This window comes from Cupressus sempervirens, chromosome 2, assembly GCF_028749045.1.
Source record: "Cupressus sempervirens isolate cs-2001-9-10 chromosome 2, ASM2874904v1, whole genome shotgun sequence".
In the NCBI taxonomy this organism is placed as follows: domain Eukaryota; kingdom Viridiplantae; phylum Streptophyta; class Pinopsida; order Cupressales; family Cupressaceae; genus Cupressus; species Cupressus sempervirens.
The window spans coordinates 717,101,662-717,173,750 of record NC_143119.1 but is presented as its reverse complement, the minus strand read 5'-3'; the positions used below and the strand labels follow the sequence as shown (position 1 = coordinate 717,173,750).

Here is a 72,089-nt window from a genome sequence, read left to right as displayed (position 1 = left end):
CTTGTAGACGCTAATTTACGCAGATGCCAAACTTCACAGACGACAGTTCAAGTTTCAGCGCAGACTACCAGCAAACAGGCGGAGACGTTGAAACTCGCAGACGACAGTTTGAGTTGATAGAGATGACGGTTGAGCTTTCACAGATGATGTTCTGCAGAGACGACAAGCGGAGACGCCAATCTGCGGAGACGACACTGCACGAAGGGAACCGACGAGCGCGGGTTTTTTCTAAAAAATTTTGTTTTCTTGGTTATTTTTGGATTTTAAAGGGTATATCTTTCTCTCTAGTGCGTCTTTCAACCTGCAAAAACAAGCAAAAACACCTTGCACCCACTCAAACAACAAACCATTAGATTGTTAGTTTGTAAAAGAAAAATGTAGATTGAAATGGATGAAAAAAATGACCCATAGCGGGGTCCCACCGGGCGTGCCAAAATGTATACACTAATCTAATATGCTAGAAATACTAATTCAATAAAAGTATTTACACATTAAACTAACATAACATATAAAAGAGATAAAGAGAAAACAAACTCAAATGAGAATGTGAGCCATGGATAGGCTCTCTCAATGAGATTGTTCTCTTATTTTTGGGATGTGTCTATTTATGAATTGGGGATATATGCTCAAGTGCTCAAAATGGCTTCAATGGAGATGGGTAATGGCAAATTGGTAGCTTTGTGAGCTCTCAATTTGGCATTATAAGGGTATGGGTGTGGATTTTGACTCTCAAAAGAGCATGATAACTTTACTCAAATGGTTGTGATTGAAATGGCTTGGGAGGGGATTCAATTTATAGGCTAAGGGCTTGAGGGATGGAGGGCTAAGATGCAAGGAGAGATAAAGGTTTAAGGAGGGCTAGGATGCACTCAAAGGAGAGCGCATGGATTGTGCTTGTTTAGCACCAATGGGAAGGTGACACTTGTCACAAGAAGGATGAGTGTGAGAGGGTAGGGTAAAGGGTTGGTTAAAGGCATGATGAGTGGGGTTGAGTATGGAAGAGGGATGTAAGAAGAATGAGTGTGGAAGAGGGAAGAGTGTGGAAGATGGATGTAAGAGTCATGAGTGGGCTTGTAAGAGTCTTTTATGATTTGTAAGAGCACTCATGACTTGGTGGTTGGGATTTTTGAGGGGAGACTTTGGTTTGGTTTAGGAAAGTCTTAAACTTGCTTAGGAAATGTGACAACATTAGGGGGTGGATTAGGCTTGGGTTTAGGATTAGATTAGGGATGTTAGAGATGTGCAAGTGGATGGCATTAATGAGGGTGGGTGAGTTAGTGGCTAAGCTTGGTTAGTATGGGTGGATGGGGTGGATTAGGCTAAATGGAGGATTAGGGATAAGTTAGGGGCTTTTAGATTTGAGGATTTTATTTATCAAATAGATTTATTTAATAAATAGGGATTTTGGAATTAGATAGGAGAATAGGATTTAATTGATAAATAATAGGTTATTTGATTTATCAATTAGGACTATAGATGATTAATTAAATTAATCAGCTAGGGGATGGCAAAAGATTAATTAAATAAGAATTTAATTAATGATGCCTTTAGAGATAACTAAATAGGATTACTAAAGCAGTGTAATCAAATTTAGGTGTCTACAAAAAGAATCTCATTTAGCAAACCAAGTTGCAGATTAGAGATCATCTACTGTTTCATCCTAATAGGTGGATCAGTCAAATCCTTTCACAAGGTAGACCTAACAATCTTTTATAAATCTATTTACCGAGTACATACTTAATTGTATGTTTGTAAATCCTTTCACAAGGTGGACCTAGCAATCCTCATTGCTCCTAACAGGGTAGATCACCAGAAGTGATCAATGTAAGATTTAGCAGGTTAAGTTTATACTGCAATACTAAAGTTTGTGGGTATCATCCCCACCCAATTTTATGTTCTATTGGGAAGGTTTTTGGGTCACCAAATCTTTGTGTCACAATGTTATGAATGCTTTCATATTTTTCAGTTTCTTATGCATGCACTTAGATCAGATTATATGTGATGGATTAAATGATAATTGGATTGTTGGGTTAAGAGTTGAAATTATTGAAGTTTTAGAAGTTATTGATTCACCCCTCCCCTCTCAGTAACTTAATTTAGTCTTGAATATTTCCAACAGATATATCTAAAAGGAACATAAGACTATGGTCTATACTGCAAGAAAAATGAGAAATTTGAATTGAGAGCCTACATTGATGTTGATTGGGCTAGAAATATTGATAACAGAAAGAGCACTATTGGAGGAGCATTTTTATTATGAAAAAGGTTGGTTACATGGACTAGCAAGAAACAAAACAGCATCTCTCAATCTACTACTGAAGTTGAATATGTTGTTGCTATAGTAAATTGTACAAAAATTGTACGGATCAAACAGCTACTCAAAGGTATGAAGGAAGATATCAGTAAACCTATCATAGGTGCAATAATTATATCAAAGAATCATGTGACGCATCCAAAGACTAAGGACATTGAAATTAAGTATCATTACTTGAGAGAGTTAGTTCAAGATAAAGAGGTGAAGATGGAATATGTTAACACAAAAGAGAAAATAGTTGATATCTTCACAAAAGCATTACCTAAGGATGCTCATGAGTATCTAAGAGATGAACTAGGAGTAACACCCCTATCAAAAGTTATTTAAGAAGCATGAGAAGAGCCCTACATCAAACAAGCTAATTGAAATATGTTATATATTGATGCAATGGATCCTACTTTAGGAGCTGCCTAAAGTAATCAAAGAGCTGGAGTTATAAATTAGTCACAAGCTAGATGACTGAGGGAGAAACTATAAATTTTCATATTTTCATATTAAGATTACAAGTCTTTAGTATTGTTGTCAAAGAGGGATAAATTCTATTGAAGGGGAGAAATCTTGTTGAAGGGGGAAATCTTGACTACTAAGAGAGCTATGACATATTGTTTTCCAAAGGGGAGATGAAAGTAAACACATAAAAAGAAAGTAAACATAGAAGAAACATGAATACCTAGTAAGAGGGAGTTAATGTCAAAGGAGATATAAGAAGTGATCCAGAGGGAGTCATAAAGATGAGTTGATTGATTATCTGTTGATTAGAATAGAATTTTGTAACCTATTCAGAAGATGAAAAGTTACTGATAGAGGGAGAGCTTTTAATACAAGTAATTATTTTCTTTTTGGTATTTTGTTGGTTATACTGATTAACTTTGATTAGTTTGGTCTATCATCAATGCCAAAGAGGGAGATTGTTAAAAATACATTGATAGAAGTATGAATATATGTTTCAATCATTGTTTTGTCAGTGATGTCAAACCTACTACTTTTTGGTAAGACAATTCCTTAGATGATTTGAGTACTATTATTTGTTTGATTGATGAAGAGGATTTAATCAAATGAGATAACAATAGCACCTAGAGGAAAGGTTGAGTTATGATATGGAAAAGGAGTACAAGGATCAGTTAAGACAGTGATATTATAGTGCATTGATAATCTACTTAAGGTTGCAAAGGATGGATACATTGATTAAGTTCAGAAGAATAAGTTAAACAAAGTATGTCTATCAAACTTAACAATCTGCACAGTAGGTACTGAGTAAAGTTAGAGTAAGTCGAGCAAAAAATCAATTGGAGCTAAGAAAATTCAATTTTAGTGTAAGCCAAGTGATACAATGGAAGCCAAATAAAGTTTAGTTGACATTGAGCACTAGTAAATGTTAGTTAATGCTAAGTGTTTTGATAGTGGATGTCAAGCAATGCCATATGTGTTGATCATTAGAAACAAGTCAATGTCAAGTATCGATATTATGAGAAAGATCGTGAATTTGATGAATCTAAGCTGACAAGTTTGATTTCTTGGATTATGTGAACCGTTTGAAAGATAAGATTGATGAGTTCGTGGCATAGAATTCAAGATGAACTATTTTGAGGTAAATTTAAAGAGGATTGAAAGAGAAGTTTCTAGAAGGGAATGAAATGAAAATATGGGTAGGTTCATTGAATCCTACCTAATCCAACCTAACCCTAACATGGAAAAAGGAGGAAGAATGACAAAAGATCTTAATTTTCTATTCATAGAGATGGCTAGTCAAAAGCAAAGGTTTTCATGTGTGAGAACCTAAGGAAGACAAGGAGTCTATGATATTGCTTCATTAAATGACCTAAGAGAAGAGATTGCATTGGCAAGAAAACCAAAAAGGCTTAAGGGTATGGATGCTTGAAGGGTGAACAAGTTGTTAAAGCTGAAGTGTGTGAAAGCCAAGCAGAATGGAGGATTGAAACAAAGATCTGTAATTAGCAAAGTGTGTTGTGAGTTTTTATTAGATCAAGCCTTAATATTACTTTCTAATCATTGTACCAGTCTAGGGTAAATCCTTTGGATTAAGGTTGACCTAACAGTGATTTGTAAATCCTTTAACCATGTGACATTCTAAGTGAATGATCTAAAGTCCTCTAACAAGGATCACTCCTAATAGGGTGATTGAAATCCTTTAACCAGGTCACATTTAATAGTGTGCATTGTAACCTTTAACAGGGTTGGCCTTTCATAGGGCATCACTTCAAAAGAATGAGAATATTTAGCATGTTACTAGTGGTTTTTCCCAAATTGGGTTTCCATGTTAAATTGTTGTGTCAAATATGTTATTGGATCTGTTATGTTTCATGTTTACATTTCTACATAGTTGATTTGACAGTAACCTACAAGTTTAAGTTATTGTATGATGTAATGGATGCATACATGATAAAAATATTTTATGGATATGGGTCCGCTAAGTTGTGAAAAGTTTTAATTGTACATCTGGACCTTGGATAATCGATTCACCCTGCCCATCCCTCAATTATTCTAGAAAATTCCAATAGTATATTACCTTTCAATTCTACTAAACTCTTCTTGAAATTAAATAAATGATCTTTCAAGAATACCTTGTTGTCCTTCATTTTACCTCTAGTAGAACTTTTGAATTTGATCCAAGTTCACATCATGTTCAACTCTGGTAGTGACCTTCTTAATGTTTCGTTTCCACTTTCTTCACTCAACTTGCAAGTCTCTCTTAGGTTCCTTTGGGTCTTTAATGGTGTGCTCAATATTTGATTCTTGGTGATTCTTAGCTTCATTTCCCTTACCTGACTTATTTTTCTCTAAAAGATTTGATCTCTTGAAACACGGCTCATGTGCCTTTTCCTTTTACCTTGTTACTCTCTTTGGTTAAAAATTGTATGCTTCTTATATTTTCACTACAAGAGAAGATCTTGCAAATCTTCTTGGAGTGTTGCGAACTTTAGGAATAATATGAACTTTAGTAATCTCAATGTCATCTCCATCCTTTGGAGTTTCCTATGTAGTTTTAGCATCAATTCCCTCTATAATAATCTCCTTGGACTATTTACCACTTGTTTCCTCAAGCTTGTATTTTGAATGAATCCTGATTTCCACTTTCTTTATCTCTATCCCTTCATTTTTTCTTATTCCTCCTTCCATAAGTATTTTTTCTACCATCTTCTCTACTTTTCTTTTTCTATTTCTATTGTACAATTATTCTCTAACAACACTATACTTCTCTTGATAAGTGCCCCATCTCTCATAATTTGGATCTCTATCTAATTCTAACATTACCTTTGCATACCCTTCAAGCATCTCTTGTCACTTCATAACCCATTGGATGTATGAAGATCTTCCTAAACTCAACTACTTCCATACATGTATAAATAGTTTCCATCATAAAACAAATGGTCTCTTCATACTTTTATACCACTTCCCTTGGAATTCTATGCCTTTTCTTCATCTCAAGGTGAAAACATTTTACCATACCAATGATGTATGTTGTTTTCATTTCCTTGTTTTGAAAGTTGTAGTAATCAGTGATAAATTCCATGGTGCATTTATCAGTTACCCATGTTGAGTGTGGCATGTTAGGGAATTTATAAAAGATGTGGAAGAATATGTACATGATTAATGGCCCAAATATGAAAGGATAATATTTATCATGTATGGTTCTCCTTATCTTCTCAAGTAATTGTTGTCTTATGATCTTGCACACAACAAAATGCTCTCTATCAGCTACCATCTTATATGTTGTCTGAATGACTTATGTTGCAATAAATGTATGTATTGTATTGTAACAATTTTTATAACCAAGAATCATTGCAATCAATCTCACATCATTATGTAATCAAACTTGTAACCAAACTTGTAAACAAAGAAGTTGATGTTACCACTAGAATTGTTTTATCATTTTTAAGTCCAATTACTAAGTGTATTAACTATTTAGTGTCATATAGGGTTGGCCCCCTAGCCAAAATATATCATCATGAATTTGACACAACACAATTCTTATCTACTCTTTCTCATCAAGCTCTTTATAATCAACAAATTGTATAATTTTCATGTTTTCCATGCACTCAAACTCTAGCTTAAAAGAGTTGCATCTTAGTATACCTTATCTAGGCTTGAACATGTGTCTCCATCTCTAGTTGTTCTAACTTGCAATGTATATAATCTCTAATGTCTTCCACATGTAAAACACCTTCAAGGTTTTGAATCGGTAAGGCCATCTCCCATGGATATAAAGGGGTGTTATTTAAACTTATACCTAGGCCTCTCCTTAATATCACAAATATGTGGTTTTTCCATGACATGACTTTCACAAGTAACTACAATTCAAAGCTCTAATTCACTTCACAGTAAGTTAAATACCTTTTTGACAATCACGATAAGGCGTCCACAATATCCTTCCAAACTCTTTCAATTCACCTTACAATCTCTTCTTAGAATATTTTCTCATTCTCTTATCTTGAATGGTGAAGAACGAATCCAAAATTTCCCTTAAATTCTTTCAAAATCACTTCAACATTGATTGTATCCTATAAAAGTATATAAAGTTGATAACACTTACAAAATACATAAAAATATTTAGTGGTCTTCTGTATGTTCGAGTTAGCATTTGTAAACTAGTATTTAATGATCAATAATGTTTGACAAACCCATATCTAACTTCAAAAATCTTAAATCTTTCATTTAGGGGTCCAAAAATTTTACTGACAAAGATCTCCCATTTTTAATTATAATAGTTTACTTAATATGAAGTAGATGGTTTAGTGTTGGGAACTGCATTTACCTTTTTCTTTGTGCCATCATGTGTCTTTTCCTTCCATAATTTTGTGTTTTCCATAGATCCTTCTTTTACAAATGTCTTATCAATGTTGTCATATTAAGTTTTTTTCACATTATCATTCCTTCTTCCACCAAAATTATTTCTTCTTATATTAGGTGATCTCATGTTGTTCATTAATCCATTAAATCTACAAAATCTACTTGTATGCCCCAAGTTATTGCAAATATGACATGTAATAAATAAATTCCCATCTGTTGGTCTAAACTAGTTAACTTGCAATCTCAAATCTCTAAAAATATGTCCAAAGTTGTTGCATTTGTAGTACATAACTTCATTAGTGATAATATTATTCATTCTCAAAGTTTTTCTTGTTCTCATGTTAGTCCTGTGATTTTCCCTCATACTTGATCTCTGATTAGGCTTCTTGCATTCATAAGATTTGTGTCCATAAAGAAAGCAATCAAAATGTTATCTAGTAAATGTTTTTTATTCATGTTACCTCTACAATCCTTCTTCATGTGTGCATACTTGTTGCATGCATAACATCTTCCTTCAAATGGTATCATTTGATATATAGGTTGCTCAATCGAATCTTTAGTCTGGTTGGTATGTTTTAATTTCTAATTAAGTTCTTGTTCAACTTCATGCTCAACTATGATATGTGATCCCTTAGATATTGATTCTCCTACAGTGTAACTAGTAATTATCATATCTCCTTTAGATTTTTGTGACATTAGTTTCTCATAAAAAAATTTGTGCTTGAATATAACTTCTCAAGAAGTTGCTTGGTTTGAACAAGTTATCCCTTTACAATACTATTATACTTCTCAAGTTCTGTGAATTTCAACTTGGTATCTTCAAGTTCAGATATTACTATGGTAAATTTTGACTTTAGATTTGTGACCTTGATCTTTAGATTTTCTCTTTATTTTCACTCATTTGATATCATACTCATTATCAATGATGTGATCTCAAGTTTGTGCTTCAATAACTCATTCTCCTTTTTCAATTTGATAATTACATCTGAGTCTTTAACTTCTTCAATTAGTTCTTTCCTCTTGGATCTTGAATTGTCAATCTAATATGGAAACTTCTTGATGAAATCTTGTGCATCTCTAAGTTTTATTTTCAACCTTTCTCTTCCATCATTGCCATGATCTCTTCATCATTGGCTTGATCCTATCCCTCAAGAGTTTTGAGATTATGTGTGTTGCACACATTGCATAGTATTGTTATATTGTATTTATTAATTTTATCATGTAATGTTGCACCTAGGAGCCCCTATATGGATACGCAACATATAAATATTCACATGGGATATACTTGATGGTTTGTATTATAACATTGTGATAATATTTGACGTAGTTATTTAATATTAGGGACAAAATAAAATGTCCAATATTAAATGTGGTTCATTGGGGGGTTTGGTAGCACATGGTTTTAGAAAATGGTTTATGTAATACCACTTGGTACTTTTGTCAAAGCTTTCTACTATATAAGAAACCACAAGGGTAGTTGTTGTTGTAAGACAGAAGGCAAAAAGAAAAGTCAAGAAAGATAAGGATAGACAAGTTAGTCAAGGGAGCATTTGTGAAAGTTGGAAGCATAGCATGGGATGTATAGATTCATGCTTGTTCACATGGATTTCTTGGTTGTGGCTATGGATTTGAAGGATTCCATGATTGTATTGGAGTAGTGTTTTTTTTTTAATAATGCATAGTGATGGATTCTTTTGGAGGCTAGGTTTTTCCTCAATGAGGATTACCCAGGGTATATCTTGTGTCACATTTTGTGAATATGTGGTCTATTCTCTTGCATGTGGATTTAAATTACATATTTATTTATTATAGGTTATGTGGAAATGATAATATTTTCTTTCAAGTTTCCTTACAAAGATTTGCCTCAGATTTCCTTTGCAAATCATCTATATCCATAGTGATCTCCCTCAAGTTGTTAAACTTCTTCTAATACTAATTGTTATAAATTGGGGGGTGGGGAGGTGAATCAACATTCCAATACTTTTTTCCCAAATATGGATATTAGAAATTAACCATAAATAATTAAACTAAATAGTAACAATATGCATCCCACAAAGAAACTCATAACACATTATTTTGTTAACTAGGGAAACCTTGGCCAAGGGAAACCCCCAATAGGGATGGTACCTACAAAATGATCCATTAAGCAAAATTAACTTGTAAAAGGTGTTGATCCTATTATGATTTTTATTAACTAATGTTGAGTTCACTTCTCTACAAGAATATAGAAATTTACAAGTGGTATAAAGAAATACCAAAACTTGACTATGTTGATATTCAAATATCTAATTAGTCCTTTGTTATTCTCACATTTGGTCATGCTCATATACCTTTATTCTTCTCTAATCATAAAAATAACCTATCCAACATAAAAAAAAGTTAGCACATCACAATCATAAGATAGCATAAGCATTGGCAACTTCACTTGTCAAAACATTATAACTTTATGCACCCTTTTTCCTTTAACTCCTTGGTTCAGTTAGCCTCGTATATTATCAACATGTTAACAAAGCTTAATAGTAAGATAGATATTAAGTGACAGTTAACATCTAGGATGTCTTCCCTTTATTCCTAAGTCCTTGAATCAACAAGTCAATTCAATTCCTTAGCCAAAATACCAAAATAGCAAATACATTGCATCCTTATCCACATGTAGCATGTGCAGAAATATTGTTTGGAGGATAAAGGCCTAAGATCAAAAAACTCATACACCCTAACAAAATGAGCAAAGAAATTATTTTCTTGTACCAAATGCTTATAATTTTGCTTACATAACTAGGTTCCAATAAATGCATGCACTAAGTGAAAATACAACAAGTGTATTAATTTGGAGGCTATCAATGCCACATCTTTCTTAATTGGTTCTCTAGGAACACAAATTTTATTTTTATTTAAAATTCATGTATGTGTTCTTATTAGTTCTAGAGTAATGGTGAAGATTAAAAAGTTGGGGAGGATCTAACTACTATGACATCTTTTCAAGATCTCTATATATTCTAATCTATTTGGTAGTTTTAACATATTATTTCAAAAGGATTGCAATGTGCCTCCCAAAAATGTTATGATAGAGATTTAACCTATTAAAGAATGATTGCTTAGTGCATCCACATCTTAGACCTCCTTCCATTGCAATAAATTTGATTACCAAAAATCTTGAATTTGGTTTTTTTAAAATTATAAAAAAAGAGTTGGGTAGCTTGACTTAGAGTTGTCAAATCTATTTGAAGTTAGATTTAAAACAAGTTTTTTCTCATAATTATAAAAAATAATTTATATTTTTTTTTAAATTTGTAGTAGTCATTTTATTTTATGTTAAAGAATATTTAAAATCACCATCATACTTTTCTCATTAAACCAAGTATTCTTAAGCCCAACCATCAATTGTTAGTCACTTTATAACAGATCAAAGACTATTATGAGGCATTTTTTGTTTTGTTTTGTGAAACAAAAATTTGATAATAAACTCTCCTATTCACTCATCCTCCTTCTCATGTAATATATTTTAGAAACAAATTACATGTAATAATGTCTAATAATTATAAACTCTAATAACTAGTCGACATAGAATTATTTGAGAGTCTCTCATACATTGTGGTGCATTGGTTAACTAATTTCAAAGTTTGGTAATGATAATTGGCATTTATATTTTGTCATCAAATAGATTCTACAATTGTGCAACCACCTATATTCAATTACTTTTAGTCACATTCCTAGGGAGTAGAATGGCATTCCAGATTGCTTGGCCAAATGGGCTTTAGATCAAATTTACGGTTGGAATATAGAGGACAAGGAGCAATTTCCATTTGATATGGTTCATACATTGGAACAATTAGTGGATAGAGATAGGATTCTCTAGTGATCCCTTTGTTGAGAACTTTTTTTGTATCTCTTTTGTAATTGAATAATTTTTAACCCCTCTTTTAGTCAAAATTATTAACTCTTATGAGATTAAATCTACAAGAGTTTGTATGTACTACTAACTTACAATATTATAAAATGTTATGAAATAAAATATAGAAAATTTTGTAATTACTAATAGTGATATTATAAAAAATTAAATATGTATTTTAAGTCTTTTGAGTCAAGAACAAGGAGCATACTCAAGATTGGGGATAGGTTGGTGCTCTACAAGTGAGGCCTCTATACTTCAAGCTCGTACTTGCAAGGCACTCATGATAGTTGTGAGAAGGTTTTTGTGTTTTTTTTATAGCCTTTATTGATAATCCATTCTTCTTTTATTTGATTTTATGTGTGTTTCTCGTGTGTGCCTTGCTTGTCATGTCTAGGTATTGTCTAGGGTTTGATTGTCAAAGCATTTCTTTGTGGTTTTCTTCAATTTAGATTAAGTTTAGCCATCCTGAAAATGCATTGTAGAATAAGGAGATTTTCATCATGGCAGAAGGTGGGAAGTCGAGTGATAATCCCAAGCAAGGAAATGAAAATATTGAGAAACCATCATATAAATTTGTGCCAATAGATAATAATGATAATTCTTGTCATGCTACTACATGTTTTAATAGGTAATTCATCTAAACCCTCACCCGTGGTACCAATAGAGGAGGTAATACCAAATTTGGTGGAGATAGACTAGAAAGAAGACTCACCGCAAAGAGTATAGACCTCGAAGGAGGCAAAATGGGTAAGCCCCCTCTTTCTAGGTTGAAAACCCTTTCGTTATCCTTAAACGAAGACATGGTGAGAGCTGTCAAAATTGAAACATCTCATTTAATAAGTGTTGTAATATTTTTTGTTTGCATAGACAATAAGCTTGTACTTGCAAGGAAGTTCTTGGATGACTGGTTTAATAATATTTGGGGGAGGAAATTAGGCATACTTGTTAATTTCAGTCACATGATTCAAAAGGGGTTATTTTTGGTGTTTATAAAAAATCATGTAATGCAGGAATGGGTCCTCAAAAAAATTGTTTAGAATGTTGGTCAAGCTCTTTTTAGGGCTTTCCCTTGGTCTTTTAAAGGAAAATTTGAACAAGTCATAGCTCGTTATTCCCCTCATTGGGTTGAAGTTAATAACTTGCAACCTAAGTTTTGGTCATTTATCCCACAAATCCTCAAAGCCTTGGGTTCAATTTTACAATTCAAAGAGTCTAAAGTTACTCTTCCCTATCTTAGTGCCCGCATTCTTAGAGCATTAGACCTCATGTAGGAGCATCCTAAGATAGTTGGTTATCCTACATAGTGAGGTGGTTGGGCCTTAGAGTTGGAGAACTTGGTCATAGAAAAACTAGTGATCAGTCATTATTGGGTAGTTTTTGGGTGTAGTGTTGGTTGAGGAGCTCAAACATTGAAGGTTTGCTTGACATCTACACTATTTCTCATCTTATATTGTATTTCTCGACACTTGAAGGAGCTTGGTAGTGCTTTGCTAGTGGTTGTTGAAGTTCGACAGTTTGGGCTTGTCAAACAGAGTTCTTGCATATTCGATCAATTGACTTGGTGTATTTAATGTGTAAGGAGTGTAATCGTGGCATGGAGCGATTGTGGGAGTTTGAGTGGTCCTAGTTGGATCTTGTTTTTTTTTCATATGTATTTAATGGGTGTTGAAAGCCTTCTAAGGCATTTGGTATTTAATATTTGTTCTAGGCTGAATTGTGGCTTAATATGTATTTAGTACAAGGGTTTATTTAATTTGTAACTTGATAGGTCGGCTTGTGGCTTGGTTGGGTATAAATAGAGGATCTTATGAAGTATTGAGTCATAATCATCCAATATGGAGAAGATGTAATGGCCCGCTCAGGAACCCAAGAGAAATAACCTAACATGGTTCAATGATTACTGAATATTTTTTTTAAAGTTTAAACAACACAAGATAACAATGTGGAAGTAATATACACATACACATCAAGTACACATAAGCAATTACAAATATAGTTTCCATTCCTCAAGGGTTCCTTCACGTTGAGTCACGTTTAAAAAATTTATAATAATTAGTTTAAGTCTTTAATACATGTTCATGAATCATATGGTATAACATATACATCATCTCACAAAAAAAATCATAAATACATCTAATGAATAACATCCACTGCACATGTTACAGGGTATGCGAGAATAGATACAAGTACATCCAAATATAAGATACATATTAACATATAAACATTAACTAAATAGAAGTCTCCAAGATATGAATAAAAATCATAAAGGGTACAATTGCACCAATGAACATCCAACATCTGCAAATATGAGGGTGACCCAAATGGTAAGAAGTCACTACCTCGTGACCACATGGTCACCTAGTTAGGCTTTCACTCCCACTATGCAAGGAAGAGAATGAATGATCCACAAAAATTTAATCAATCATTAAAAATTCTTAGAAAAGGAATCCTAGTAGCCAAAACTACCTCAAGGGTAAAACAAACTACTCAAGAAGAAGGGATAATTAAAATTGAAAGGACAACCAATCCAATACCAACATCACACACCAAGTCAACATCTAGATACCAAATACAATATAGTATCAAATCAAGATAAATTCAATGAAAGGTATCCACCTTAAGTCAAAAGCCAATGTCCAAGGACAGTAATCAATAGATAACAATCGTCATCAATAAAAGTAGATCACCAACAAAAAGAACATCTGATAATAAGTACACCACCAATAAATAGTTGACACTCATCAATAAAAGTCATTTTTCAACATTAAATGACATCCAATCAATAAATAACAACTCACAATAAAAACACCATCAAAATTAATATCAAACAAATACACCACTAGAGGAAAATATTAAAAAACTATGAAGGAGACTCAGGCTACATACTAAGGAGTGTCATCACATTGTCAAACTACTTGAGTTACCCTGGACTAGTCACTCTGGACCTCGGACTCTCAACGTGGCACATGCGAAACTAAAATACCCTCTCATGAAGACAAAGCAAACTAGTCATACCTCTCATTAGGTATCATCCCATTTCCATCCTTAACCTATACAAGCACTCAAGGCATGGGTGAGGCAAAATCTCTAACTTATATTTTTAATGTGTGTCTAAATATTTTAAATTACTATGTTATCACTTGTTACACAACTTACAATGAGTTACCCTAGCAGCCTCCTTGGGCCTCGGCTCCTAGCCTCCATTGTAAGCCACTCCCATAGGCATGCACCTAGACTACCTTTCTAAAACTCACAAACCACAATTGTGTCTCATACCACAAAAGTAATACTGGTCAAATTTGGTTTCTTAACAGGCAACTCAAAAATACGATTGGTTCTCAAAACCCAAGTTCTTATAAATGCTCATCAAAAGATATCTCATAAATTAAATCTCAAATTGAATCATAAAATACATCATGACATTCGATCAAATAATTATGAAAGAAATCTTAGAAATGCCTCTAGTGTACATCCTAACTTGGCCAACTAAACAACCCACAAAGAAAAACTATCATGAAAATAAACATCACAAGACTATAAATAGAATATAAGAAAACACATAATTTTCAGCCATATGATTTAGTCCCATCATTTTCTCTTGTTTAATTTGGGTGGTCATAAGAATGTGTTTAAAAATAAAATAAGAATATACATGTTAACATAAATTGTTATGCTAATATATTTATTTAAATTAATAAGTATTTAAATGTCAAATCTCTGTGTATATAAAATATCATGCAATATTATCATATTATTAATTTTTAAATAATCTTAAATAATAAATGATTTAATTAATAACATAAAAGTATTTTATTTGATTAAATATTAATATCAATTTCATTTCTAAAATATTAATTTGACTTCTTTTTAAATCTAATATTAATATTTACTTTTCATTTAATTCATAATGCAATTAGAGATAACTCAAACTTGAAATTATAATTTTAATTAAGTTATTTTCAATTACTCTCATGATATTAAATATTCATAACTAGATGATTATGTAGCAAACTCCAATATAACTTCTCTTAAAATATAATTAAATCACAATTAGATATTTATTGATTTGTAACTCCACTTGCATTAATAAATATATAATTAAGAGTTTTAAAAGTAACTGATATTAAAAACCCACTTATAAGAAAATAAATAGTATTTACTTTTTTTTAAATTAAATAAATTATTCTTTTATTTTTTTTAATTATTTTTTAATTATTTATTTTTTAAATTTTCAGAATTAATAATTAATCATTAAAAAGGTTTTTTTTTTATAAATAAATAAATCTAAATATTATATTATATTTTTATAAAATAAAAATAAAGATATAATTAGTATTTTTGCATGTCTTTGATCCTCTCAAATCATGCACTCATAATATACTTAGTTTTTTATCTTTAATATATTTGTTTTCACGTGCATGTATAAGTTTAGTTACAACGTGTTTTCCTCTCAATTAATCTTTTACTTTCTCAATAAATTTTGCAATTAAATTATTTTAGATATAAGAAGAATATTTATCTTTATTTAGAAAATTCATGATAATCACATAGTTATAATGGAAAATTTACAGTTGAAACCCTACCTGTTCAATTTGTTGTTTTCTTCCAAATTTCTATAATTGAATTTTTCCTATATCAGAAAGGGTTTTAAAAGAATACAGCCATTATGATTTTCTAGATTTTTCTACAAGTTTTATTTATCAATAGTTTGTCCTTTTCAAAATCTACAACACAATTCTTTATCCAAAAATCAATACAATAAATTAATAAAAATTATGCAAGCACCTAAGAAGACACGAAGTAGGCAGAGCTTTCAGTAAAATTCTACAATGGGTTTTCAAACCCTACCTCAAAACAATAGCTAAAATCTTAGACAATTTGTGAACGCATGCAAATCCAAACCCTCTAAAACTTTCAACAATTCTTTTAATTCAATTCTGAATTTTGCTCCCCAAAACTTGTGTGTCCCTCGAATGAACTACCAACCCCCTAATAAAGAACCATAACCCTAACTAGGGTTTATGTTCTCCAATATTTCAAAAGCCACTAACTTTATCAAAAATATTAATATTTTAATTGTTTAATCCTTTCATGCACACTTAAAAGACTTTTTAATCAAAATATTATTTTATTTTATTTTCCTCCACTTTATTAATTAGTGCAAGCACTATTTTAACCATAGTTTATTATTTAAATTGATAATAATAATTACAGTTCATTATTTAAATGCAACTCTAATTTAATTATTATTAATTAAATAGTTATAATAAAATAATATTAAATTTTGAACCTTTTAATTATCTTTTTATTCAACTTCTCAAATTAGATTTATAATTTAAATCTTTTAAACTAAAGCGCATATTTAATTAATTTATAATCAGCATATTCTAGTTTCTCTTTAACCATTTTTCTAAATTAGACTTCTAAGTTAAGTATTTTAAATTGAAGCATATATTTAATTAGTTTCTAATTAATTAAATCTTCTCATATTTTACTATTTTTTTTAATCAAATAATATTTAATAATTCTCAATATTATATGATTAACCCAAATATTATAATTAAATCATTTATGAAATAAATCACATAGCCAAATTCACATAAAAACAACATTACCAAAACTCAAAATTAAACTACACAAGAAAAAATAAACTCATGGGTTTAAAAATGGTGGAAAGTCAAATACATGCCCTCCTTCTTAGGACAAGTAATTAGGCTATGTTTGGGATTGGACATGAACATTATTTCTTTGTTCTTACCATTATGATAGGGCACGCTCATCCTAGCAATTCAGGGAAGTCGATTCTCGGTAGTTGTAAATTTGTACAAAATACGAGCATGTACATGTGCATATATGTCTAAGCTAAACAGACAGTGGCGAGGAGTGGTACATCGTGTAGATCTCAACTAGTAGGTAACTACGACTCCCTCTCTCAACCATATCAAGTACATCAAACATAAATCTAAAACAAGCACACATACCATATACATGCAAGTATGGGGTAAGTATAATAGTAAATCCTAAATATAAACAACATCATATTCTAACATGAATATCTCATCATAGTGAGGACATAATAAACATTTTTCTAAGACACATCATATGGCACAGTCATAAAAGTAATTTCATTAACTAACTCAGAGCAATTAAAACATCATCACTACAAGTAGGAAATTGTTACAACTTGACAAAATCAATTACTCAACATATCAAAGTATTACATTTCAAATGTCAATTAAGCAATAACACATCTATAGGAGAGTCATATAGAAGTTTAACAACTAAGTATACAATGATAGCAAAGGAGGGATATTATAGAAGATGGATTAGATAAGAGGAGCAAAGTTGAGTAGGGCTAGTAGCTAAGCATGGCTTGGAGAGTAATAAGGTTGCTTGGTTAGCTTACAAGCACAAGCTTAGATTTTTCTTGGGTTTTTCAATCAGATTGTGGATCTAGACTAGCTAGGAGTTGGATCTTGCGTACAAAATTACTATTGTAATTGCTCTATATTTGGCCATAACCTGGAAGGCCTTACAGTCAGGCATGTTGCATGAAACTCTTATGATTCTATTATGAGAATTGGCATTGTTGTGGATCTTAATCTCTGTTTTATTGTTTATATTTTATTGTACGGTTGATTTCTAGGGGCTAGGAGACCTCATTTGGGGATTCTCTTGCCTTGTACTGCATCAAGTGGTATCAGAGCATAAGTTTTCCTAAGCATGTAGATAGATCACCGAAGCTAAGGCAATTTGCACCAAGACCTAGGTAGAGTTTATCATTGAGTTGAGTTGAGTTAAAGGATCCTGAGAAGGTTAGAGATCGGAGTGGGGGAAAATATGTGGAACACCAAAGAAAGATGTAATGAAGCAGAAATGGAACAAGGGAAAGAGTGTACAAGTTGAAGACTTGGAGGATATGTATGTGAAGTACCATTTTGGGATTAGAGTCCCAAAAGATGCTCATCTAGCTACTAGAACATCTTCTCACACCTAGGGTGTCTACTGCAGGAGCATCCTAGGGTAGTTAGCAATCTGGCATGGTGAAATAGTTGGACCTTAGAGTTGAAGAACTTGGTCATAGGAGGACTAGTGATTGGTTATTATTGGGTAGTTCTTGGATGCAGTGTTGGCCGAGGAGCTCAGTCACTGAACATTTTCTCAGCATCTACATTGTTTCTCAACTTATATTATTTTGCTCGGCATTTGAAGGAGCTCAGCAGTGCTTGGCTGGTGGTTGTTAACTCTCAACAATTTGGGCTTGCTGAACAGAGTTCTTGTGGATTTGATTAATCAACTTGGTGTGTTTGATGCATGAGGAGTGCAATCGTGACATGGAGCATAGTGGGAGTCTGTGTAGGCCTATTTGGATCTTGTTTATTTGTCCTATGTGTATTTAATGGGTGTTGTAAGCTTTCTAAGGAATATGGTATTTAATATTTGTTTTAGGTCGACTTGTGGCTTAATATGTATTTATTACAAAAGTTTATTTAATTTGTAACTTGCTAGGCTGACTTGTGGAATAGTTGGGTATAAGTAGAGGGTGTTGTGGAGTCTTCACTCATAATCATCTAGCATGGAGAAGATGGAGTAGATAAGAGGAGCAAAGTTGAGCAGAGTTAGGAGGTAAGCCTGGCTTGGAGAACAAAAAGGTTTTTTTTTGGGCTTATGAGAACAAGTTTAGATTCTTCTTGGGTTTTTCTATTAGATTGTGGATCTTGAATAGCTAGGAGTTGAATCTTGCGAGAGCTTGCAGAATTACTATTGTAATTGCTTTGTATTTGGTCGTAACCCAGAAGACCTTACAATTGGGCATGTTGGATGAAAATCTTATGATTCTAATATGAGAATTCGCATCTTTGTGGATCTTAATCTCTATGTTATTGTTTATATTCCATTGTGAGGTTAATCATTAAGGACTAGGACATTTCCTTTAGGGATTTTCCTACCTTGTACTGCATCAAGACCCAAATGTGGACTTCCCTAATATTATTTAAAGGATATTGAAGGAGAATTGTTCTCTTGGAATATTTCTCTTCTTGGAAATCTTGGAGCTTGTTTTCATTGTAAATTGAATGACCACACTCATACGGAGTGTTCGGCTCTCAAAAACATCCAAAAAACTTTTGATGTCCCAACCAAGAATGTTAGTTGTGATTTTCCTAAAACCCCTCCTATTGTTTTGGGTGGTATTTCTAACCCTCCCTGAGAAGATAATATAAAAATTATTGTAGAAATAAGTATGGGCGAAAATGTTGTTGATACTAATAGAAACATGGAATTTGATAATAGGAATAAGTTTATTTCTCTCTTGAATCCTCTATTTAATGAAGATTTTGAAGTGGTTCCTGTAGATTGTAAAAAAGTTGACAATAATTTGTCCTCTACTGGTTGTCAATTTATAGGGCCTAACATTAACTCTTCATCCATTGGGGTGCTACTTCTCTTCCCACAAAAAAAATGCCCAACAAAAATCACTCTTCAAAACCTTGAAGATAAAGCTAAAAAAATTAAGAAGTCTTCCATGGCATCCTTGGATCATAATAGTGTCCCATTTGAGCTCGTCTCCCACAAAGGAGATGGTAAAACAAATAGCCTCCACTAATAATTAGGATACTATGATTGTTGAGGTTGATGGTTAATTTACTGGGGACCTTAGTAAAAAAACCATTAAAAAAATATAGTTTATAGAAAGACTTTCTATTTCTAATTAGACGGACAATAGCAAGCATGCTCACTCTGAAATGCCAAAGTGCTTCAATGAGCTTTATTAGAATAAAGGATCCGCCAACTAAAATGGTTATGATGTTAAATGTCCATAGCTAGAATGTTTGAGGTCTTGAAATGCTGGATATAAAATACATTGTAAAAAAATGGTACAAGGATGTCAAACAAAAGGATGCTATTTGTCTACAAAACAATAAAGTATTGGGTTATCATGCATATAATCCACTTAAGTTCATTTGGGATAAAGTCACTTGTTTATATTCTAATCACAATAGAGGTATAGGAGGAATTGGTTTTTTAAATAGTTCTTTATGGACTTAAAGAATTATTAGTGAAGGAACCTCTCTTTGTAAAAGAGTGTAGTGGGTAATCTTCAAATATCTTGATGCGTATTGGTGTTTGAAATATATATGTTTCCAATGAATATAGGGATAGAGCCCTACTTTAGGATTGGTTCTCAACTAATTTTCTCAAAGCTAGTTGGTTTTTTGTGGGTGTCTTTAACATGATTGAGAAAAAAGAAGATAAATGAGGGGGATTATCCCACAGTTGAAAAGGAAGTATAAAAAAATATGGTCCAACTTCAAATGAAAATTTTATTTGAATAACCCATGGCTAAGAAAAAATGTGGTAAAGGGGGCATTTGGTATACTTGGTGTAACAATTAAATGGACCAACAAAGAGTTAACTCCAAGCTGGATTGGTGTTATTTTGATACCTTTGTTTTCATTGTCAAACATGCATCTAAATGCTATCCTATTGTAGTCACTCTTGGCAACATATCTGATCATTCTCCTATCTCCATTTATATTAGTATTGATGAATCTCAGGAGGAGGTCCTTAAATCTAGGGCCAAGAACTTTTTCAAGTTAAGTGTCTCTCTTCTTAAAGACAATGATGTTAATAATGTCATTCAAATGATCTCTTGCATCTCTGATTTCAAGGTTTGTCCCTTATGGATCTATGGAACCAGAAGATAAATAATTGGAAGGAATTATTTAAGGTTACTGGAAAGAAAAAGAACTATGGACAAAAAGACTCACTTCTCTAGAAGTCAAAGAACTCAAAATGAAGTAGAAGAGATGATTCAAAATAAAGGGTGTGATGATGAGCTGGAGTTAAGGATGTCTCTTGTAAAAAGGGAGTTAAGATAACATCAAAATTATGAGATTCGAGGTTAAAAGAATCGAGGCTAAAATGAACCAGATGAAGGAAGGGGATAGGGGAACAAAATATTTTTTCAATATCATTAGATCCAAGCATAAGAGGGAGTTGGTTAATGAAATCCAAATAGACAATGGGAGTTCAGCTAACAATATTGTTGTTTTGAACACTTTTTTGAGCTTTTACAAGGATTTATTCATGTAATAACCCCAGCTGGTTGATCACTTCAATAGGACCATTTTGTCCACTTTTCAATTGTTTGACATTCCGTTAAACACTTGGCACAGAATCTCGTTATTACTGTGTATGATGTTTTTGGAATGTATATGCCTTTTTGTTTGGAATTAATAATTTTGTGAATTAAATACATTCAAATGTAAATGCTAAACACTAAAAATAAATAATTGAGAAAAAAAGTCAACTGTACAATTAATTTTATTAAATAAGGACTAGGAATTGTTTTCATTAAATAGTGTACCTGTGATTGCAGTATGTTGAAATAGACTTAACTTGCATGTTGGTCAACAATTTGTAGTCTTGAGAAACACTTCACAAGTTGCTTGGGAATCAAATGCCAATGTCCAAAACTCTACAACAAAACCCTCAGCTTGGACATAGACTCAAGAAAATTGTCTTAGACCTCTTTATGAGATTGCACGTATGAAACAAGACCCAAACGTTGCTACAAGTTATGTCTGCAACCCCTCCAAAATGCACAACAATTTCCCCAATCCAAATCACAAGCCTATAGGTTATGATCGAAGCACCAAAATGTTGTATATTTATGCTAATTTACAGATTAGAACCCTCATCTTGGACATAGACTCAAGAAAATTGTCTTAGACCTCTTTATAAGATTGCACGTATGAAGCAAGACCCAAACATTGCTACAGGTTATGTCTGCAACCCCTCCAAAATGCACAAAAATTTCCCCAATCCAAAGCACAGGCCTATAGGTTATGATCGAAGCTACCAAAATGTTGTATATTTCTGCTAATTTGCAGATTTTGAACCTCCTTGTGACCAATAAATTTACCATAAATCCTTAGAACAACTTCTCAATTAATTAATGTAGAATTTGAAACACTTCAACAACTAGTAGTTTTCCCAGCTATAGAAGAAACAGTAATGAAAGGCACAATAAATTTTAGAATACAATCCACAATATGTCAATTGTGGACTCAATACACTTCTCAATAATAGTAAACATAGTAGAGAAGCAATCTCAATTCGCTTTACCTTAGCAACAAATTGCAAGACAAATCCAATATCAAACCCTTATATTTCAGCGAGGTCATAAAACTCAACCTCAGACAATGTCACAAAGACAACAAAAGAAAATTAGATAATCCAATGTTTCTCCCATCAAATGGGCTCATATTTATAATCTCCAAATGGCACAAAGTTTCCCAAATACAACTTCACTTAAGAAGCTTCATCAACACAACATTAAAATATAAGTTTCATATAATATAATTTATCAATTGCTTTTGGCTCCAAAAATGACCTTTTCCACCATAACATAATATTTTGACACACAAGGCCATTGCTCCTTGTGCCTACAATTTAAAACTTTTCATCTTAGTTACAACGAGCTATGATACTAAGGTGACCAACATACAACACCAACAAAAATAGCAACCTTGCCATTTTTAGATGAATAATAAAAATAATTCACCTGTGTTGAAAAAATAGTTGAAGAAGCATCAAAATCAAAATTTGACAAAACCAAAGTGATCGTGATTAAAAAGATGATGAATGAACTTGAAGGGATTACTTACTATAAATAGACACTCCCTCCAACATTATTGGAGCCAAAACCAAAAGCCTGAAATAAAAACTAAGAGCATCACTCAACTCGTCTAACTCAATTGAGCTCATCGGAACCAACAGTTTAGCTTACTATAAATAGTAAGTCCCTCAAACAGACCCAAAACACACCATGGGCTACTAGAAAACCTATAACCCCCCAACTAAGACCCTCAAACACCGTTATCAACTCACGAGGGTTGTGATGGTGAACTGACCAAGCCAACTGCAAGAACTTGCTAAAAATGGGGACATTACAATTCACTTCAAAACATCAGGATAAAAAGTAGAAATCTCTTGCTAGTTGTCTTAATCTAATCCCTAAGAAGATTTCTATTGAAGAGGCTAAGATGCTTAATGACAATATTGAGATTGGTGAAATTGAGGATGCTATCAATAGTATGGAGAATCATAAGTCTCTTGGACCTGATGGAATCCCTATTGAATTCTACAAACAAAACATCCATTGGATCTGTGAGGAGTTAAGTTATTTATATGAGTATGCATTTCATAGTGGTTCTTTGCGGGAAAAGATTAATAGAGGCTTGATAAAGCTCCTTCCAAAAAGTGGAGATAAGATCCTTGTTAAGAATTGGAGTTCAATTACTCTTTGAATCTTTTCTTAAAAAATCATTGCCAAGATCCTTGGTAGAAGAATTGCCAACATTCTCAATAGAATTATCTATGTCACTCAAATTAGTTTGATCAAAGGTAGATACATTTTAGAAAATTTGATCACTACCTGGGAGGCTTTGAATTACGCCAAATTCTCTCGACAAAATGTACAAATGATTCTTCTGGATTTTGAGAAGGCTTATGAAAAATTGAATGGTCTTTTGTTATTAGTATGTTAAAAACTTTTGGATTCCATCCTTTCTTTTGCAAGTGGATTTCCATTTTGTTTAAGGACTCCTCTATTGTGATTGGTGTCAATGGAGATACTTTAGACTCTATCCCCCTTCTGAGGTCCATCAAACAAGGTTGCCCTATTGCTCCTTTATTTGCAATTGCAATTGATGCCATGTTTTACAATTTGAGAGCCACTCAATTGGGGCTTCCTGTCAAAGCTATCACCCTCCCCGACAATGATGAATTGATTAATGCCCAATTTGTTGATGATGCCTCCTTGTTTTTGGAATTAAATAGCATGAATTTTGAAAAATGTGATGCATAGACTTTGGCTCTTTTGTCTTGCTTCAAGATCTAAAATTGCCCCTCACAAGTCAGTTGGCTGGTCAAAAATTCCTCTAGATTAGATTTCTCAAAAAGGTTGGATTTGGAATGGACCAAACTATGTTGTTTATCTTGGTATCCATTTTGCTAATGATCCTTCCGACAAAGATATGTTGCAATGGATATACTCTACAATTGAGAAGAAACACCTCAAGTGGCAAACATATAAGCTACCTCTAGCTGGTAAGGTGCAAGTTGTGCAAAAAGTTCTTGGTTCTCATGCCATTTATTTTGCCTTATCTTGGTTATTTGCAAACTATCAATTTAGTAAGCTTGAAAAGATTTTGAGGGACTTCTCGTGGTCTAATGGCTTGGGTAATAACAAAAGACATTGTGGAAGCTTCGAGTGGTGTTGTACCACGAGAAGCATGGGGGCTTTGGGCATTAGAGACCTAAAGACTCGGGGGTGGCACTTGCATCTAAATGGATACTTAATTGCCTTAATGGTAATGAGCCATGGAAAGTTCTTATAAAAAATAACATCCTCGAATTCAAATTTAAAAAAGCATAGTATTGGAAAGACCGATCTATGATATGATGTTTGGGCAGTTTGATTTGAAAGTTTTTAGGTCTAATATCTTTGCTTCTCTATTGAAGGCATGGACTTGGGCGCAACCTCTTTATATGTTCCAAGGATGTTGTTGGAGGTCCCTCACTCTTTCTATATTTTTGATAGGTACATTTGGTGGACATTTACCTCGAAGATAAACCTCTAGCCTTAGCTCAATGTTGTTCTACTAAATCATGGAATGAAAAGGGCATTAAATATATTAGAGATATATTAGTTGATAACCAGTTAGGGAAATGGGAGAGCTTAAAAGACAAATATGATCTTCCACCCACTCAAAAGAAAACTCATACTCTGATTGCTAAAGCTATTGGTTATTTATTCCCAAGCAGAATTCTTAATTCAAAACAATTTATGCAGCAACTAAAATGGAAAGATGGCAATCTATTGTTTCCTGGTTCTACTAAAAGAATTTATAATATGTTGAAAGATAATGACTATGTTCTTAATTGGATTAATCACAGTTGGAACTTTGGCTGGTCTAACTCTAGATGACACTTAGTTCTTGATTTGTTTTGGCATTACCCCTGGTGAACCTAAGAAAGTCTATTTTAGATGGATTTTGTTGCTTGAAAAACTTCTTGTTGGTTCAAGATTGTCTTCTATTGGTTTGGCACCTGCTCATTGTTCTCTTTGTGGTTGTCTTGAAAATTTTGAACATCTTTTTTTCTTATTGCAAGTTTGCTTATGAAACCTGGCAAAATTGGAATATCCTAGCATGAAATTCTAACAAGCCTTGCAAAACCCTTTGCTATTAATATGAATACGTTTGTGTTGGTGCCTTTGCTATTAATATGAATAGGTTTGTGTTGGTGTAAATAAGTATTTACTTATTACACTTACTTAAGTTTACTTAGGTTAATGCATTATTTAATTATTTTGCATTATTTTTTTATTATTTTAGGTGAGACACTTAGGAGTTTGTGTACTCTCATTGAGTTATGCAACTCTAATTATGCACATGGTGTCTACAACACAGGAGTATGCATCATTCACTGAGTTGTCATGTTGAAAACACAGTTATCCGCACTCCTCATTTAGCACATGTTGTCTACACCACAAATTTGTGTACTACACCATTGTAGACTTATCCTCACATCAATGTACTTAATTCTGTGTTTAATAGAGGATAACCCATATCTAGTGGACATGTGCCTGGTTGTATGACATATCATGATGCTAACTTCTATGCATTCTAGAAGCTCTCCTGAGGCCTTTATATATAGGCACTCTTGGTGTACTCTTAAGTTGGCTAAGTTGTCATATTGAATGAATATTGTCATTATAATCATACTTTGTCTATTTTGGTCTATTATGTGCTTGTGTTGAGTTCTTTAGTTCTTAGGTGAATTCTGGCCTAAGTCAAATTCTTACATAGTATCAGAGCTGAGAGAGATTCTCTACACATAGCCATTCGAGACTATTTATACTTTAGCACCTCGACACAAATCCGAAGGATCCGCAAAAATTGGAAGCGTCTAGAGCCAAATCTGACCTCACTGTTGTGTCCAGAGCATCGATTCGGTGAAGATCGACTATAAATTTTCCTATATTGGATGAAAGTTGATCGTGAGGCAAAAAAAATTTGCAAATTAGAACCTAGAGGCCCCGATTTGCAGTTTGGGTATGATCTAATTCGATCTAATTATTTATATTTTCGAATCAGCATTTCATTTAATTCTCTGTATTTTTTCGAATTCGAAATTTTTCCAATCACTCAGGCAAAGAAAATTTTTTGCCAAACCGAGCAATGACACCCCAGCTCAGCTCTATTATTTGGTGGAATTATTTCTACAGGCAATTATTTCATTTTAAAATCGGCCTTCTTAAGTTTGGCCTCTGCAAATTTTCGTTGTACCCTGCAAATTAATCAGACCAGTGCATAATCTGCAGCAGAAGATTCAACCCAGCCTACAAGTTCCGGCGAGTTCTCTTTGTTTGTGTTATTTGGGCAGCCAAAGTCTTTTAAAAGACCATTGGCAACTTTATCATAGTGAATGTGGGACTAATATCAGTCCCATCACCGGATCCTAAACTCCAGAGCCCGCATTTCAAACTCTAGCTACCACGTGGACAGTCCGACTCTACCCAATCAGAACACGTGGCTCCCACAGTCATTAGACATGTAGGCGAATCCAATCTTGCCACATCGACAGCAAACACGTCAACGCCTAATTAACGTACCTTGTCACTGAATCCGTGCGCCACGCAGGCTAACGCATTGTCACTTTTTGTACGATCCGTACAATACCACATTACCACATCATCTGCTGACATCATCTGTTGGCCTCGTTTTCGCTGACATCATCAATTTTGTGAGTTTAAATTTGACGCCCGTCTAGATTTCATTTCAAGGCAAATTGCAACTACTACGACGGTCGTATAACCGTCAAATTTAACCCCTGACATTCGCTAATGCAACCCCTCTCCAAATTGATTTTGGTTTTTGCAGTCTGACTTCGAGAAGCCATAACTCGAACATCCAGACTCCAAATCAAGTGCAATTTTTTTTGAAATTGGGTAGAATTTTCTAAATTTTGTAGTGGTGCAGCTATTTTCTACTTTTGGTGCAACGATTGTTCAAAAATTGCATTTTTTTGCGACTGTACCTGCATAATCCTGCATTTTGCAACTTCAAACACTCCATACGGGCACATCTGGAGTCAAAAACAAGTTCTTTTTTTTTTTAAGTGCATATTTTTTCGTCTACTTTCCATATCTGGATGAGATTGTAGGGTTGTGTGGACAAAATTGTCACTTTCAGCAATAGGGCCTTTCTTTGCTTTATAATGCTTCAGAATTGTAGCATATTGTAAAGTTTCAGATTTGTACTCCATTAAGAGGTTGTAACAAGCAAAATCAGAAGTCCATGAAGGCCAAAATTGGTTAGTGGCCCATTGTAATCGCACTACTAATAAAGTGCCCAAAGCATCTATTTTGGAGGGGTTTCTTGATTTAGTGAAAAGAGGGGGTGTTCTTGGTGTTGTGTTCTCTCTTTTCTGCACTTTTTTTTCATTTTCTACATTATGGGCAACTTTAAGTTTCTTAAATGAACTCCTCATAACTATGCTTCGTGGTCAATCAAAATGTGGTATCACTTAATGCATAATGGAGTTTCACAATATGTAGATGGTACTTTTCCTAAACCAGCAAGTGATAATGTATCAGCGAGTGAAATTTCTGATTGGGTAGCAATGGATAGGAAAGCCCTAGGTGATATATGTTTGGGGTTAGATGATAAGATCATGTATCAAATCAAGAAATGTACTACATCCAAGGAAGCTTGGGATACCCTTGTAAGCCTATATGGTAAAGTGTCTGAAAAGGATGTGTTCAAAATTGAAGATGAGTTTGTATCCTTAGATCCTAGGTCATATGACTCAATACAGATTTCATCATCAAGGTTAATGAATTAAGGACAAAGCTTACTGATTGTGGGAGTTCTATCAAAGATGGCAAACTGATCTATCTCATACATAACAAACTGCCATCGGAGTATTCCACATTTGTATCTTCTTTTAACACCTCTAAAACTACCTTAGGGTCTACCTACAAGAAAGTCACTTTTGATGAATATGCTAAACTATTGGATGATGAAGAAAAGAAGTTGAAATCAATGGGGATTTTCAAAACACCTCAGTCTAAAGCATTGATGGCCAACAATGAGGGTTCTCAAAATTCAACTGCACAATCTTCAAATAAAGGAAAGGGTAAGAAGAAATGGAAGAAGGACAAATCTAAGGGTGCAGAAAAGACAACACTTCAATCCAATCAACAAGGCAAGTTCTTGAATTCCAACAAGAAAGGGGACAACAATAAGGAGAAGAAGAAGTGTGCTTATTGCAAGAAATCGGGTCATGAAGAGCATGAGTGTTATCTCAAGAAGATTGATGAATTGACCAACATCATGAAGAAACATAATGTTCCATTACCTAATGGTTATAAGGAGAAAGGGTCTTCTTCAGATTCCAAGGACAAAGTGCAAGCACTCATGGCTAATTTGAAATCTTCAAGGGAATGGATATTTGACTCAGGTGCCTCATATCACATGGTTTCTTCAAAGGAGGTTTTTTCTTCAATGAAGCAATCCAAGGTACCACACATCTTCATGGGGAATGATAGCAAAATGGCAGTTGAAGGGAAAGGAAACGTAGAGATGGAAAATGGAGAGTTTCAAGAGGTTCTCTATGTTCCAAATCTAAGTTCAAATCTCCTATCAATCTACCAAATCACTCACCTTGGAGATGGACATAGAGTTGAGTTCCTTCTAGACTCAGTAAAAGTGCACAGTCTTAAAGATGATTCCTTGGTTACAATAGGGAAAGTGAATGATAACAAGAGGTTGTACTATTTCTCTCATTTTGTACCCAAGTCTCCTTCAAAGGCCTTGTTATCTCAATCAAATTCAAACATGCAATTATGGCATGAGTGGTATGGTCATCTTGACTTCCGCTATCTTCAGCAACTTTGCACATACCGAATGGTGAAAGGTCTACTCAAATCAACTTTTCTAAGGGTGAATGTTCAACAGATTCAATGGATATGCATCCAAAGGGGAAGTTACAAAGAGGAAAGTCTTCTAGAGCAACAGGTGTTCTACAGATGGTTCACATGGTATTAGCAAGTCCTTTTGCAATCAGCCAGGGTCGCTACATACTTACCTTAGTTGATGACTTTTCAAGGTTCACTTGGGTCTACTTTCTTCATAACAAGAATGAAGTGTTGGACACATTTCTAGCCTTCAAGACTCATGTAGAATGGAAATCCGGGAAAGCCATCAAAGTACTCTGCATGGACAATGGAAACATGGATGTGAACAGAAGACTTAAGGACTTTTGCACACATGAGGGCATTAATCTTCAGACTCCACCAACATTCATTCCACATAAGACAAATGTTGCAGCTTTGAGGATCCGAACTCTTGAGTCTATGGCAAGTTGCATGATTCATGCCAAGTCTCTAGATCCATCATTAAAAGTCGAAGCAATATCTAGTGCCACTCACATTCTTAATCGTTCTCCTCATCCAGCCTTAGATGGCAAGACTCTTTTTGAGGCATGGTGCGGCAAAAAACCTATTGTGACACACTTCAAAGTCTTCTGTTGTCCTGCATGGGCAAAGATATCTTCTAGGGGATGCAAGGCACAGTCATCCCGGCCTTGTACTTTCATTGGTTATGAAGACAGTGTGAAGGCATATAGACTTCTAGATCCAGAGACATATCAAATATTTGAGGAGAAGGATGTATATTTTGAGGAAAGTTCATCGAGTTTTTCCTCTACTCTCCACACATCATACAGTGTGGATACTGATAGTGATTTCAGCGATAGTGCTTCAACAGAATTAGACATGTGGGGTTCTATCGACAGTTGCAGTGAGAGGTCACTTTATCAGTTCAATCTGCATGCATACATCGCCACAGTGATAGGTCTAGAACAGCAGGGTACATCCAGTCTTCTAGATATAGGTTCAGTGACAGATTTGGGGGACAGTATTGATGATCTACCTCTTCTTCTTGATGCCGAATTACGTTCTTCAGTTGTCACGAGGGTTCCAGACTCTCTTGTTCATTCTTTACATGATCAATCGTCACAGATTGAAGTGATTGTGGATAATTATGATCAGCAGTTGTAGCAGGGTTCTTCATCAATTGCAGAGACAGATAGTTCTTTGGGATAGGTTCTTCAGCTAGTTGAGCAGGTTTTAGAGACATCACTTATCCATGGGATTCTTTCCACGCACAACGGAAGCGTCTCATTTGTACCCTTGGCATTATTTATTCCTAAGGGGAGGAACATCATTCTACAGTCTTGGATCAGCTTCTTCATCGAAGCAGTCACTGACCTGCATTCTTCTTTTGGGGGGGGAGCCTATCCTGTCTCTCTTCCTCTTCTCATCATTCTCTTATGTATATACTGGATGTATGTCATAATTGGGGGGGTCTTGATTACTCCGTCCATCCATGCATCCCTATTTATCTCTCTTTTTAGAGGAAGGTTTTTCCTATGAGGTTTTCCCTCTTTCCCCGCTTTATGGGAGATTGCATTTGCATTATGTACATGGATACCTAACATGGCCTAGTAGCTGGGACCCATTCTGCATTGCATCTTAGATTTTGTATGCTTAAGGGCATTCCCCTAAGTTTCACTTAAGGGGGGGTGTTAGTGTAAATAAGTATTTACTTGTTACACTTACTTAAGTTTACTTAGGTTAATGCATTATTTAATTATTTTGCATTATTTTATTATTATTTTAGGTGAGACACTTAGTGTTTGTGTACTCTCATTGAGTTACGCAACTCTAATTATGCACATGGTGTCTACAACACAGGAGCATGCATCATTCACTGAGTTGTCATGTTGACAACACAGTTATCCGCACTCCTCATTTAGCACATGTTGTCTACACCACAGATTTGCATGTTACACCATTGTAGGCTTATCCTCACATCATCGTACTTAATTCCGTGCTCAATGGAAGATAACCCATATCTGGTGGACATGTGTCTAGTTGTATGACATATCATGATACTAACTTCTATGCATTCTAGAAGCTCTCCTGAGGCCTTTATATACAAGCACTCCTAATGTACTCTCAAGTTGGCTAAGTTGTCATATTGAATGAATATCGTCGTTCTGATCATACTCTGTCTATTTTGGTCTACTGTGTGCTTGTGTTGAATTCTTTAGTTCTTGGGTGAATTCTAGCCTAAGCCAAATTCTTACAATTTGGTTTGTTCTTACTATAGAAATTCTATGGTTTCTTTGTCGAAGGAGAAACAAAGATATTTTTCAAAACAAAAAGAGGGTGCTTAGTGAGTTTATTTATAAACTCGCCCATTTTCAAATCATGTCTGAGGTTTTTACAGTGCAGCAAGTACCAAAAGACTCATGACTTTGATCCAGGAGGGTGCTATGATTCTTTTCTGAAAGGATGTACAGTCTATCTAATACTTCTACACATGCTCTAATCTGTTGAATGAAAAGGAGCTCAAAAGGCTAAGAGAGTACAGAGGAAATCCAAATTGGCAGTGTGAATGAGACTCGGATTAATCAAGAGAATTGGGCTTACAGTGGACAAGTTTGCCATGAATCAGTTAACTCTGAAGTTGTTGCTGACAGTCAATCCAGAGTGCAACATTATCAGTATATATCAGTAGATATGTGAATAGTTTTCCTTGCATCTTTTCATTTGATATGCTTACTTTCAGAACATTGTATAGTCCAGCTGGGACTTAATATATTAATTCCCTCTTGATACTTTGATGGTATAGACTCATGCCAAAGCTTGTGATACTTTCACCCCAATAATTTTGTTTTGATGTACCTAGCTTCTTAAACTTAAAAAGGTCTTATGAGTCAATTGTCATATTAGGCTATTATTTGATTATATTTAAACTTGAAGGAGTGTAAGGTATTTTAAGCCCCAAGTCCCATGCTTGAGAGCAACTATACAACATGATGGATAAACATTGAAAAAATTTAGGAGGTTCTCCCAGCATTGCTATTGACCACCTCTAACTAATTTAATATTGGAGGATGCTTCCATGCACAAATGTGCCAGTTGGCATTATAATATGATGTTGGCCCATTAATCTCAGGACACAGAAATAATGAAGTAGCTGATACTGTGATAATATACTAGATACTCATAACATTTTCACCCATTACATATCTGGAAATGTATGATTTGTACCATATTAATTTCAACATTTTATTTATTCTTTTGCTTCGTTCAATTATGAAAAAATCAACATTCCAACCATAAGAGTCAACAAGGCCAATTTAAGAATTTCAGGTATACAATGAAGAGCAAAAAAACTATTTTAAACCCTAATGATAATAGGATTATTTATCAACTGCCACAGCAGGAACTAGCTGTAACAAAAGAAAGGCTGAAGAGTACTGATTTACATTTGTATGATTAGCATTCAACCTCTTTCAAATGTATTACAACTCACTATGGTCAGTAGTAAGTACCATTTACCAACCCTGTATTCCCACAGTTATCATCGGTTTTTACCAACTTCTGAGAATAAAAACGCCTGTACTTGTCATCCACTTCAGTCAAGTAAAAAGTTCCTGGCCTTAGCAAACTATGTTTAGCAGAAGAAACAAAGCCCTTCGCTCCATATAGACTCTCCATCAGCTTCAAGTTACTCACAAAATCTTCAGGAGAAAACTGAATACAAGAATAAGAGCAATCAATAAGAAATGTAGAATGGTCCAAATTCCATCCAAAGACATAATCACCAATGCATAGCTAATCCAATACATAATCAATTCACAAAAACTACTGGCAAAAGGAAAATGGGATTTTTCAAACAGAGTACATAATTCTCAGCGTTTTGAAGCATACAAAGATGTTTGATCTAATTGAAGTAAAACTGTTTTTTTAGGTTTTGGTTGACACAAATATTTGACAGCATTTGGAATGGATGGAATATGTTCAAGAAGATCCTGTAAATTCAACTCCTTGTTTACCAAAACGTCCATTAGACAGATCTATACATTCAAATGTTCTATTAATCATTCATCCTTTCAACATGTACATCACTTCAACTAAGCCAATTGTCTTATTATGTCATCAGGAGTGTTGTTTCCCTATAATTCTTGCATTCTCCAACATTGCCACCACTATGGTTCTTACAAAACTGCTTATATTCCAGTATTAGAAACCACATAGTGCATCCATCAGTATCATCAGTATTAGGCAAGGAATTATACTCCCATTTCCTTAGGAAGCAAGAACATCTCCAAGATGTCCCCTTCTACAAGGGACTGCAATGGGTGTAGTTCCTATTCCTGATTCACGTGTTGGCTATTTGAAAGGGCCCATTTATCCTTCTGACAAAACCCACGTGCAAATGGATAGTACAAATGGCATGGAAAATAAAAGCCTAGATATGTAAACAACTCATAGATACAAATACTATTATGTGAAATTCTTCTAAAAACAATTGTAATCAATTTTTGAATCACTTCACTATCCATCATCAGGATAAGGAAATTGGTTTTAAGGATTGCAAATTAGCAAAATAAGTAGTGTTTGTCAAGCTCGGTGACAGAAATAACGAAGGATGTCAAATAACAAATGGCATGGGGAGGTAGTATACATAAAAAAGTAGACATGTAAGAAAATGAAGGGGGGCTTAAAATATGGAGAGAAGGGTCTCAAACAAGGTTTTTTAAAAGGGAGTGAGAAACCACTTGATAAGTAGAAAATTAAATAAACTAAAATAAATAGAGGCAAGTTGTGAAATGCAATGAAAAAACATATCAACTAATATTATAATTATAATTATTGAAAGGCTGTGAAATATTGACAGGATTGGAAATGTAATGACTTCTAACATCTTACTATATTTCATTTTATCACTGCATTTTAGCCTCTATTTATTTATTCAGTTCCATACTCCTAGATCTCAAACAGTTTCCTTCCCCCTTCACAGTCTTGCTGGAGACCCTTTCAACTTTCGGTTTTGTATTCTACTTGTAATCATAATCATAATCATACTCATTATACCTTTCTACATATGTTACTTCACTGATTATATCTCATCTTATTTGCTAGTTATTTCACATCATTTGTTATCTCTTGATTTCTTTTACCTAGCTTGGCAAACACTACTTATTGGGCTAATGTGCAATTATTTTACCTCTTTGCAATAATGATAATGGATCATGAAGTGTGATCCAAAACATTGATGCAGAAACTACAATTATAGCTGTTCCCAGAAGATTTTTTCATGGTCTCATGGACTGAAAATGAATTTTACATGATTTCAAGGACTGATATTAAACTTATGTTCATAATAATAAAATTTTCAAATCAAACTCAGCGCAATCAACTTATGGTTTAAAATGGGGAACCACTCTTACAGTTGTTAGAACACATGGACTATCGATCTCTTGGAAGTGGACTCAAAACTGAACACTATATAAAGTAGTGTTGTTGATAAGAATATCTCTATGTGCACATTTTTCATCTTTCTTTAATTTTTCTAGCAATGGTGGCAGAACAGTTCGCAGGTAAGAATTTGCAGGTGTTTGAATTGTCATTTATGCTCTTATTCTACATTTATTCAGTGCCCTATTAAAGACATTTCAAAGATTGTAACTAAACACATACTAAGTTTTTCACTCTTTGTTTTTGTGCCTTCATTATAAATGTTTTGTGCCAAGTTACTAAGGTTTTTTACTTTTGTTTTTGTTTTATAATTTATTTCTTATTTAACATTCTTTTCAGTATGTTAATTGTAAACTAGGGCTCCATTCCTTGTATATAAACAATTAAACTAACAATATTCTGATGACTCTGACCATCAACACTTGAAATTACAACTGCAAATATGCTTTTACACAGCAATATTAAACCTTCTTACACAACAACTATAACCCTTCTCTGTCACTCTAGCATATATCCGGTTTCCTTTCTGTTTTGTTTTTGTGCTTCCATTTCTAAATGTTTTGTGTTAATGATGTGGAACTGTTGATAATTGAGGATAATGTGACTGATTTGGAGAGAGAGACAACAGAAACACCAACATAGGAGGGATATGGTGAGCCACCAGTGAGGAGTGCATCAAATTCAGAGCATGCTCCAATTGAGGATGATAATACTCCTCAACAAGAACTTGCAGCAGGACCATCCAATTCGAGGACACTGAACACAGTAGCAACCTTTATTGAAATTCAATCATAGAAACAGAATTATAGCTTATGAATATTGAAACATTGATGGTAATTTTTATTTTTATTTTTATTGAAACATTATATGTACGGAACACATTTTTTACTCTACAAGGTGTATCAACTTTAATTTTGAACTATATATGAAGGAAACCAGTAACATGCTCCCTAACACCAGTAACATGCATGTTTATGAAAAGAAATCACAATTAATGTGTTTTTTGTGTTAGGAAAGTTTGCTGATTTTGTAATGTTCCCAATTACACTACTGCCAACAATCTTCCCAATGCACTAGAATAGAAGTCTGATGTACGGCAAGACTGGACGTATGGAGGTCTGGTCCGTACAGATTGGAGTGAGCAGGCCGTACAGAAGGTAGTAATGGATGGAAGACATACGGTTTGGGAGGCCATACGGTTGAAGGGGAAATGCCTTATGGATGGAGAAGGATGTACAGTTGGAGGGAGTGTGGTGAGGGGTACAAAGAGAGTGTGCCGATGGAAGAGAGGATGGGGAATGTAATGGAAGGGGCGGACAGTGTTTGCAGAGTGTTATTTATTGCTTCACCAGCTCCGAACGCTTAGAATTTGTCTTAGGTGTGCAAGTGCATTGTTGATTAATTGATGACAAATCACAAACACTTCTAAGAGCACAACGATAGAACTCCCAATCGCATGAACACCAAATTGGTCGTCATCAAGAGTCAGCGACAAAAAAATACTTATTCCAGATCCAATAAGATCAGTCCTTCAATTTATTTATGCATCGGACAAGATCCGAGAAGATAAAGAAGTCGCCGAATAACGACGATTAGCAGATATGGTGCACACGGTGAAATATCCTCATGATATTTCCAACAGCAAAATAGGGTGGCATTGAACCATTGAAACTACAACGGGCAGAATGGGGAGGGTCTTCCACCTCTGAAAGTGCACACAACCTCCTCAACGTTCAGCCTCCGAGAATACAATGAGAAATGAAATCCAATCCATGATGAATTGTAATGCCCAGCCATCGCCTTATAAAAGCCTCCAAGAAGCATGTAGAGATTTACAAGTACAAGCCGACAATATTAATTATTTCATTACTTAATTAATTTGGGCCCCACATTTATTAATTAAAATAATTAATTAAAGGATTTTTTGTTATATTATTTAAATTCAAAGACAAATTTATTAATTAATTTAATTTAATTATTACATTAAAATTTGGGGACATGACAAATCCTCGCCACCCAAAGATTGCTTGCCTTCAAGCAATCCGTCATCAGTCAAAAGGCCATCAGCTCCAAGGTCCCAAATCAAATGCAAAGTCAAAATGAGTGAATTGCAATCAATACTTCGTTGTGTCACACTGTCGACAAACTTCTGTTGTGCCACTCTGATATAAACATTGTCATGTCTATAATCTTTAGGATCCGAGACAAGCTAACCTTGAAATCCATTGATGTAATCCTTCATAATCACTACATGACGCTAGACTTCATAATCAAATAATGGTAACAATAGTTCCTACAAATGATTGTCGACATTGCTTCCACCTCTAGGTTCATGATTCCATTTTTGTGACTCTAGATTGTTATCCACACTCTCCTGTAAATTCGAGACCATGCTCTGGTGTCACACGCTGATAACATTATGATGGTTATCTTCAACATTGGCTCAGTTGTCATCTTGTTTCAGATTTTCTATATTATCGTGCTCTTGTTTTCTCTTTTGTGAATCATCAACAATTTCTCCAGCTTCAACCTTCTCATTATCTTGTGGTGTTTTTGTTGTTCTTTGTCTGGAGGAGCCATTAAAGTCTTTTTCTTGTCCATATCCTCTTGTGCATGTAACCATTTATCAATCTCTCACTTCATGCCATTGCTAAAGAGTATATTGTGCTGAGATGACGGATGCTTCATTGGCAATTCTTTATAATCCTTCCAAAATATGTCCTCCCATTCACCCATCACCCAATCTTGCTTGATTTGTTTCAATGACTCGGTCCAAGTGGCTATTTGTGATTCATGATGCTTGTCCCTAGGGTGAAGATCTTCATCAACGGCCTTGTGCCCACCAAGCGATTGAATGTCTCCTTTGTTCGTTGGTGGAGCTTCTATTGACTTATTAACTCTCTCAACATTTCACTCAAGCCATCACTCGGCATCATTATTTGATCTCAATATCCGACAAGCTGGCAAGATCACCAACTTTGATACCACTGTAATGTCTCCAATTATGCTAGTGCCAACAATCTTCCCAATCTACTAGAATAGAAGTCCGATGTACAACAAGATTGATACAAAGGTCTGGTTTGTACAAATTGGAGCGAATAGGTCGTACAAAAGGTAGAAATGGATGGAAGACGTACAGTTAAAGGGGAAATGTTGTATGGATGGAGAAGGATGTACAGTTGGAGGGAGTGTGGTGAGGGGTACGAAGAGAGAGTGTGTTGGTGGGAGAGAGGATGGGGAATGTGATGAAAGGGGCGGACAATGTTTGCAAAGTGTTATTAATTGCTTCACCAGCTTTGAACACTTAGAATTTTTCTTAGATGCCCAAGTGCATTGTTCATTAATTGATGAGAAATCACAAACACTTCTAATAGCACGACAATAGAACACCTAATTGCATGAACACCAAATTGGTTGTTGCCAAAACTTAGTGATACAAAAATATTGTTTTCATATTCAATAAGATTGGTCCTTCAATTTACATATACATCAGACAAGATCCAAGAAGATAAAGCAATCGCTAAATGATGAGGATTAGCAGATATGGCGCACCCAGTGAAATATCCGTATGATATTGCTAACAGCTGAATAGGGTGGCATTGAATCATCGAAACTGCAACAGGCGAAATAGGGAGGGTCTTCCTTAGCATTCAGCCTCCGTAAATACAAAGACAATTGTGATATTGCTATTAGGATTTAACTGTGTAGTTTTTGAGTTAAACTCATTCACCCACGTTTCATGAGTAGTAACAGGAATCCACCCCTCATGAGAATAAATGGAACACTTAGCACTCATTGGATCTAGGTGATGCTCATGGAGGTGAAGCACCGAGACTTCCTGGGAGGTCACCCATCCCAGTACTACTCTAGCTTGAGTGCAAATAACTATAGAGTTTCATCCATAGTTAAACCTGCTCCGCTTCCAACCCCATTTACGAAACCTTCACCAAGTGTTGTGCCTTATGAACCATTCATTAGAAAGCCCCTTAAGCTCATCAATTTGTAAGTAGGAGATATTTTTCCACAACAAGTCAAATTGTGATATTGCTATCAGGATTTAACTGCGTAGTTTTTGAGTCAAACTCATTGGCCCATGTTTCATGAGTCGTGATTCACAGAAATCCATCCCTCATAAGAGAAAAACTAATCCAATGAGTGCTAAGTGTTCCATTTATTTTCATGAGGGATGGATTCTTGTGAAGCACTACTCATGAAACATGGGTCAATGAGTTTGACTCAAAACTACATAGTTAAATCCTAATAGCAATATCACAATTCCACTTGATGTGGAGAAATATCTCCTTCTTATCAATACAAAGACAAATCAAATCCACTTCATGATGAATTGTAATGACCAGCCATCGCCTTATAAAGGCCTCCAAGAAGCATCTAGAGATTTACAAGTACAAGCTAACAATATTAAATATTTCAATACTTAATTAATTTGGGCCCCACACTTATTAACAAAATTAATTAAATTAAAGGCCCATTTGTTATATTATTTAAATGCGAGGACCAATTAATCAATCAATTTAATGTAATTATAACGTTAAAATTTTGGGACATGACAGATTCTGTCTTTTTGCCAATTCCAAGTCTGAAATTTTTTGGGTCAGCTGAGATATTGCTGAATCCAACTTTTTCAACTATGGTGAAAACAGTGAATTGGAAAAGAAAAATTCAATATATCAAACTATAGTCCTATCAAATTCTATGCATTGTTAGATAAATATGTAAACCCATCTCACCTTATTGTGCACTCTCTGATCCATCAATCCTTCTAGAACTAACATCAATTTTGCGTCCTATACATCCAATATTTAGGACGTTTTTGTCCTTGAAATGTGATTCCTCTATTTATCTAAGATCCTGAATTTTTCAATCAAATACATTCCCATTTAAGTTTTTAAACACCTATATTTCCAACATGTAAGAAATATTATCAATTTTATATCCTTTTAATAATGATTGACTGTAACTTTAACACATGATTCAGCAGGAAAGTGATGAAATGGCTTACAACATGATGTGAGTGTCTATCTTCATCAAATGATGGTGGTAGAGAAGGATATTGTAACATCTCATTAAACGATAGTGGTAGAGATGAGCAAAGCAGCCTCCTCATTAAACAATTGTAGTATAGACAAGTGAGAGTATATCCCCAAAAAGTTATGGCAGAAAATAGTCAACTACCTTTTGACTTCAATATCCTACACCCTCATTGTCTTGGACTCAGTTACACTAGTGTTTACACCATGTAGAGTCTCAATAATACTACTGTCCCTATATCACGTAATGACTTGATGGTTATAAATGTAATATACTTCAAGTTCAATGGATTTATTGACTATTATGTATCAATATTACAAATAAATTTCCTATGAACTTTGACATCTGACATATAATTACCTTTTTGCATATTTTTTCTGTCATGACATTGCTATCATACGTAATAGGAGATATCCTTGTAACTGTGATTTCTAGGAATTATCCTTGAGGATATTTTCATAACAAAATTATCAATTCCATACCAGAGTGAATAGACAAAGGGCAAGATATTAAGCAATTATATGTGGGAAAGCATTACTTTGCAGAAAGAATGGAAAGCATGCTAAAACTTAATATTTCAGGTATTGATGATCATTTCAAACCAATTGTAATTTGTGAATTAATAAAGTGATGCAGTTGGAGGCAACTTGAAGGTTAGCATTTTAGAGTCCAATACTTGTATCAAATCATGCTAATTTATTACAATACCTTCTAATTTGTAACCCAACTGATATTTTTTAACTCACAAAAAAGAGGAAATCCCAACACAAAAGCATTCAACAATCTCTTTGTGACTAGACTTTGTATTTCTTCAAGATATCACTTGGACTTGTCTTGGTGAATTTATGAATCTCAAATCTCCGTGTTTTCTCTCTCTTGTGCTTGTCTGATACTGATACTTAAGTGCTCTTAGAACTATATTAGCGTAGTACTGTGAACTTATCTGACACATTACCCCTGTTTGGATGCAGTTTCCATTTTTTGTTCCTTATCCACCTGATATTGTGTATCATAATTCTCTCCACCATATTGTGGCAACTTCAGTAAGATCTTAAAAATTACCATGGCTTCTGTTGAAAGCAAACCATATTGACTTCTAACTTTTTGTGTTTTCTTATATAAAATAAATGCAAGCAAGAGTTATTTTCCTCTTATCTTCTTTGAACAAAAGCAAACAAAATTCATTTTCTTCTAAGATAAATTGCACAACAGAAAATAAAAATGATTTTTTTCTTAGTTTCTTGAAGCTCAGATTCCGCAACATTGGCAAGGTGATGTTGTTCTTAGTTTCTTGAAGCTCATTTAATAAAATTAAACGAGCGTATAATTTTAAAAATTGTAGAACATCTAGTATCCTGAAAACATATTAAAAATGCTTCAAATTAGACCTTAACATTATGATTACGTCACAGATATCCTGCAGAATACAAAAACATACCTCATTTCGAGATTCAAGCTTGCTTTCAATATCCATAACTTCAGCAATGTTTGATATAGTAAAAGGATGCTGACCTTCCCGAATTTTAAAGGAAAAAATTGTAGAAGCAAGTCCACTGCCATAAGAGAACATGAGCACCCTTTGGCCTTCCTGCACCAGTAAAAAGTTATCATGACTCGAGGACTGTAAGCCAGAGACCTCCTGATTATTGTCTTGATCATTTTCAAAGAAGAAATATCAAAGATAGGATACCAGTGTGCTATGCTTGTTATGCACAATAGAAGCCAATGCTGCATATAGAGATGCTGTATACATGTTGCCTACTTGCTTTGGCAATAAAGTTGATGATTGAACTTTTGTATCATACAATGGCTTAGCAACCTGTTGAGAAACCTGAAAATATCCAAGATAAAGCCAACTTAAGAAACAAGCAATCTACCAGATGATTTCAAAAGGTTGAGAAGATTAGAGGAACCATCATTCTTCAACAAAGAGATACAACTAAAGAGTGTAGCATCAAAACTTTAAGAAAAACAAACCTTTTCTAGTTCACGGCTGTTATAGCTCTCTTCTTCAGATAGGCCAGCATAAGGTTCTAGCTTCTTTTGTGCATCCATATCAACAGAACTGGGAAGACAAAAAATGGTTTATTCATTTGTGTAATTGTGATTTCACAAAGTGTCCCTCTTTATAGTAGCAATATCTAGTTTAGATCAACATTCAGTGTATTTCTTTTGTAAATTGCATTTCTAAGTGTACGGTCCAATAACTTGAGGAAATGTTCAATAACCAAAGTTGTCAACTGTGCTGGGCTATGGCAAGGGCCTTTGACTATGCCACAAAAAGTATACACAATTTTGCAGGAGTCAAAGGCCACAGGAAAATTAGTACTGTGAAAGATTAAAACCTTTTACAAAATGTACTTCCCTTCTTCCCCAGACAGTTGTGAAATGAGACACTTAGTTTATCTGCAAGCACATTATCTGCCTCTCTTGATTGATTGAAAAGACTAAGAATTGTTGAAATGAGACACACTGAGTTTATCTATAAGCACATTGCCTGTTTCTCTTGATTGATTCAAAAGACTGTAAGAAATGAACTTGTAGGAAAATTCATCAAAGAATTTCAAATGTTCAAAGCTAGGTACATTTGATTGTAAGTGTCAACTTATCTGATATGTGAAGGAAACAGAAAACGAATTTCCTGACAAGTATTAAATGAAGGGGTGTACTTACTGTTTAAGCTTGCACCAGCTGTTTTAGGTGTACAAGCTTCCTGACTGTCAGCACTTTTCAAATTGTCGATTTTCAAACCATTACAAAGAAAAACACATGCACATTGATACTCATCCAGGTCCACAGATTTAAGCTCAGTGAGTTCTCAGCTAAATTGTCAGTTTTTCTTCCTCGTGAATAGTCACAATAGAACTATGTGCTGAGTCCTGTAGAGAAATTAGTGAGACCCTCAGAAAGACTCCCCTATAAAATACACTTTCTCTGCAAACTTGACCTCCAGCAATTGCAGACATGTTACAAAAATCTGATTTTTTATTGTTTTTTTCATTTTCATCTCCAATGATTATGATCTCAATGGTACTAAATGATTCAAACACTTTATCAAAGTGTTTTAAATTAATGGCATGTGGGTCTTAAAGGCCCAGGACAACAGTGGCTCTACCCTTCAACCCTGCCCAGTATTGCAACCAGAAAACTGCCAGGGGCACTTCCGCTGGTCCCTGCTTGCGGATGCCAAGCATATTAACCCCACTCTTGTTTGAGCAAGAAAAATAATTTTGGGCTGCAGTGGCAGGAAAAGCAGAGTTTTAACTTTTGTAGGATTGAAATAACAAGACAGCATTTTTCTCCTATTTTTTAATGAAACTTTCAGCAGTTTTTAGTCTTCAAAGTAATTGAATTTCATTTTTATTCTTTCTTTGCAGAGCCAAACCCAATATAGAGCAATGGTCAAAATGTCAAAATAGACTCAATGTTCATTAATTTCTTTAAATTCATTGTTTTGGGTGTCATGCATTATTTAGGTTTTCTGATATATGTATGCAATATTTTTATTTGCTGAGTTAACTGTTTTTATGAAGTCCCCAATCCAAGTCAAGATTTGGGCTGCCAATTGTTTGCAGTGTCTGAGGTTCGTTTTCACTCAAGTCAACAAACTGAAATGGTATTTTTTCAATTAGATCCTTTTACAATATAAAGCTTATGCGTGTATGGATGAGGGAATGGATGGAAAATAAGAATTTTTTATGTGCCTATACAGGCATACATGTCCTAGCCCATTTGATATTTTTCCATCCCTTTCCATTGCTTTATATTGGGTATAGAATTGATGATTTCAATGAATATAACTTATGAAGTAAAATTATACCTTGCACACCTTCCCAGATTCTAAAGAATCGGTTGGGAATTGACACAAAACTTCTGCAAAATTTCCTTGGTTTCAATACACTTCTACAGAGAATCTCAGAAGCTTCTAGGGAGTTCCATTCACAAACACTTCCAAAATAATAAATTAAGATAGAATCTCTTTTAGAATACCTCACTCACAATGAGTCCCTTCCTTCTCAACATGACCAATGAGACTGGGTGACTAGAGAGAAAGAGTCTATAGAACTTTAAAGGCCCAAAGTCTGATAAAAAAGAGAACACATTTCAAGAAAATACTTTCATTTATTGTTTGAAAGGAAAAAAAGTTGGAGACGAACTTTGACAATTCAATGTATTTGACATCTTCAGTTCGATCTTGCCAAAATCAGAAAAGGCTAACACTACAACAAATGAGAATAAGAATATTTTAGACACCATAAAGTTTTAAATTCCACAAGGACCTTAATCCAACATTTAGATCTTAAGCACAAACCTTGCATGTCTTGAAAAATCATTGAATAATAGTCGAGCGAAGCTCTTTTGCACAAGCTGCATCACATAACAATTCTCACTCAATAACCATTTTTTATGCTTTGCAACATATCAGCAACTATAAATCCTAAACACTGGTGTGGTTGAGAAGGACCAAACTTCTCTGGTCACAGAAATACCTTATTGTACGGAGAGTGAAAAGCAACATAATCTGCATCTAGAAGAGAAAACTCCTTCCCTTCTCCCTTTACAAACCTGGAAATCATGAATGAGAAAGTTGGCTTACATTTTTCACTCCAGAAAATGTGTCCTTTATCAGAACAAAACATGTAACCTCATAATGTGTAAAGAAACAAATTCACCTGTTACATAGCCGTTTGTAGCAAGAATCAAGTGCCATTAGGTAACAATTTTGCGAAAGTTTTCCATCTACAACCTGGTACACCACCATTTATTTTAAGCTTCTACCAAGATATTCCAAATGCTCAAAGGATCCACTGTATTCATGTCTCTTCTACTGTCTTTATCTAAAAAAATCCTTTGAAAATGTCATGAATCATACATGAAACTACCAGAAGTAGTTTTTACAAGAAAACAACATACAGCACTGATGTCAGCCAACAAAAACAAGATTTGATTCGGTCTTAATAATAAATCAGCTATTGATAAGTAGGAGATAATTTCTAGAGTAAGTCAAATTGTGATATTGCTATCAAGATTTAACTGTGTGATTTTGAGTCAAACTCATTGACCCATGTTTCATGAGTAGTGATTCAACATGAATCCATCTCTCATGAGAATAAATGGAACACTTAGCACTCATTGGATCTAGGTGATGCTCATAGGGGTGAAGCACTGGGATCTATGAGCATCACCTAGATCCAATGAGTGCTAAGTGTTCCATTTTCTCATGAGAGATGGATTCATGTTGAATCACTACTCATGAAACATGGGTCAATGAGTTTGACTCAAAATCACACAGTTAAATCCTGATAGCAATATCACAAATCAGCTATTGTCAAGCTAGCTTGTTCATTTTTTGAAAATTTAAAGTTAATAAAACAATTCAAATTGCAAACTTATATTTTATTGTTTATATATTGTGGAGCAATTCATGTTTTTGTATTCTAAATTATGATTTTGATGTGATTCAATTCTCTCTTGTTTCTTATAAAAATATATAGTTCAATTGTGATGCTAGAATTTAACCCTTTTTAATCACACACCTAAAAGTTTAAAACACATTAAGGCAGAAGTCTACATTTTATAACTGGCCATAATTTATGCACAAATAAGATAGCTAAGAGACATGGACAAATCCTAATACAGCACCAATTAACACTTTGTGAGTAATAGCCTGACCGAAAAAATATCAAGCATAAACCAGGGTTTTATGCACACTAGAGGTGGAGTTCATTGGTAAGAGATAGGAATGGTTGGTGGCCGAGGAGAAAGAGAAGAATAAGTTGTTGTTCTAATAGGATTCATTTAGATGTAAGAAATCAATTCTTAATGTTGTATATGCATTATATACTTTACATGTTCTACGTGAACCATGCCCAATGGGACCTAAGAGTGTGCCCTCATTAGTAAATATGAGGATTTGTGTTTATTGAGAGCGATGTACCCTAGAGGAAAAAAAAAGGTGGGCAGTCATGAGTGGTTTTCAGACCCTTGGTTTATACCCAGTGTTTTGTAATACCGCTTAGCAATCTTTGATACTAAGTGTGCCTTAGTAATGTGCCCACAACTACTTGCAAATGGATTAGAGTGAGAAACTTCTTATTGCATTGTTAATGACCAAGTTAATGCAGTAAGTGAACGCTATTTTTTCTGGGTTTTTACTTTTTCCCAAAAGGTTTTCCTAATCTTATTACATTGTGGATGCGCAAAATTGCAAATATTTCCTTTCAATTGCATCTATATATATAGAGTTTATACACACTAACACACATATAAGTATACATATATATTACTCCAAGCTTCTATGATTCTAGACAGCCCCTTAATTGTTTGAACTTTTTGCCAAATAATTCAATCGTTGTATCCATCTACCACGAGTTGCTAGCCTTATTGAGCTAGCCAATTTTTATAGGTTATGCTTTGTGTAGCACAGATACTGACATATGACATCCTATGCTCCATGGGGACGCTTCCTTGCTAAATTCTCCCCGCTCCTGCCCCAGGGATGGTACAGGGACATGGGGACAGGACAGGAATTTCTCGTCCCCAAATTTGATTCCTTTTCCTCAAAAAAGGTAACATTTCCAAAATGGCACTTTGAGAGCAGCAGGGTACAGGGGGATGGGTAGAAGTATCTAGGATGGCTAGGGGATGAGTTAAGTCCCTACCCGTCACGGGGACTTCTAGTCGTTCCCTATGGGTCAAGCCATTTTTGAACTGCTAATGTTAAAAAATAAGACATTTTTAAATTTAAAAAACAAGGCTGATTTGTCCCCAAAGACACCTGAACCACATTTAACAATACCAAAACCTAATCCAAGCATAAAATAACCGAAAAATAAAAAAAGAAATTCATTTTCACATTTGCAAAGGAGAAGAGAAGCAAGAGGAGCAACAGGTCAAGAAGTGAACTATAGTGAACGAGGAGGCTATGGCATTGAATTTAGACTCTTAGAAATACCACCTACTGATTATGGGCAGCTATATATTAAGCTCCTATGTATATTGTTTAGCAGTTAGCTATGGTATTTACATTTTAATATTATTACGGACAGCTGATTATGCAGTCAGACTTCTATGTTGTTGTTCACTGATAAGTATTTTAGTTATAATAGAATGTCCATTGTTTACATTTCAATATTTTATGTCATTTCCTGCATGAAACTTGAAGCCTTTGGGTATTTTTGCTTTATGTACAACATATTTTTACAATGAAAGGCATATTTGAATTCTTGCTCTATATAAAAAAAAAGTCTCCTATTATTTTAATAGCTGTCCCCTGATGCCCCGTCCCCTACACTTTGGCTTTAATCTGTACCCGTAGCGGAAATATGTCCCCGTCCCCTAAAACATCCCCATCCCAGAAACTCCATGGACCATAGAAAAAATCTTTAAAATCATCCCCAAACATGGGTTCACATGCATGCTCAATCCCAAGGAATGGATAAGAGGAGGTGCTTCTACTTTAAAATCTATAGATTGTATTGTAATCCTTGTGATTTGGATTCTGTGAGCTATATGTAAGGGTAGAAAATTTGATGCATTTCTTTAACCTATACAAATTGGAAAAGCTAAATAATTATGGTGCAAGTGGGTCAGACAGTTTCTCTTGTCCACAAGCAGCACCATTGAAAACCTATATTTCCTTGGGGAATAAAATGATCTAAGACTGCAAGCTATAGCCTCTTTGTCTGAACAATTCGCAAACTATCTATATTGCTAAGCACATTAGGATCATCAAATTGGTGCACCATAAATGAATTAGAGGCCCCAGCTTCACAAAGATTCTGCTGATCAAAAACATCTTCAGCAATGATGGTTGTTGTCTGAGAAAAGAAAGGCATGTGCTTGATGATAAACATAACACTTCATAAGACAAATTTACATGCATATCTATAATCACAATCTTTTCTGTAGAGCTAAGCTTTGAAATAACACTTAGCTGGATATTAGATTCTTCTTTAAGGGTCCTTTTCAAACTTCACATGCTCAGTTCAGGAGGGCACATTGGGATTTATTCAAAATTTCAAACATCAGAAACAGAAAACCAAAGACAATACAATTGAAAGTTTGTTACTCAAGGTGAGATAACTTTTTATGTTGGCCCTATGCCAATGTACAACAGTACACAGTCAGTGTGACCATATATTACTTTGTTTGCTATAAAGTTGCTCAGATTTGCACTTAGTTCCCTTGCTGAATCCATGGATGGTTTAATCTTTATAGTTCTGATGAGGTTTTCCTTTTAGCTTTGACTCCAAAAACTCAGGAAAGAGACAAATTGCTTCCTAAACTCAGGATTCAAAAGAAGAGAAGTCAAAACTTACAATGATTAACCATGGCTTTATATTGCACTATATTTTTACTTTAATGCATAATCTGGAAGTAGCTGATTTTTAGTACTCTGAAATGAACTTAAATATAAAACAGGAACATAAATATAGTTTTTCTAAAATACCTATAGCCATAATATCAACAGATAAGTAGTGGCGAGTTTGACTGGGGAGCAGAAGAACAAGCAAGCTGGGTTTACACTGATATGAGCCAGGAAAAAATAATTGAGTAGAGCAAGCAACAACAATATAGAATGTACAAAAGCATGAACTATTATATATGGTCATGAGTCAAGACCATAGGAACAAGAGGAGCTAACCGGATACTCGCTGGCAAGATCGGGCTTATAAAAGTCATATGCATGAGCCATGTGTGTTCCCCTGTAATTTTTCTCAATTGCTATCGGAGCATTGGGCCCTATTAACATAGCAATAGCAGCTGCTCCACCTGTAGGCCGAGCTGGCCCTTCAGCATAAACCTTCAATAAGAAAAGAATGTCATTAAATAACAAAAGTAATTGCTAATATATACAGAACAATTACTGAAACCTGTTGAGAAGATTCACATGATATACTTTAATTTAAATTTTCTTTAGTAGTCGCATTACTGAAAGTGAAGAATAAACTGAAACTCCCTTCTTTTGAAGTACATGCAAAAAACAGGAAAATATATTGATAATAGTAGATATATACTAAAAAATATATTTATTTCCAAAATAATTCCCCAAAATTCTTATTTGATGTAAAAGATAATTTAACAAAGGAACCAGTAAATATTTCACTATATTCCCCAAAAGTCAAAACAAAGACACAGGCACTCTTATAATTCAGATGGAATCATCTCTCTATTTTAACATCAAGTACAGAAACCTATGGTAAGACGTCGTTCAGAGGAAGGAAAGGGGTAAATACTTTTGAAAATATCTGAACACTCTAAAATCTAAGAAATTCGACATTAGATGCACTTGATTAGTTTTGCGCTTAAAATATCTCAAATCAGGCACAGGTATACATAAAATCCACAAAAAATACACCATTACAAAAGTGCTCCACTAAGAAGAACAATTTTTCAAAGGAAGTATATTCATGGTATAGATAAAAGAGCATACTGCACTATCTGTAGCTACAACAAGACCATAGCGTCCATCCCATGAATTGCTTTCAACCCAGTTAATACAGTTAAATAAAGCTGCAGTTCCACCATAGCATGCATTTGTTGAGTCCACGCCTTCAATTTCAGTATTTCCAAATTTCTGTTCAATTACAAAGAACGATACTCTTTAGCACAATAACTAAGGCATGACAAACCCTATGATTGTGAGAAAGCAAGTATTTGATTTTGTAGTATACAAGCTCAATCGTGCAAGATTTACATCTTTCTTCTGCCACAAAAGTATGCCATAACAATGATATGATGAAGTTTGAAACCAAAGCTAACAACAATAAACAATTCAAAGTTTATAAATACTCAAAACAAACTTGGTATACACCTCTGTAGTGTTTAAGCTCTCAAATCAGATAAGATTCAAATATCTCTTTTATGACAAACTCAAGGCCACAAAGAAGATACAGAAACAGTAAAGAATATGAGATGAAGAGATTTATCATTTATCCAGTAATGAGAATGCAGATTATCTATGGTGATTAATTATCATGGATAAGAGATTATTCTTTGAAATCATAGTTGATGGGAGGGGCTTGGGTGGCGGAGTGATGGGGGTTGAAAGTGCAGCCCAAGGAGACCCTAAAACTGATTGCTTAAGATAATTCTAACACAAAATGTCACTGATTAAAGCTTTGACCAAGTCTTATGTTCATAAAAATCTAAACCCTGTATGATCCAAATGCAGTTGTTGCTCGAGCAAGCTCTAATCAGTCTGGTGAATTTAACAACTGAGCTTAAGATTTAAGATAATAACAAAGGACAAATGACAGTGTGCCAAAGGTGACATGTCAGTGTAACAAAGATGAAATGTTATGGTTGATTTTGTTTTCAGAATGTAATACAATGAAAATCACAATTGTCTAGCTTAATTCCAAGACCATTACAACAGAATACCAAATAAAAAATTGTAACAGCTCAGAAAGTTAGGATCGGAAAACAAAGCATGTCAGGTTTCATTTTCTTTATCTTAACTAAAGATAAAACAAAAGAAGGCATGGGCTTGGAAAAGAAAAGTCAGAATGTTTCAAGAAAAATAAAAATAAAAGAGTTTGTCTTGGTCTATATTGTATCTTTATACGAAATTATTTCTTTGAAGCTATTATTATTATTTGACAAGGGTAACAGCTCACATGGATATCAAGAAGTCTTCGCTTTCATTTATTCAACATTGGCTGCTATTACATTCAAATATTTAATAATGACTAAAGATCCAAATTAGCTTTGCTGGGTACCAGCAGACCAAGTTTAGAAGATATCAAATAGATTTTTTTTATTTTCCAAATTTAGCTGGGATTGCATTATATAAGCTCCAATATTGAGAAGACCTGTATTAGCCTTGCTGCACACTTGCAGATAATATGTTTGGAATTTTGAATAGCAAACAACTTTAGGGTGGTGTAGAAGCTGTGCAGAATAAATTCTTTTATCAAAATTGAGCAAAAGATGAAATGTTCAATAAAACCTAAAGAAGCAAATTGTTTGGTTGCAAACCACTTAAGCCCCTTTACACAGGAAAGCTGCAGCAGTACAATAACAAATAACTGTTTGCTTTGACTACATTGCAATGCCAACCAATCAGACATAATTTATATCATAGACCAGTCTATATTGGACAAATCTTAATCTGTGTTCCATGGGGACACGTCCCCTACCTTGGAACCCTCATTCCCGTCCTACGTACGAAATGGGGAAGTGAGGAAGCAATTTCAACATCCCCTTTTCGGCCCCAAATTGGGGGCGTTTCAGAAATACCAAGCTGGAAAGGTTCGGAAACTCAGGAACAGATTTAGGTACCAGGGATGGTTGGGGGACGGCTCAACTGTCCCCCATACTCAAATCCATCCTCTTTTTCTGAGCAGGCAAAAATGTTGACTGGTTTAAAAAAAGAGTTTTTTCTAATTTTTCTAATGGACGTGGCCCCATGTGGGTATTAGAGTCAATCAAAGAATGCCAAACCCTATGAACTTGATTTAGATTCCTTAAGTACAGCCATATATTTGGCATATATCATTTGCAGATACATTATTAATTTATTGATTTTGATTATTATGGACATATGATTATATAGTTGACTGTTTCTACATTATTGTTTACTGTTTAGTATTTTAGTTGGACTTCTCTTAATATAATTTTGATCTCATGCATGAAACTTGGAGCCTTTGGGCAACTTTGCTATATGTACACCATATTTTTAAAATGAAAGTAAATGAATCTTGTTACTTTGCTATGTATTCATTATACTGAGCTTCTAAAGTGTCTATGGTGAATGGTTTGACTATGTTATTTTCTGCATTTTTTAATTCTCTCTGTCTATATAAAAATAAAAATAAAAATCCCTTATTTTTTTAATAGTTGTCCCCTGCCATCCCCTAAAATTTGGCTTTGAACTGTTCCAGTACCAGAAACACGTCCCCGTCCCCGAAACTTCATGGAGCATAGATTTGAAAAATTGAATGTCTTGGACTTGAATTAATGTAAATATTCCAAATTAAAACAAATGAAAGGAAATTTTATTTTTAAACATACAACTCAACAAATTATTGAGCATATCAAACAACACAGGGACTTGTAACTAGAATGAATTTCAAGATAACAAATCTGCAATTTGAGAAATCAGTTTTCTGAAGAGAAAGAACCTCAAAAATACACATCAACCAAGTTTTTATTGATTTGCTTTTGTCAATAACAGTTTCACTGCCAACTTCCAGGCGACCAATTTGTTTTGGATCGATGGCATACTTTTCCAAAAGGGATGTTACAACTGTCAAGCTGCAAGGAATTCGTTAGAAGAATTAGCTCATGAAATCATAATTTTAAAAGTAATGACAATATGAAATTCAAAAAATGCATGGGATAATTTCCCTTCCATAAATGAAGTATAGTTAGTGCAATAAACAAGAGGAAGCAAACCATGTGGCACCAAAACACTTTCTGAAAGGAATGACGACTGATCAGTTATATGGTTTTTTATATCTTAGAACATTAAACATTCATAGTTATCACAATACCTCTGAACTTTGCAAAGTAAATAGGAAATGGATAAAATATTTGTCATTTTTACACAACGAAGTGGACAGTCACCACAACTTGAATGAGCAACACAAACATTATTCATCTAATAAATGATATCTTGTATATTATATGCACAGAAATTGATTCAACCCTAACCATTGTTATTCATTTACCTTTGTATAAATCACTGATTACGGAGAACCACAACCCCAGCAACTTAAAGAAGCAATGTAAGTGTATAGTCACAAGATAAAAGATGAAGTTGCATATTTTGCACACATGGATATTGATTTCAACCCATCCTTTGTCAAGAATTTCTCACATGACCACACAAAACCATGTGCCCAACTTTTAAGTCGTTATTGATTACACAGAAAATTATCAAGTTCCAATGTACCATACAAGTTCGAAATAAATTTTGGGGCAGTAAATACAAGCATAATCATTAGAAAAATCTATGTATAAGATGCCTCAAGATATCATTCTCAAGGCACCTAATTTTGAATGAATTGTTTATTAAAGTGGAATATCAAGCCAAAAGTGATATCTCTAGACATTTTTTAAATAGATCTTCTTAAAGATAGATATGTTAGGTTTAGTTTAGAACCATTTTAGATTATTATTATTTATTTACATTGTTCCTTCTTTATTTATTGGAAGAATTATTACTTACCATTTTAATAAAAATAGTAACGAAAGATATTATTCAAATAGTTTTGTATTTTGATAAATAAAATAGTAAATAATTGTGATATTGCTATCAAGATTTAACTGTGTGATTTTGAGTCAAACTCATTTTGACCCGTGTTTCATGAGTAGTGATTCAACATGAATCCATCTCTCATGAGAATAAATGGAACACTTAGCATTCATTGGATCTAGGTGATGCTCACAAGGGTGAAGCACCGGGACTTCCCAGGAGGTCACCCATCCCAGTACTACTCCAGCCTAAGCGCGCTTAACTACAGAGTTTCCTCCATGGTTAAACCCAAAGCTTGCAACCCCATTTGCAAAACCTTCACCAAGTGTTGTGCCTTATGAACCATCCATTAGAAAGCCCCTTCAGCTCATCAATTGATAAGTAGGAGATCATTTTCACAGCAAGTCAAATTGTGATACTGCTATCAGGATTTAACTATGTGATTTTGAGTCAAACTCATTGACCCATGTTTCATGAGTAGTGATTCAACATGAATCCATCTCTCATGAGAATAAATGGAACACTTAGCACTCATTGGATCTAGGTGATGCTCACAGGGGTGAAGCACCGAGACTTCCCGGGAGATCACCCATCCCAGTACTACTTCAAATAAAAAAAATGTGATAAGTAATATACTTCGTAAATAGATGATAATATTTTGAAAGAATTATTTATTTAACTTTTATATTAAGAAAAAAATAACATTGTTTACTTTATATTTTATGGAAGACCTATTTTATTATTCAATTATAATTCAAAAAATAGTTGAAAAAGTTGTTTTGAAAAGATAAATTACTTCAATCAAACTTTTAAGTGATATTTATATTTACATTTCAAAGTTTTTTTTTGTTTTTTTTTACTTAAACAGTTATTTTATAGTTAGTTTATTTACTTAAGATTTATTGATATTCTATTCTATTTTATTTAAATAACAGCTATTTTATACTTTTAGTTTTATTTTAAAGATAAGCGACTTGTGTTTTAGCTTTTACTATTACTAGTATAGATATCTTAAATAAATCTATCTAAAGAAATGCCGATAGATATCCACTACAAAATAACTATAATTTAATTTACTACATCTAAAAATATTTATATTTCCTTTATCTCCATTTATTTAGTTTTTTTACTAACTAAGCTTTTTATTTTTATTTCTTAAAAAATGGATGATTTATATCTCCAAATATTATAATTTATACGGATATTTAATGTGGTATTTATTAAATTATTTTTTAAGTATATTCTATTTATGATAAGATTTAAACTTTTGACATGTAAATGGTTGTCAAATTTAACCTAGAAGAGTAAAAGTTAACATTAACACGCTCACACCATCTCACTCCCCCATTCTGCCATTGTAAAATGCCTATCGGCATTAATTATTATTATTATTTTATGTTGGCTGTCATAGTTTTCGTTAACCCTGTCGTGCTACTACACCCCACCACCACTAGGCATTATGGTGAACCATCAAAAGCGTATCTTGCAGTGCATCCATGTTGAACCATGCTTCTCTCCAAATACAGGCCGGGGCAGCACCTTTGTGCTGATCAGCAGCACACCCTCCACCCCTTGCTGTCATTGTAGTTATGCTTGTCAGTGTAATGATTATCATGCTCCATGAGTTTTTGAAAGCTGAAATCATATCACAAACTACACCAAACTTTGAATTCTAAAATAATTTTTAGCTTCTTCTCACTTAATTTCTAATTTGCTGACACTTTTTCAGAGATGTTGATGTTGTCGGCTAGTTCTTAAATGCAATTATGTTTTCATGTTTCAGAGACAGGTTTTATTGTCAACAAAAGAAATTGCATGTGTTTCTATTGCTTGATGAGATTTTTTACACAGAGACTTGAGCATTTCTTAATTGTTCATTAAGAACAAATATCAGATGCTAAGCACTCACATTTTTAGAGCAAAATTGAAGATATTTTATGATTGCAAAAGAGATCAGATGAAATATTACATGTACCATTCATCACATTTTGTACAATATTTGTTTATAACCAACAGCTTGCTAAACATGTTTTGAAAGCAAGAAACAGGAGAGCTACTTAAAAGCAGAAGAGCAACTAAACAGCGACAATGAAAACAAAAAACCCAACTAATTTTTCTTCAACATCATCTTGGAACGCTGAGAGTGTTGAACAGAACATTGTCTCATAAATATTAATTTCTCACTATATTGTAAAACCATAGACGTATACCATTTAGAGAGAACATACATATGTATTATTATAACCCTTCTCAAAACAAATGACATAGTTAATATGTCAAATTATTTACAGCTTCGAGACAGGAAAAGGTTCGCCAAAATTTCAGGGTTTTAAAAGTTTATAAGAGGTTTGGAAAATGGTTTTAAATAATGGAACACTAGCATCATAAAATTTTACCTATCACAAATTGCGTTTTTTCTTCAATTCATTTTCTTTCTGTCTAATCCACTTCATTGAAAATGGAAAGATAATTTTATTTATGGCTGGGTCTACAATCTGAGAATCTGAACAAATCATTTTCACACATTTCTTGACATTTGTTAGGTTTCTAAACCTTCATCGCTACAAAAATTGTGAACAGCTATGGCTAATCTAAATTCATAATTACCATATCCAGATTGATTAGGTTCAATCTGGCCAGACCTGGAATTTTCAGACCAGCTGGATTTTGTCCATTTCCTGTATAAATCTTGTTTCCACATTTCGAAAAACAATTGACCCCCTAAACAAATTGGAATTTGTAAACCTGGTAAACTAAATAGAACACATTGAGGATTTTATTCACTGTAACCAAGTTTAGCCAACTAGATAACTATGCATGTGACATTTGGAAGCAACATGGAAGCTATAGAGATGTGTAACTGTATGCTAATAGCACATATCTTGACCACATCTTTGGCATTAAATTCTCAACCAAACTTTGTCCAATGGTGGAAAATCATTTGAGTGGTGAGAAAGTGCAGGATTTTTTTAAGTCCTTGAAGCCAGAAGTATACACCTAGCATGTGACAGCCATGTGTTCAATCTTTACTACATATCTTGACAGTAGCTCAGGCATGTAAGCTTCTCAACCAAACCCTCTAAATAATTGAATTTGATTTTGCTTGAAAAGAAAGCATTTGATAATAAGTTATAACAAACATGCAGGGGTAAAAATTCATGTTCTCTGATTCTCATGACTTTTTAATTATGCTGCTTTCATGCATTGTCTCACACAAGATGAAAATTCAACCAACATGAAGAACCAAAGCCAATTCAATTTCACTGAGTGACGTGAAATAAAGTAAAGTAGAAAAGAGAATGCTGTCATCATCACACACACACACTATGGCAATAACATTACTAAATAGCCAGGGAAATGAAATTTATATAAATGCAATAATGCATTTTCTCAAATGTTCAACTTTTCATTACAAGAAACCAAATTTTCCTGTAAAAGCCAGATTATTTTGTAGTAATTGTAACCCACAAACTATTAGATTTATATTCAAATACAGAGAAAACTATTTCTCGAGTCGATTGTGTACAAGGTTTCTGGATGCAAAAATCTTGTACACAATCAAATCCAGAGACAACTTTGTATCTATATTGAATAAAGTTAAACACCACTTGAATCCTCCAAGACTCTCCTCCTATTAATACTGGATACCTTGGTGATAAAATTTCAAAAACAAAAAGCCTTCAACGAACACTCAAAAGTTTTCTGACAGTCTAGTTATCAACTGATAACAGAAGCTAAAATTAAAGGCAACAAGGACTGGATGAGCATATAATATTATAACAGTTTAAAATTTACCACCCATTTCTTCAAAGGAACTCAACTTTCATGCATAGCTATTCTTCAATTGAAATTCCTTAACTATAGGTCAGAAGATCTTTCGCATAAAAATACAACACTGACTTCTCATGTACAATCTTATATAGAAAAAGATAGTGATTTGCAGGTTGTTGGCTGGAGCAAGCATGCAACAAGATGCAAAGTCCCAAAGCTCCAAGTAAGATGTAAGTTGCATCTCGCATCTAGTGAATCCGATTGAATATAAGTTACAAGAACTGATAGATATTGCTGCTCTCTTGTTACCCACAAAAATGTGTGTTCAGCTATTTTAAGCTTCTCCTTTCTCAGAATAAATAACCAAGGAAACCTTTGTCCTTGACTTGAAAGCATTAATGAATGACTTTATAAAGTGAAGGTATTCATGTGGCAACAAATATTACTTCTTAAACATGCAAGCCAAAATACTCACCCAGAAATGAAGATCGAAAAGATATGGTGCATTAGAGATTATCTAAAACGATTTGACTTTCGGATTAGAATTCATATAAAGATATTTGCAATGGAAAAAGATGCAAGCAATTAAAAAGTCTATCATAATTACCAAGCCAAAAGCAAAGTAGAGACTCCAATCCAAAAGATATTTGCAATGGAAAAATATAGGTCAGAAGATATTTCGCATAAAAATACAACAACACCGAATATTACTTCTTAAACATGCAAGCTAAAATACTAACCCAGAAATGAAGATAGAAAAGATATGGTGCATTAGAGATTATCGAAAACGATTTGACTTTCGGATTAGAATTCATATAAAGATATTTGCAATGGAAAAAGATGCAAGCAATTAAAAAGTCCATCATAATTAACAAGCCAAAAGCAAAGCAGAGACTCCAATCCAAAAGATATTTGCAATGGAAAAATATAGGTCAGAAGATATTTCGCATGAAAATACAACAACACTGATTTCTCAAGTACAATCTTATATAGAAAAAGATAGTGATTTGCAGGTTGTTGGCTGGAGCAAGCATGCAACAAGATGCAAAGTCCCAAAGCTCCAAATAAGATGTAAGTTGCATCTCGCATCTAACAGTTACACTAGTGAATCCAATTGTAATTATTATAAGTTGCAACAATTGATAGATATTGCTGCTCTACTTGTTACCCACAAAAATGTGCGTTCAGCTATTTTAAGCTTCTCCTTTCTCAGAATAAATAACCAAGGAAACCTATGTACTTGACATGAATGCATTAATGAATGGCTTTATAAAGTGAAGGTATTCACATGGCAACAAACATTACTTCTAACACATACAAGCTAAAATACTTACCCAGATATGAGGACCAAAAAGATATGGTGCATTAGAGATTATCTAAAACGATTTGACTTTCGGATTAGAATTCGTATAAAGATATTTGCAATGAAAAAAGGTGCAAGCAATTAAAAAGTCTATCATCATTACTGAGCCAAAAGCAAAGCAGAAACTTGAAATTCATTACAGCATTGATATAAAATGATCTAAAAGGTGTCATCGAAACAGCACATGCCTCATAGAAATTACATCTTCCAAATCTGTGCAGAAAGTCATGCAGTCCTGTCCAAGGCCAATCGTATATTTTCCTTTGCTTACCCCATCAAAATTTTCCAGGGCATCCTGCAATGAGGGTAAAAAAACGGAATATAAAATAATGTTTTTGCCACAAAATTATTTGAAATGGGCCAAGATATTTTCATATTCAGCAGTTTATGGATCAAAATTTCTAATTCCTTTACTTAGAGGAGAAACATGAATTATAGAATTTATGTTCTAGGATAAAAACAAATTGAAATCAGCAGGGATGTCACATTTGATGAAATTATAGGTTGCAAATTATCCAAAGAATCTAACTTAAAAAATTAGGGAGAAAATTTTGAGAATTATCAAGATTTTGTTATGGTTGATCCAGAATCACCTTCAGAGATTCAGCGGAAGATTGCAGATTCAGAATTTTCATGTTGATCCACCTATTCACCTGATCCCATTGATATTTCAGTAGGTCCCAGTGCTACTCCAGCCAATAACAAAAGACCTTTATCGGCTAGAAACATTATGGAAGAAACTGAAAACTATGCAGCTCCTCATGGTACTTTTAGAGAAAGTAAGAGACCCCAAAATTTTGCTGGTTACATTGCATTAATAAGTCACATAATTGCATCAAAACCTTCTAGTGTTGAGGAAGCTTCTGATCAACAAGTATGGAAGGATGCAATGATGGCAGAGTATCAGTCTATTCTTAAGAATGATGTTCAGGATGTTGTTCAAGACCAAAAGGTAAGTTTGTGGTTTCTTCTTAAAGGTTATTTAAAATTAAACATGGTGTTGATGGTAGCATAGAGAAATATAAGGCTAGATTTGTTGCAAGAGGTTTTTCACAAAACAAAGGCATAGATTATGAGGAAATCTTTGCACATGTAACTTATTATACTTCTATTAAAACAATCATAACTATTGCAGCAGTAAAGGGGTGGAAACTTCACCAAATGGATGCTAAAACAACATTTTTAAATGGAGTTGTTAAAAAGGAAGTTTACATTGAACAGCCTGAAGGGTTTGTAATCCATGATAGAGAATCACATGTGTACAAGATAAAAAGGGCTTTGTATGGCCTCAAGCAAGCTCCTCGAGCTTGGTATGAGAGAATTGATAACTATCTCCTAAGTTTGGGTTTTCAAAAGAATGATGCAGATCCGAATTTGTATTTTCAAGCAAATGGTAGCAAAGTGTTGATCCTTGTGCTTTATGTTGATGATTTATTCCTAATTGGTGATGATGATCTTATGCTTAAATGTAAGAATGAAATTACTTCAGAACTTGAAATGAAAGATCTTCGATTATTGCATTATGTCCTTGGGCTTGAGGTGTGGCAAAAGTACAAATGGAATTATTTTAAGTCAAAGTAAATATGCAATATATATCTTGAAAAGATTTGGTATGTCGGATTGTAAATCTAAGTTTACTCCTATGGGAGCAGATCTGAAAAAATTATATGAGGATGCAGCTGATTCAAATTTGGTTGATCCTACCATGTATAGGCAGCTAGCTGGCTCCTTAATGTGTTTACTTAATACAAGGTTTGATATTTGGTATGCACTAAATACATTGAGTCAATTTATGTATGAACCAAAACAAATTCATCTTGTAGCAGCCAAACATGTTTGTGGAATAGTAGGATATGGATTAAAATTTTCATTAGATGTTGAGTTGGTCCTATAGGGCTTCTCTGACTCGCTGACAGGAAGAGTATTTCAAGTTGTTATTTCAGCTTGGGTTCAGCAATGGTTTCCAAGTGCAGCAAGAAACAAAGTTGTGTGGCTCAGAGTATTGTTGAAGCAGAGTATGTTGTAGGTTGTATGGCTGCAAAAGAAGTTGTGTGGCTTTGCAAATTACTTGTTGGTTTATTTGGACAGCTTACTAAACTTACTACAATTATGTGTGATAATCAAAATTGTGTGAAGCTTTCAGTTAATCCAGTGTTTCATGAAAGGACAAAATATGTAGAAATTAAATACCATTACTTGAGGGATATGCTTCAGAGAAAGGCTACTTGGACAGCTTACTGCACTTACTATGATTATGTGTGATAATCAAAGTTGTGTGAAGCTTTCAGTTAATCCAGTGTTTCATGACAGGACAAAATATGTAGAAATTAAATACTATTACTTGAGGGATATGCTTCAGAGAAAGGCTACCGAGCATAAGTATATTTCTACAAAAGAGCAGGTTGCAGACATTCCCACCAAACCACTTCAAAGAGTGAAGTCTTTCAGGAAAAGCTTGGTATTGTGGAGAAAGATGATCTTGCTGAGAGAGTCGCAGCTCCAATGATTCATTTATTGTTAATGAGTTCTTCTCTGCCAGGAAAGTTCGAGGTGAAATACCTTGTTCCACCCTCTGCCAGTAGGCATGGTAGTAATGCATGCTTCTCTAGGAGAAGTCTAAGGTGAAAGACCTAGATCCACCCTTTGCAAGTAGGTATGGTGGATCCACCCTATGCGAGTAGGCATGGCGGATATTTATTCTTCTCTGGGAAAAGTCTGAGGTGAAAGCCCTCGTTCCACCCTCCATGTGTAGACATGGTGGAAATCATGTGTGTGACTCCATGACTTAGTTGTTATTCACCCTCTAGGAATGGCCATGGTGAATGTTCTTTTCTTATATTTCACCCTTTAGGAGTAGCTATGGTGAATATTGTTACGTTGAGATAACAATTTTATTAAGAAAATATATGATGAGATTTGTGCTGCAATTATCTTTGTTTGCAGCTTTGTCCACTTGTCATGAGAAGGTTCTTTAAAGATCGCCTTGCTAAAAGGGAATGTTGAGATTTTTAGCTACAATAGAGATCAGCTTACCTATTTTTATTGTTGTTGATCCTAAATCCGTCCTTATTCTCAGTATTCATTGTTTCTGCTCATGCTTCTCAAATTAAAGATAAATTTTTATTATTTCCATTTGTGGCTTTATTCAGTTCACATTCAACTTGTTTCAAACTCTCTTCAGCTTTGTATATTGGCATTCTACGTATTTATTGCTGTGTCGATGTGGCAAGTATTATAATGATTCAGCTCTGATGACCGTCCACCTCAGCATTTACGGATGCTGTTTCATCTCTTCTTCATGTCTTTTGCTTTATTCACTTTGTAATGTCTAGCAGTAAATTAATATGATCACTGCTTTAGACATAGTCAAGTGTGTGGAGTTATATTTGAATTATTCAGACCAATGGGTTTCAAGGAAAGAAACTACCGTTTTTGTGGTGCAATATTTTTTTATCATATTCATGTGTTGAGATAGACATACAGAAGATATATCATGTAGCTTTCTGAGTTGTGAAGACTAGAGAAAATTCTCAATTTTGATCTCGATTATATACAAGCAGAAGTTTATGGTGTGGAATATATATAGAAGTTGTTCAATCTGATCTGAAACAGATAAATATTTTCTGATTATATTAGCACTGAGGTGTTTGGTTTGATTTATCCTGCAGAGAGATATTTTTGTATTCTGATTTATATGTGCTCAAGCAGTTCATATGAGTGTGTTATATCAGAGATTTTGTATTTTCTCTGATATAATGCATGATCATATTTGATTCTATGAAAAACTCTGATTTGTAATATCTTCTGAGATTCTAAATAAAGATATGGCATTTTTGGTGGGCTGGGTTGTTTCCCTCATTGAGGAGGGTTTTTCTGAGGATAATTGTTATTATAATTTTCTTGTCCTTGGTTTGTTCTATTTGTTCATTTTATTTCTGGTTCAAGAATTTAACAAAAATAATATCCTTGTTGAAGACAATATTTATTTCTAATAGATATATTGTGTCTCAATTTCCTTGATTTCTGAATTCTGTAATTTTCCAAATTGCTTTTTCACTTGATCTTCTCTTCCTACAAAATCGATTCTCATTTACATATTGTCATGGGAAAGGTCATACCTCTTCCTTATTATCTCCTTGTAAAGAGATGCACTTCTTCATTATGGAGCCCTACCTTGCCTCTTTATTTATTATTAATTAATTGCTGAATTATATACCTTGTTGGGTGGCTCTTAACAATAAATTCTCTTCATTATTGATTATATTACCCTGGTTGTACCTTATTTTGAAATGTTATTATATTATCTTTCCTTGGTCAGCCCGTATACATTGAGTTGGAATGTTAACCTTGGTCGGCTCCTTAAATTGTCTAGCTATTTCCTAGGTCTAAAGACTGCAATCTGTACTTAGTAAGGGTTGCCAAACCTAGTTTGGTGGGGTTATGACAACCCACCATGATAAATATTGTTTCCCTACTACATGAATTTACTGCAGATGCTATCTTTAAATCCAGGATACTTCTTTTAAATGGGATTGCTTCTTGATTGTGGATCTTGTTAATGCTATAGTGCAGTGATCGAGTTTGATGCGCTGCAGCTATAATAAAGGAAGATTTTTGGTTCATTTTTAAAAAGGACACTTTTGGTTGTGCTTTCAATACACCAATAAGTTGCAGGGTAGCCATTGATGTTAGCCCTGCTCATTTTAAGTGGTACAAGCATCCAAGATCAAAGAAAATTAATATAGCAAGTCATTTTTGTTGTGAAATGTCTCCACAGCAATGGCTTTATATTCAAGAAAGTCTCTAAGTTGCAGATAGAGATTTTCAGTTGCCACATCTGCTAGCACGAGTGTAACTCAAGGAGATGAGTTTGTAACAGCATTTTAAAACTACTACAAGTATTGTAATAATAGCTTTCATATCGCACGTGAATATATGCAATTCTATTAAAGCGTAATAAGTATGTTCTATTATAAATTTGATGATCGTCGTCGTGTCCAAATACAAAGCTTGTGATTGTCTAATTCCTATTTTTATTCATCTTAATGTGTTGCGACTCTATTACCCTCTAGACAAGGAACCACTCTAGAGCCATAAACAAATCTCACATCAAACAAAACATAAATCAACAATGTTCTATTATAAATTTGACAATCATTTGTCATGTCCAAATACAAAGCTTGTGACTTTCTAATTCCTATTTTTATTCCTCTTAATGTATTGCGACATTGTTACCCACTAGATAAGGAACCACTCTAGAACCATACACAAATCTCACATCAAATAAAACATAAATCAATAGTTTACTAGTTAGTTAATCCTTCCTATGCATCCAAGACTATTGATATAACTAGGGAATTATTCTTAAATGAGCATTTAGTGGATATGCTATATTTGGATCATGCTTTCACAATTGTATCATCTATATAGGGGCTATTAATCTATCTATCTTGATCTAGTGATTTTATTTGGAGGAAGATTGCAATTAGGTTTGAATGTTCATTTTGATTTATTTAAATACCTATTAAGATATATGCATAGGAATTCCATCCTAAGTCTAAGTTAAGCTTGAAGTGTGGAACTGATGACCCACTATCATAAAATTGACCTTTAACTCTCCATGCTTTGTTGATGAACCGATGTTACTTGCATGACAATAATGTCAACTGGCACCCAACACATTGAGTTGAAGCAAGATAGAACAATGGTTAAGTGTGACACTCAAAGTGCCAGTTGACAATAATGTCAACTGGCACCCAACACATTGAGTTGAAGCAAGATAGAACAATGGTTAAGTGTGACACTCAAAGTGTCATCAACTTGCTAAGAGCCTTACCTTTCATGCACAAACAAAGTACATTAAAATACAACATTATTAAGTTCAAGATAAAGTAGAGGATAAGAGTGTTATGATCAAGAAGGTGTATATATAGATGGATGCCCAAATGCTTTTACAAAGCCCATAAGCATAGGAAAGTTCAAAGGCTGCAAGATGGTTAGAGGGATCAACCCCTAGCATTTAGTTCACCATGTTGAGTGCCCCATCTAATTCTTACAATGTCAAGAAGAAGTGGTAGAGAATTTGGATAGGGAACTAAGTTTAAAAATACACCTCAGAGTCTAAGTCTAGTTGCAATAGCTTAATATTTTGTAATATTGTAAATATGGTACCCATGTGGAAAAGGGTGTCCTACTTGGATGGAATATTGAGCATATAGAGTAGGCACACTCTATTGTCTGTCATCAATCTTATGGCAATTGTAAGATGTTACTAAATTTTGACTAACTATTTATAAGTGTATATAAGAAGTGAATAACAAATATTACCAAAACTATATGGAGTGCTTGGGAATTACTTTTGAGTCCACTTAGTCATGGGATTCAAACTTGTTAATCAAAAGGTGCATTCTATTTGTAGGAATCACACGTCGAGGTGGAGCATAGTTATTGAATGGGAACCATCTTAACTTGTCTTTGGCTCATGGTTTTGAGCCTATAATTTTGGAAAACCATTTATGATTTCTTGAGTCTCTTTGGCCAATATTCACATGGGCTTAGTTTTTTTTTTTTTGAGTTTGGGTATTGAATATGATGCCGGACAATCTTGGGGTAGTTGGAAATCTTGTATGATGGAGTGGTTTTGATCTTGGAGTTGGAAAACTCAGTTAAAGAAGGTGTTTCTCGGTCACTACTAGGGAGTTCTTGGTTGTAGTTTTGCCCGAGGAACTTGGTGGCTAAAGGGACTCAGTGATGCTTGAGGTGCTCGGTTGATATTTTGCTTGGTGGAACTCATACTCAATTATGCTTGTATGAGCTCAGTAGACGTCTTGCTTAGTATGTTTGGTGATGCTTGGCTTGCTCAATGGTTGTTGTTGATGCTCGGTGATTTGGCTCACTAAATGGTGTTCTAGGGAGATTTGATTGGCCGACTTGGTGCATCTAATTCATGTTGCACATGATCGTGACATGGATCGATCGTGAGATGTGTGAGGACCTATTTGGGGTCTTAGTTCTTTATCCTATGTGCATTTAATGATTGTTGTTAGCCAACAAAGACATGTTATGTTATTTGGGTTCCAGATTATTCTATTGGTGGCCAATGTGTGGTCTTGCAAGTAAATAAGGAGGTTGGGTAGTGTTTAGGTATTCACTGAGGAGTATCAAAGATTCAAGTTGGGAATCTAGAGTTGCAAATTTGTGAGTAAAGCTAGTAGCTAAATGTGGGCTTAGGAAACAAGGAGAATGCTTGGTGGCTTGTGAGCACAAGTTTAGATCTTGCTTGAGGTTTCTACCAGATTATTGTTACATATCTAGGTTAGCTAGGGTTTGGGTTGGATCTTGAGGGATCTTGTAGAACTATTACTTGCTTTATATTTGGTTGCAACCGAGAAGGCCCTACAACCCAACATATTGCATGTAATTAGTTGTTTTATGAATAAAGAAGTTGAGTTTGGTATCAGATCTTGTTTCTTGTGTTGTGTTTTCATTATGTGGTTATTGATAGGGGCTTGGACATCTCCTTTGGGGATTCTCTAGGCCTTGCACTACATCAGAATATGAGATATGGGTATGGCAGAAAAGATTCCCTGGGGCATGTGTAAGGGTTCGTTTGTACATACATATATGTGTGTGTAAAAAAGGAAGGAAAGGAGCCTCTCTAGTTCAACATACCAGTCATTTGTTTTTGAGTTTAAATTTGGTTACTATAATATGGGACTACCTCATACTTCTTGTGGAAGGCACCTAATTATGCACAACGAGGCATACATACCTTGCCCCCCAGTGTGATTTGAACTCATTACCTCTCTTTCAAGAGCACAAGTTCTCCACCACTATACATGTATGTATGTATGTATGTATGATAATATGTGTATGTATGTATGTATATGTGTATCTATGTGTATATATGTATGTATCAATGTGTGTATGTTGTCCAGTGTTACCCAAGGGCACGTCCCTATCTTTTTCTTAGGTATCCTTGTCCCCGAAACATCTCGAACACAGGAGACACCCAGGGGGCATCGACTTTAACTTCAAGAGGGAATTTGATAACTTTCAAAATAACACAAATTTGGCATATGAATTCAACTATTTCTTATATTTTAAGGTTCTATTATGTATAAGTGCATGTTTTGTCCATGTTTGAATATGAATATTTTTAATTTCTCTACATATTTTACTTTTCCCTATTGTTATATAGTCGTCCCCTTTGTCCACCCCAAAGTTGCAAAAAATATTATTAATCCCAAAAACTTGTCCCCACATCCCTTGTCATACCCATCCTGAAAACTTGGGGTAATCTTGGTGTGTACATGTTCAAACATCAACGTTATAAATATGAAAAGAAGAGAGATACTAATAAATCCATAATTACCAATAAAATTATAAAATTATAAACAATATACCTTGTATACCATATTCATAAATTGCAAAAAATTAAAATACTGAAGTCTCAAAATGTCATCACACAATGAAGATTAAATGACAATTGACATTTAAGATTCAGATTTTCAGATTTCTTCGTCATAAGCATCATACACAGCCTAGGGTATTTTGTATTTTGCTTCTAAATATTTAAAGGCAATAAAGAGATACGCTTGGTATATCCATACAGAGACATAATGAGAATTGAAAAATAATGCAGATTTTATTTCATATGCATGCACATATTTTGGTAAATTTGTTAGGGCACGACCCTTGTGTATTTCTTGGATGCACGAGTTCCCTGTGGATCCTTCACAAAAGGCCAAGAAGAACCTAAACTGTCCCTATACAAGGCCCTAGGCTTTACCAGTAAATACCTGGTAACTTAGAAAAAAATATCATTAAGTTCAATCGATGTTATTCATAGCCTATTTCTGTAAGCAGCAACTTTGTCTTGTGAGGTTCATTCTTCTTATCCTCAAGGGGCTTGTAATAGTAAACTTGATTAGCAAATTAAATTGTTCAAGAAGTATGAAACTAAAAAGTGGTGGGTAGCCAAAAATTATTGACCTTATGCATCACCTGGATGCAGTAAGTGCTAAGTGGATGATTTACAGTTATAAAAAATGAGTTCTTCATGTAGATGGACTTCAAGATATGTAGCTGAATCTCAAAAATTTATGTTACACATAGATGCATTGCAGGAACACTACTTCTAGAAAATAGTACCAAATCTTATGATTATATGGGTAGCTTCGCAGCATGCTGGACATGGAATGTGTTACGATATGACCACCATATCACTACGAGAATGCATGTAGCAAGCTAGATCGCATTGATTATGGCAAGAGGCGCAGATTGAACTCTTGTGCATATCAAAAAAACAATCAGTGAAAGTGATGTGCAGTGTAATTTAACTAGAGAATCCCTGAAGAAGTTGCAACTCTCTCGCCCAGAGAAAATATGTACCCCAATAGCTTTTCCATGTCAAGAAAATAGTAAATCATGCTTATAGTTACTTAGTTCAGGTGACTGTCAAATTTATTCAGTGGAGGGGTGCTTCTGAAATCTACATCAACAATACCCTACCTCAATTTCAAGTCCTCTTGCCAAACTTTCCGAGCATAAGGATGTAGGTACTTCTTGCAATATAACAGGGAGTTTAGTGGATCGGTCACAAAGCAGAGCCCCATGACATGGATTCTAATTGGATTCCTATTACTTAGAGACATGCTGAAAGCATTCATATGTTTTGTTCCTAATCCCTATTTACCTTCATTTGTCCCCTCTATGGCTTTAGTATTGATCTAGACAAAAAAAATAAGTAAACTTTTGTCCCTAACCGTCAAAAATGTCTATCGGAAAGCATTTGGAGTAGCAACGATCCATGTTGTTCGCTTGTGTATATAAATGTAATTTCTCAGTTGCCTTAATTCAACAATGTGAGAAGCTCTAATCTAATTACTTCACTTCTATGATTAACCATATGACAGACAGCATGAACTATCAAAAACGTGTAAAGCTCTGTGGCTGATTAAACTTCAGATTTAGTATAGAAGACCAATGAAGCATTGCAAGGCGAAACCAACTACTATATGGGCATCAAGCTGGTGACCAGTAATTAGCAAAGAAGCAGTATGACGATCAAGCTCCTGGACCCAATTCAACCAATGTAGTGGGAAACTAATATGGAAAAGAAAAAGGCAGGGGACTGAGAAAGCTTTACAAACCTGCTGAACACATGTAGTGGGAAAGTAGACCTCCATGGCCAGAATCCCAACATTCTGCTGAAGCGACGCCATTCCGTTGAAACAACAAGACCAACGGCACTCACTGACGTCTCACTATGATTTTAACAACAAATATACCCACTGGCTGCTTTATAGACGGCCACTCCGAACTTGTCGGATATACATATAGACTTTATTGCCCCTGTCATCATGTGAGGAGTACTTCCTTTAAATATTTTAGCTCCAAATGAGATAACTCGAGTTGGCCTAACCACCAATCTAACTTCGTCAGGAATCTTTGCGCACGTGACAACTGGCTCCAACGTCTTCCTGGGAAGACTAAACATTAATTTGGTTAGGTGGAATGGTCACAAAACCATGTGCTCGTCACCCCGATTACTTCGGACTTGTTGATTTTATATCTAGTAAATATGTTCTTCCCCATAATTTTTTTATTATTAGTCCCTACCTATCTATAAGCACGGAACTAATGTTTTTAGTGAGGTTGACAATTAATTTTTATAAATCAAAACTAATTACTTTTCAAAGTTTAAAATCACTTTATTTTTTAATTTATTTTTCATCTAACAATTCATAATTTATGATTGGCTAATAACATTTTTTCCATGGGTAAAATTAATTTTTTTTCAAGAATTAGAAAAAATTCTAAGCTCTCGAGAATTATGGAACAGTTTCGACCCTTCCTACTGGTACAGTACTGTACCAATCTTGTAGACATCCTGGAGGGGCAACCGCAGGGTTTTGTCAGAGGGCCTCTTAGGCTTGTTCACCTAGTCCAGCACATCAAGCAATGTGGGTCCTTTGTACCAGTCCAAGTTGGAAGAACGCTCGATCATGTTGTCTCCCTCGAAACCAAAGATGGGTACGAATGGAATTTTGTCAGGATGGTAACCAACCTTCTTCAGGGAAAGTTGCAAAAGGGCAGACGTAATAATTTAAACTTCCACCTTCAATCCTAAGAGATTTATTATAGTAGCTGGTTATAAATCTGGGCTCAAGGAGCTCGGATTTCTCTGTGCTCATAAATTCAAAGGGCAATTTCTGAACGCTGCTATATAAATTTGAGATAAAGCCAATTTTCCAATTGCTTTGAAATTTGAGTAAATTGAGGACAAATCCTAATTGCATAGAAAGAAGACTAAATAGAAAATCAACAAATTCGTTACTGAACTCGGCATATACAATACGTTAAGTTTTACCATTTATGAGAAAGCACACATTAATAGCTTCTGAGCTTGGGTTTGCCATTTCAATGCAAAAATGTAGTGATTCTATATAAGGCCAGCAAAGAATAACTTGTTTTCGACTAAAAAGAGCGAGAATAACTTATAAATTGGAGTGTCATAAATCCAGTAATCAAAATGTAGATTTTGGCACATATGAATGCCATCTGTTTGGCGCCTTGATTGAAGTTTGTGCTTGTGTCCACCTATTGAAGACTTTGTCAAATTTTTATAGCATCTTACAGTGTACGTGTCAACTTCCTACTGCTCATGGCAACAACTGTCAATAGGGCTAAGCAATTTTTCGGCTCACTAGTCCTGCCTTTTTCATCACCATTCTTCTGGTTTCTACTGGAATTTGCAAATGAATATCGATGGTTTTAAATGGAATTTTCAAATACTATTGGGCATGTTTGGCAGCGGGAATACAAGCGAAATAGGCATATGTAAATTCTTAAAATTTTGAATTCTTTGTTTGGATGCATCAAATCAGAATTGGAATACAAAAGGAAATAGGAATACGTATTCCAATTTTGGCCCAAAATGAGGTTTTGCAATTCCACCTAAATAGGTGGAATTGGAATACGTATTCCTATTCTAGTTTTATTTATTATAGAAAACATAAATTTTTGGGTCCATCAATTCCTCGTCAAATTCTTCCTAAACCAAAGAGAGAATAGGAATACATACCCCCATTTTCTATTCTAGAATAGCTATTCCTATTCCCCTATTCCTATTCTAGAATTGATCTGAACAAGAAGCAAGACATCACCTATTTCACACCAAGTGTGAAGGCCAAAAGGGTGTGGGCTCTGGTCTACCCATCCTTGGAGATACTAGCCTCAAAACCTCCAGTGGTAGAATCTTAAAATGGCATAATCGGCCTATATAAACATCCACAAAATCGGCCAGAATGCTTTGCCACAAAAGGGGTACACCAAAAATTATAGAGACAGATTAAATATCAATACATGCATTACAAGAAGATCAATTGCACCCATAATTTTTTGCTTTGCAATTTTAAAATTACAGAGCAAGGTAAAAAGGTTGAACAATTAAATACAACCAAATGGGACGAGCATAAATACTAATCGACCATAAAATTAACAACATTATGAAGTATTGTTCGGCGTACAAAGCATAAATCAAGCATTATTCATTACATTTTAAAGGCAAAAATGAATACCACATTCAATAGAGCCACACAAACAAGAAATCAAAGAGGCCCATTACATAGCCCAAGCTCTCAATGTTAGAACCTCTATATCGGATATAATGAATTCGCTAAAGAGTAATGCAAAGAAAACAAAAAAGACAACCTAATCTAGAACTTGGTCATACAAAACACCTGACCTGTAATATCTAACACTTTTTTGAATTTAGGCAAGAGCCTACAACACAATGATAAATTGTGAGCCTCTTATCGAAGAGGTCTTGGGTTCAAATCCAATCGTGCTTAACAAATAATAATAATAAATCACAACACATAATAAATCTTGGCTTCGGCCTCTTATTAATCAAAAAAAAAAAAACACTTTTTTGAATTCATATTTTATAATATATACAAATACTTTATTAAAAATTTATAAAGCAAAAAATTTCACAAATTACATAGGCAGGGACTCAAGCTTTGTGCATAGAGCTCTTGTTATTTCTTTCTTCTCTAGTTTTGATATTAGAAATTTTCACACAGTCCAATTTAGAAACAAGAACATTAAATGGATGAATAGTCTAAGAGACCAAAAGATTATAATACTAAGTATTTCTCATATTTCTTTCAATTTTTTTTATTTTTGGTTATGAATCTTAACCAAAAGTTCATTTGTTTGGTTGATCTTATCTTCAAAAGTCTTACATTATGGCCAATATTCCTTGAAAACAAAAAAATCTTATTGCTCAATTAAAGACTATCTCGCATTACCTTCATAGTGAAATTGGGTACTAGAAATGGCCAAAAGAGGCATGGGATGAGTGAATTTGTCCCATTTACAATTCTAAAGAATGTGGAAACTGAGTACCATTTTGCTGTTGATTGTGATTCTTGTAAGGACAACGAGGTCAAATTCATGAATTTTCTTACTACTTGCTCTTAGCGTAACTTATTTAGTGAGGAGGACATTGAGAAGTTTGGGGCCATCATCATCATTTTGTATAGGAAAAGATATAGTCTATTGAAGTTCATAGGTTGTCCCATAGCCTATGTTTAGTCTCATGGATGTAAAAATCTTCTTCTTCTCCAAATAAACTATACATGTTGTCCACTTCCAAAATAGCATCACAATGAGTCCAAAAATAGTCATACACTACTCATAGCTTTAACTTCTATTAGTTTATAAAATCATTCATTGTTTTATGCCTCCTAAACAAATTGTGTAGGTTTTTACATCACTTTAAAGTAGGAAAAATGGGTTGCAAGGAAATTCTGTAATATTTATTAATGAAGGGTTGATTAGAATTATATGCACAATTTAATTCTTAAAAAAATTGTGTTGTAACTATGGCCTCTCAAAAGATGATGCCATGAGCCTAGTTTATTTTATATTTCAATGAAATGTTGTCAATTTTTCATTTTAATTGATTATATTCATTATAAAGATTTTTATCAATTTATTTTCAATGGTTTTTTTTTTTCAATTGGGTGAATCCAAAGGCAAGAGCCTACAACACAATGGTAAATTGTAAATTTCTCATATGGGAGGCTTTAGGTTCCAACCTACTCAAATTTAATAAATTATTATTATTAATAATTACAATACATAATAATTAATCATGACATCAACCTCTTACCAATTTTTTAAAAAAATTGGTGAATACTAATGTTGTGTGTTCTACATTATTGAAATAGTATAGAATAATCTATTATGTAGTAATCTTAAATA

The 72,089-nt window shown here is 34.2% G+C and overlaps 1 protein-coding gene across 1 annotated transcript; it reads right to left on the bottom strand.

Moving 5' to 3' along the window:
• Nucleotides 1–32,204: 32,204 nt before the first annotated feature.
• On the bottom strand, nucleotides 32,205–68,084 carry LOC149575384 (hydroxymethylglutaryl-CoA synthase-like). Its single transcript, XM_089815142.1, has 12 exons — nucleotides 67,967–68,084; nucleotides 58,001–58,107; nucleotides 51,603–51,735; nucleotides 48,911–49,054; nucleotides 48,122–48,280; nucleotides 44,148–44,221; nucleotides 43,965–44,040; nucleotides 43,787–43,842; nucleotides 41,452–41,539; nucleotides 41,165–41,305; nucleotides 40,913–41,062; nucleotides 32,205–32,697 (listed from the first exon to the last, which is right to left on the bottom strand). Exons 1-12 carry the CDS (start codon nucleotides 68,036–68,038, stop codon nucleotides 32,482–32,484), a joined length of 1,416 nt encoding a protein of 471 aa, XP_089671268.1. The 5' UTR covers nucleotides 68,039–68,084; the 3' UTR covers nucleotides 32,205–32,481.
• Nucleotides 68,085–72,089: the final 4,005 nt, after the last annotated feature.

Bases quoted from the DNA above. Each gene is read 5' to 3' on its own strand.
- LOC149575384 (XM_089815142.1), bottom strand. From the start codon at position 68,038: ATGGCGTCGCTTCAGCAGAATGTTGGGATTCTGGCCATGGAGGTCTAC. The intron at 48,281-48,910 runs GTATGCTCTTTT...TTCTTATTGAAG, and splicing joins TTGTAGCTACAGATAGTGCA to GTTTATGCTGAAGGGCCAGC. The intron at 41,540-43,786 runs GTTTGTGCTTAA...TTGTCTTCCCAG, and splicing joins GATTTTTCAAGACATGCAAG to TTCTGTTGATATGGATGCAC.